The sequence below is a fragment of the Lissotriton vulgaris genome, chromosome 4_1 (assembly GCF_964263255.1).
Source record: "Lissotriton vulgaris chromosome 4_1, aLisVul1.2, whole genome shotgun sequence".
Classification (NCBI taxonomy): domain Eukaryota; kingdom Metazoa; phylum Chordata; class Amphibia; order Caudata; family Salamandridae; genus Lissotriton; species Lissotriton vulgaris.
In genome coordinates, this window is record NC_141691.1 from 287,074,469 (window position 1) to 287,146,557 (window position 72,089).

A 72,089-nucleotide genomic window follows, 5' to 3' on the forward strand; every position below is an offset into this window, starting at 1 on the left:
TTTTCCTACAATGCGTTTCATCTGAAGACACGACCAGGTCCCTGAATGTGTGCAGGGGGACGCTATTGATTGAATGAACGCGCCGAGATCTGGATGGCACCGAGGTGGTGTCCAGCAAATTGCCGCACTGGTGTGGCCATCCTACAATGCTGCGCCGAAAGTCGGCGTGGGGTGCCCCGTTGGTTTATGAGGTGATGTCAGTAGTGGACCGATGTGTGAATAGGTCGGAACCAGCACAAGGCGCCCTGCACTGTTGAGCCTTTTTCAATGCCTGTTTTTTGTTGTTTCCCCTCCATCAAAAACGAAACAAAAATACAAGGCGCCAAGATCCGAATGGCAAGTCCTGGATGTTGAGTGCCTCAGTTGAGAGTTCTGAGCAGTGCTTGTAAGACTGTCTGAAGCTTATTTACACCTGCTGCAGCTTCACTAGGTCCGGCGGAACTTTTTTCCTTTTCCTTTCTGCTTCTTTTCCTACAATGCGTTTCATCTGAAGACACGACCAGGTCCCTGAATGTGTGCAGGGGGACGCTATTGATTGAATGAAAATAGCGGCTTGACACAAAGCTGACTCAAGCGTTACTGTTGGTGCTATACAGACAAAAATTGGTTTTCAGTTTGTACATTCTTCTGGTTTTTTTTTCCATCCAAGTCTGATTGAGAGTTTGTAGAAAAATGGCTTCAGATTTTCCACATACTACTCTTCAACATTCTTCCTAAATGTAACAATGTGAAACTCACTAGGAGAACGGCTGTTTCTGTTTCCTTTCAAAATGCTGCCACCAATATTTTCTGAATGGAAGACACCATCTTGTAGCATAAAGGGCCGAAAGGGGTTCTGGTCTGGCCGATGGTTGGTGGAGACATTTTGACTATATCTTGGACCTGCCCGGCCTCGCCCAAAATGGCGCCGGTATAAATGGGACTCGTAACTCTTTGCCCGCAAATGTATATCTAGAAAATGTTATTGTAAGTGGCCCTGTCGTATTTTAATTACAAAATGTACGTCCACCGATTCCGCAACTGTTAGACACCTTTGTTCTTGTCACCTAATGGCCCGCTCGTTACGTTCTTCTACAGTGTAAATGTCTCCTCATCATATACGATTTCAGTTTGCTCCGTGGCCGGCCCACGTGGTTATAGGCCCGTATTTGTATACTGACATTTTCACAATAAAGGTTTTTAAAACAATACACGGTAGTAGTATTTTCATTTGTAAAGTTTTTACTTTTAGTGACTGTTTTCGAATCAGTAAAAGGCAAGTGAAATAAAGCAGTCCAATTACATGACGGATAAAAGGTATAATATGTAGGAACGCAGTAAAGATAAATGGTCAAGGGCAGTTGTGTTTTTCATGTCTGCAACATAAAGTGATCGATAAGAATCTGATAATCAGGCGTATCGGCGACTAAGACAGCAGGCCGAATCTCTTTTACTCAACGGCTCCGTCATGGAAGGAAGAAACGCCCTTTTTCTCGAAAAAGGAATATATTTTACTTGCAAGACAGTTGTACATTTTCCGGGAAAGTACATTAGCCTGGAATATTATAACATATGTTTGAAAAAAAAATATTGTTCGAAAATAATAAAAAGCGTAATTTTTAGGTCATATGACCAAGCTTTTCATCATTAAATTAACAAAAGTAAAATGAACCAATGAAAAGTTTTATTAACAAGTCACATGACCTGTTATGCTTACGTTACGCGCTGCGCGCCGCGCCTCGGATCACTTCCGGGTGCGCTAACGCGGCGTGTCATAAAACGCATTACGCGACAACGTAGGTCAAGAATATAGTCTAAATGTCTCCACCAACCAGCGTTCAGAACACAACCCCTTTCAGCAGTCCAAAAAGTTCTGTTAAATGACAACAGAGGGGACAGGCAACAAGAACCATCAGTCAAAGAGGGGAGGGCAAGTTCTTCTCTTCCGGGTCATGTTGGGGCGCTACCGGAACTGATCGAATTGGTAGTCTACAGTGTTTCTGGATGTTTCAGACTAAAGCTGGCGTCAGCATGAGACCACTACCATCTCGTAGCTCCGTCGTGGCCATTCCACGAGCAATCATGGCAGCCGCTCCCCACCAGAAGCCTGCGGGAGTCGGAGGCCCCCAAGACTTTTGTAGAATCTTCACGGCTGAGGGGACGCTTTTCGAGAATGGGACCCAAGCCCTAGCAGACAAGCGTCCGAGTTCCAAGGTGTCCCAGGGCCATTTTAGTGGACCAGGCCCAAAACCGAAGAGCCGGCCGCCATTTTGAGAGTCCTGTGGCAGCCGCCTATCGCTGCACCGCAAGAGCGGCGCATCTCAACTACATGGTGAGCGAGACGCTGTAGTCGCAAGAGCGGGCGGTAAACAGCTGAATGGCGGAAGAGGCACAGTGTAGCAAAAGCGGGCGGAATGGCAACTAAAACGATAAAGGGGCGCCCCACTACAGCTTGTCTTCAGGTCAAACGGATTGTGGGACAAGGTCCAGAATTGAAGAGTCATCAAAAGGCAAAAAGTTCCGCCGGACCCCGGGAGCCGGCCGCCTATGTCGGGGGCGATCTCAGGCTACACCAGTGCTATAAGACTTGGGGAGGGTGTCGGAGCAAAGCGTCTTCTCCGAGTCCATGGCCATCACACCGCCCCTCAGGGGCCTCCGTCAAGCTGTTTAGGAAGGTAACATATCACATTGTTTTCTAATGCAGTCAGGTCCACAAACGACACTCACTTACTTTGAGAATAGTGAAGCTGCAGTAGGTGGAAATAAGCTTCAGACAGTGTTACAAGCACTGCTCAGAACTCTTAACTATGGCACCCAACATCCAGAACTTATGCTATTTGAGAATGGTAGTGACATCGAAGCATCTCAGGGACCAAAACCATTAACGTAGTTTCACGTATGAAAATCTTACTTGGGGAGGGGGCAGGAGCGAAGCGCCCCCTCCCAGTCAGCGCCACCACACCGTATGTTGAAAATCTGAAGCCATCGTTCTACAAAGTCAACCAAACTTGGATTGAAAAATCTAGAAAAATGTACAAACTGAAAACCAGTTTTGGTCTGCATAGCATCAGTAACAACGCTTGAGTCAGCTTTGTGTCAAGCCGCCATTTTGATTCAACAAAGCACAGGCATTGAAAAAGGCTGAAATTCAGAACTCTAAACTATGGCACCCAACATCCAGGAGCTTGCTATCCGGATCTTGGAGCCTTGTGCTGTTTTCGATCTATTCACACATCGGTCCACTACTGACATCATCTTATAAACCAACGTTATGTAAATAGTTTTTTAATAAAATGTTTTACCCTGTTTCTTTGCTGGTGTGTTGTCTATATTTTTAATATTTGCATAGGGTTTGTCGTTATTTTGTGCGGGATGGGTGATGGAGCCGAGCTGTCTTGCAGCCCTCATGGTGTGGAGCTCAGTTCATCTCACTATTTTCGTATTTCTCAAGAAGGGTTGTTCCTAATATTTCTATTTTAGCGAGGTCAAAAAGAGATCCAATTAGTGGCCTACTGATTTTGCTCGATTACTTTTATTTTTTTACACGATTTTTCACTATCTGCAAAGACTAAACAGAGTATTGCGACTTTGTGCTTGTTTGTAAATAGAGAATGATCCAAAGAGAACCAATTCTAAAACAGTAAATGCTTGGACAACAATCAATCAAATGGAGAGACAAGGAGGCACGACGGATTACAACGGGGGTAAAGGCCTGCGTTAACTACCCTTCAGTATCTGCAAAGAGAGAGTACTACTAAGGCAAAAGAGGGGAGGGGGGGGGGGGTGCAGCGTTCAAAGCACATCAGCGTGCATAAATACGAAAATGTTTTTATCTATCACGTACTTGACATTTTAAAGCTTTTCATATTTGCTATTAAAAAACCAATGAAATTCACAGAAAAAACCATAGGTTATAGTGGATATATAGTTAGGAATTTGCATTTACAAAACCTTGAAAATTCAATGAAAAAACCATAGGTTATAGGCCATATATAGTTAGGAATTAGCATTTACAAAACCTTATTTTACTCGCATAAAACCATTGAAATTCCATATATAGTTAGAAGCGCTAACTATATATCGCGCACCCGCAATCCACTGCTGATGATGTCACATATTACATCATTCATGACATGGTCAGTGACATCACTGATGACATCACTGATGACATCTCAAATGACATCACTGATGACAACTCAAATGACATCAATGATGACATCTCAAATGACATCACTGATGACATCACTGATGACAACTCAAATGACATCACTGATGACATCTCATTTGTCATCACTGATCACATCACTCATGTGATAATACAATGAACCTCTTCAGACTCTAATATAACCTTACATACACTCAGTATAAACAGACACTCACAGACTGTCACTCATCCATGGAATTACTCACACACCTAGTCAGTCATGCAAAGAATCAATCACACCTCCATTTCCTCAACTATACAGTTATACACATCTTACTTATTCAAACATATAATAACACATATTTACTCTCTTATATAATCCCTGATACAAGCTCACAGTGATCGATACAGCCACTCACACATTCACTGGCTCTTATGTTCAGTTATTTATATATCTCAACTCTCACATGTATTGTGTTTTACATACGTACTTACTTGCACATGTAGCAATGAGAAATCCATTCACTCACCAACACACCCATGCACAGTCAACCGCCCATATAGCTGTTTCCACATGCACTCTTGAACTCATACTCCTAGTGAATCAACTGCTTACACATCTATGCACAGAGTCACGCACCTCCCAGCCACCCACACACACACTCAGCCTCCCATTCAAATACTTGGGCAACCAATCAATAACCCATATGGCCACTCTTATAGCTACTGATCAACACATGCAGCAGCTTACACAACAACAAACATACTGATGCACGAATTAAGACAGTTTAGTCACTAACCCATGTACTCAGTGAGACACATTTAATCACTCACTCATACAGTCAGTCATGCACCTACTAAATTCTTCATCCAGACACTTATACATCCACTCATTCTTCAATATGTGAAACATATTTAAACTTTACAGACACATACAATCACTGGATGTTGTGATCAGTGATGTCATCAGTGATGTCATTTGAGATGTCATCAGTGATGTCATCAGTGATGTCACTGACCATGTCATGAATGATGTAATATGTGACATCATCAGCAGTGGATTGCGGGTGCGCGATATATAGTTAGCGCTTCTAACTATATATGGAATTTCAATGGTTTTATGCGAGTAAAATAAGGTTTTGTAAATGCTAATTCCTAACTATATATGGCCTATAACCTATGGTTTTTTCATTGAATATATATATATATATATATATATATATATATATATTTGAAGTAATCAGGGTTCCCAAGGCCTACATGCTCCGAAGATAACCCACTTACACTCAAGAACTGTTGGCACGGAAACTGTAAAAGGCAAAGAACAACTTTATTAAGACCCCATGGGGTGGTGGTACACTCAAACAGCACCCTTCGGTAATGCAAGAGGTATCACCCCGAACACCGGTGTGACCCCGATTTATATACAGTTTTGGGGCAATAAAAGATAGGCGGCACAAGTGAGAACACACTTTAGAGACATATATGGTCATGTTTTGGAACACCGCCAGCTCATTGGAGGGGGCACAACTCCGCTGGTCAGTTTGGCGCACATTCCTAAAGGCTTACTGGTCAATTGGGACTGCGCATGTGCAAGCTTGACCAGTACTAAAAATAGCCTGTTGCTGGGCAGACTGAAGTGGTCAGTGAAACGGACAATGGACTAAAGGGCACGCCGGCCACGAGGCCGCTTATGCTTTGAGATGGCCGCTGCAGTATTCAAAATGGCGTTCTCGTTTTCAGCCAAGTTAAAGAGGACAACGTGTAGTTTCAGCTAATCGCTAACGCGGCCATGCCAATTACGACAGACGACCCTTTTAGCGTTTAGCTGAATCTACCTCATAGTGAACATAATCAGGATGTTCGTCCTCGATGTCAATTAACATTATTTGAGTTACTTCTTTATGAAGCATCACTTTGTCATGGGCAAGAGCTCGTCGTGATGGTATGCAAACTGATAGGCACATAGAACATAAGGCTGGGCCACATTGAATACATAGGCACATAAAAAACATTGCTCCCACAATTATACATAGAATTGTCAACAGTTTCCAGCCCCAAGTAGCAAGCATGGACCAGAACCATCCTGAAAGTGTCCAAGTTCCATTGTCTGGATGTATCTCAGCTGCGATCTTGTGGAGCTTAGATATCGCATCATAAACAGATGGAGAATTGTCTGGAATGTATACACAACAGCTGCTTCCGATAATTCTACATGGCCCCCCACGATCAGCCAAAACTACGTCCAACACCATCCTGTTTTGAAGCGTAACGATCCTAGAAATCTGTAGTTCCTCTGTGATGTTTCCCAGGGCAATGGCAGTGTCATTCGCTACAGCCTCAACAACACGTGTCAGTCGTCTTATTTTCCGGCTGTTCAGTGCAGCCCCCACAAAGGAGAATAGTCCCAAATTAAAGTCCACATACTGTTGCAAAGCAGTGTCGGTCTGGTCGATGTCATCCAGAACAACAGTTCGCTTAACCCTATTCAAGACGAAGTCATGGTATAACGTGTAATCATTGTGATACATTGGTGGGGCAATGAATACAGGAGGTAGTACAAACGATACATAGCACGTGCCCAACCACCCCAATGGAAGCTGATGGTAACCCTTCGTTCCACAAATAAAATACGTATTCCGTGATGCAACAAATGAGATGCCATTCGGGCTATCAAAAGTGAGAGTAGTATTACATTCGCTTTTCCCCACTGCAATCGAACCCTTATTTCTGATACATAAATCGGCTTTTGTGGCAATGACATTAATGACATGTGCACTGGATACATTAATATTCCTCTGGTTGCTGTACACACGTGGGGCAGACACGTTATCGGGCCTGTACTCTTCCCATTCAAATCGAGTACCCTCAGCTCGTGGAAACCCATCCTTGTCATGGGAACATACTTTATTCAAACGGAAAAGCACCCCCCCTTTGGTTGGCCATCTCAAAGTAAAGAGGAGGGTGTACCAGGCGTTGCATGATCCATTATGTGAAAACGGGAGTGGAATAAGTGGGGTGCCCCCTCTCTTTTGGTGCCCTGGCAACATCCCACACACCCAACAGTTTGAGGTATTGGTCATGTTATGTGTGTGGTGAAGAATCTGAATGAAGCTGTTATTTAGATACGTTTGCCTATGACGTTCTTCATGAAAGGGTAATGTAAAATGAAAATGTTCAGACGGAGCCGGGGTAGTCGGCAGCAAATGTTCACGTACAGGCACCACAAGTTCAACTACCCAGGCTATAACAGCTATCACCACAATAGTCAGAACAAAAAGAAAGGCACCCAATACTTTTTTATCTCGTGATGTTGTTGATGCCATAGTTTAGAAATGTTCGTGCAAAGTCTCAAATAGCACAAATTGTTCACAAAGTCTCAGATAAACGTGCGTGTATACCTAAAAAAGAAAAATACGGTGCTGAACTCCGAGGTAGCCGTTGTTTTCTTCTCCGGGCCAAGACGGGTGTCGCTACACTGGCAGAACTGATCCCCCCCCCTTGGAATTCCCGGTTTCCGTTTCACAAACCTGGAGCGGTAACCAACCAGTCATAAAAAAACAAAAATCTTCTTATCGAGGGCGCAAGTTGTAGCGCTCCCGTCTGGCAACAGCGTGGTCCGGGAAGGCTCCCTCTACTTCGGCCGACGTCGCAGCTGGGCTCTTTTCTTTATCCAAGATCTCTTTGTAGTCGGTCAGCACAGCAGGAGTCACCAGATCCGGAGAGACACGGCGGCAGTGTGTCGAATGCACCCACCGCTTCCTGTTGGTCACTCGTACAGCGGTTCGGGTTGCAAGGAGGACCTGTTCGGGGCCCTTCCACCTGGGCTCCAGACTGCTTGCTCTCTCAAACGACCGAATCATCACGTGGTCACCAGGGCGAAGATCATGGCCCTCTCCAGTAGAGTTGTCAGGGAGCGCTTCTCGAACCTGTTGATGAATAGAGAGTAAATCACTTGTTAATCGTGCCAAATAGTCGTTCATCATAACACAAGGCACATCATGTATTAGTCGCGGCTTAGGCACCCCCCAGATATTCATGGGGCGCCCAAACACCACCTCATAGGGCGTAAGGCCAGTTCGTGAATGGGGTACTGATCTAAGAGAGAGTAGTGCTAGCGGCAAAGCGTCTGGCCACTTCAACGATGTAGACGCCACAATTTTGGCCAGTTTAAGCTTCAACGTAGCATTTTACCGCTCGACCAGACCTGCTGACTGAGGGTGGAATACAGCGTGGAACTTCTGCTGAATCCCTAACCCCTTCGGTACATATTCCACAATCTTTCCAACAAAATGAGGCCCATTATCGCTCCACAGAAATTTACAAACTCCAAAGCGAGGAAAGAATTCCTTAAGCAACACCTTAGCTGTTGTCAAAGCCGTATTGTCTTTCGTGGGGAAGGCCTCAACCCATTTGCTAAAAGCACATACCACCACTAAGACATACTTCAGGTTGTTGCAGCGCTCGAGTTGGATGTAATCCATTTGGAGTACCTCAAATGGTGCAGAAGGTGGAACGAACCCTCCTTTCGGAGTATGGGTCCCCTTTCCAGGATTGTGCTGTAAACAAACCAGGCAGGTCTGCACTACTCTCTTCGCAGTGTTAGCAATCTCAGGATGTTCCCAAACTCGTGTTAAAAGCCGAGTGATTGCAAGAGCTCCGACATGCGCCAGTCCATGTGTCATCTGGACCATCGCCTGCAAGTAAGCCGCAGGCAATTTCCACTTCTCCATGTCTTTGCTTCGCCAACAACACTCATCATCTAGTACCCCATCTGCTGCCCATGCCGCAAGTTCAGATTCAGTAGCTGACTTTTGAATATCCAATATTTCTGCTCTAGCATCACTCCATCGCTCAGCCTGCGATTGTATCACGTACATGGGGGAGCTAGTTCGGGACATAGCCGTTTGTCTTGCTATGCTGTCTGCAAAGGCATTTCCTTGGCCCACTTTATCCGTGATCTTTTTGTGGGCACTGCACTTCACTATCGCTACTTTCTTTGGGCCAAGCAGCGCATTTAGGAGATCACGCACTAGCTCTCCGTGCATAATGTGCTCTCCATGTGATGTCAAAAACCCACGTTCTCTCCAGAGTAGCCCGAAGTCATGTGCCACTCCGAAGGCATACCGGCTGTCCGTGTATATGTTCACACATAGACCAGTACTCAATTCGCAGGCTCTTGTTTAGGCTATCAGCTCTGCTGCCTGAGCCGATTTTTGTGGTATCCTAGCTGTTTCTACCACTGTCTTAAGTGTCGTGATCCCATAGGCTGCGGAAGTCGTACCATCTGGCAGCCTTACACACGATCCATCAACCCACAGTTCCCCATCCACATCTGGAAGTGGGACATCCTGTAAATCGACACGACCCTTTGTCTGTTCCTCGGTCAGGAAAATACAATCATGATGTTTTTCTTCCTGACCCTCCTTGGCCGGATAGGGCAATAAAGTGGCAGGGTTCAAAGTAGCGCATCTTTTCAGTGTAATATGTGGCGCCAAAAGTGTCAGCTCATATCCTGTTAGCCGTGCACTCGTAAGGTATTGGGTCTTTGTTTGGTTTAGCAGGGCATCTACTGCATGAGGAACTAACACCAACAGTTTGTGGGATAACACTATTCCCTCACTCTGTCGTATGGCCACTGCTGTTGCTGCTACCGCTCGAAAACACCCAGGCAACCCTCGTGCTACAGGATCCAGAATGGCAGAGAAGTATGCACATGGTCTCTGCTTATCCCCGTGTAATTGCACCAACACTGACAACGCGCACCCATCATTCTCGTGCACGTACAATGTGAAAAGTTTCGTGTAGTCTGGTGTGCCTAACACGGGTGCGGAACAAAGGGCCTGCCTCAACTGTTCAAAAGCCTTCTGACATTCATCTGTCCACTCAAGGGACATTGGTGTAGCTTTGGACAGTAGCGCTAGCAAAGGTTTTATGATATGTGAAAACCCCATGATCCATTGTCTACAAAAAGACGTCAACCCTATGAAGGCACGTACATCTCTCTGCGTGCGGGGGACTGGTGTATCTAAAATTGCTTGAATTCGATCAGATGTTAATGCACGCCCCTCCTTAGACAACAGATGACCGAGGTAGGTCACCTGGGGTCTACAATATTGAAGCTTTTTCTTCGAGACCTTATGATTGTTCTGTGCCAAAAAGGAAAGCAACGCAAGTGTACTTTGTTCACATTGTGCATAAGAGTCAGCGGCAAGCAGAAGGTCATCCACGTACTGGATGAGAGCAACGCCAGACTGCAATTTAAAAGAATCCAGCTGCCTTTTCAAAGCCTGGCTGTAGATGCTAGGGCTTTCAGTATAACCTTGGGGAACACGACAAAATCTATACGATTTATTATTTAGCGTAAAGCCAAACAGGTATCTGCTATCAGGATGAACAGGGATGGAAAAGAACGCATTCTTTAAGTCAATGACGCTAAACGTGGTGGCCGTTGGTGGAACCAGGGTAAGCAAGGTCGTAATATCGGACACCACCGGGTATTGGGGAATGACAATTTTGTTGATCTCTCGCAGATCAATAATAAAGCGATAGATTTTGCCGTCAGTGTCTCTCTTAAGGATCGGAAGAATAGGACTGTTGCAAACATTATAAGGGACCTCCTCCACAACCCCTGCAGAAATCAAATCCTGAACAATACGTGTCAATGCAATTTCACCTTCTCTCGAGATCTTATATTGTGGCACTCGTGGTAGAGGGGCCCCCTCCTTAACAGTAATGTGTATTGGTGGAATACGCATCTCTCCCACATCCGTATCTGAGGTCGCCCATAACGTATGCGGTAGAGAGGCCAAAGCTGGAACATCTAAGATGGCGTAAAACCTATCGGGGTTAGGATAATTGTCATTCAGGATAACCCGCACTCCCTCAGGGGCGCAACGTATCGTTGCCCGAAAATATTTAAGCAAGTCAATACCCAGGATATTGTCTGGCGTATGGGGCGATAACAAGAATTGACCAAAACTAAAGTATTTGTCAAGACATAGTGCAAGGGGCTTGGACAATGGGCTGGGGGAGGGTGTGCCATCAAACCCTACACATGTAATCATTTCGCCAGACAGGGGAGCCCTCGGAACCAAGTATTTCGACAAAGCGCTACGTGTAGCCCCTGTGTCGACAAGGAATTGATCAGTAGAACCCAGAATACCTGCTGTGACATATGGACCCTGCTGATCTACCGGCACTTCAACTGATTCCTTACCCCATCCTACGCAGTCCTATGCATGCACATAATCCTGGTGTTCCACATTCTCTCCCTCCGAAATCTGATATTGATTCCGCCTATCAAACGTATTTCGTTCATCCTGGCCACGGCCCCTCTCCTCAACCCTTCCACGATCACTTCCGCTACCTATCGCTCCCGTATAACCTCCTCTCGACCTTCCACCTTCTCGACCACTCTGACTACGCTGCTCACGAAGTACCGGACAATCTTCGGCCCAATGCCCAAACTCCTTACAATAAGCGCACTGATCCTCCGCAATGTCCGTACGACCATACGACATATTTCCTCCACCCCGTCTACCTCTATCATTCCCTCTACCCTGTGGTCCCCGAACCTGCGCCAACATCACCTTCGTTTTCAATTCCTTCGCCTTTTTCTCAACACTTTCTTTAGCCTCCAATTCCTGCCGCTCATAATACTGAGCCATAGTTAACAAGGACGCAGGGGTCGCCGTGGCCCAGGAACTTTCACTCGACTTCAATCGTTTCGCAATCTCCGGTAGGAGATTAGCCACATACTTATTTACAAACAGATGCCGACCCGTATCGTCTGTTAAAGATTGACCACTGTAATCATGGAACGCCTCCTCAAAACGTGTAAAGAAATCTGAGACCGTTTCATCGGATTTTTGCTTGCACGACGTTAGCATGGTCCAATCAATCTTTTTAGAGGGAACAAGCGTCTTTAATTTAATCAAGATAGCTGCCGGAAGATCTAGAATTAACTGACAAGGCTTACATGCCGGTTCCCTATCTAAATCGGCAGCATTTATTTCTTTCCATGTGCCCCCCAATATTGTTTCATCATTATTTTTACGAATTTGCCTCCACATATCAGGTGGTAAAATTAGCCCAAAGAACAAATCTATATCCACAAGAGTCATCACACAAGACGAAATAGCCCCTTCCACCCCTTCATAAAATGCCGCCGGATTTTTCCGAAGATCAGGTAAAGAATTTTTCAATGCCATAACATCTGCTCTATTCCAAGGCGTGTATACCCAGTTATATACAAAATACCCTTTCGCATCTTTTGATAATTTATCATCATCTGTACCTTCCCCTTTAGGTGCAACATACAAGGGCGCAGCTTCACGCATAGGCATAACATGCAACGCAGAACTCTTATCTGAACCACGGAGAGAACACTCCTTAGCCTGCCCGTTATTCTCCAATTCGGACTCCTTTTGCCACCTTTTCCGCTCCTCCCGCAATCTCGTCGTTTCGTCTCGCAGCTGGATCAGTTGCGTGAATAGGTCGTCAACATCTGCAAGATCAAATACACCTTTAACCAAATTCTCACGATACACTGACAACGATTTAGGTTCTAACGTGACAGAAAGTTCACGATACGCAGCAACAACTTCATCTGCCAAACTAGATAAAAAATACATTAATTCAAGATCCGACCACGCCCTTTTCTCCGCAAGCAACTGATCCTGAGAGACGCACTTCTTATTCACTTTACGAGCCCAACTACGTAAATGTGCGGACCTCTCCGCAGTAAACCTGAGAGCAGATACCCCCTTCTGTTCCGACTTATCCTGTCCATCGTCCTCCGAATCTGCAGCTGGTGCCGTCGGCGAAACGTACGGAGGCGGTGATCGATCTAGCAATGAAAAATCATCAATTTCATTATTAAGGACAGGATAAAGCGGTCGGCGAATAGGAAATTGACCAGTCGTCTGCAATTTACGTTCCCGTTCCTCCCTCTCTTTCTTCTCCTGAGCCTCCTTTTCCTCAAGCTGTAAAGCCTTATCCCGAGCAGCCTTGCGCTGCTCTTTGTCCGCCAAGGCAACTTCACGCTTCATTCGCTCGCGCACCGCTTTCTCCCACATTCGCACACAGTCAAACATGTTTTGTCTAGACCTGCGTTGGAACAAACATTGTTCCACAAACTGTACTTTTCGTAAATCGAACGACCCATGTAGAGGCCATTGTAATTCGGGATCGGCCTTTGTATACTTATGCCATAATTTGCTGTACATAATAGGGGGAAGGCCTAGTTTGATATACATCTCACGATTTGGTGTTCCCTCTGGGGGAGCCGGCTGTGCTTCCGCTAACCTAATTGTGGTACCCTCTCCAAGACAGCACATCCCTCGGAGTGTGCTGAAAACAGGCATGTTCAAAAAGTATCACGAAAGCGTGACACCGTACAAGATGGCACTTACAGTACTTCACACAACTGTGCCGCTCAGTGGAAAAAAAAAACAAAGTTAGAGAAACATCTCTACATGCCTGCCTATGTGAAGTGCACTACACATATAAGTTCAAAGATCACAAAATCACAATGTTAGCTAACTCAAATCAAAACGTAGATCGTAGGACTTCGGCAAGCGTCCGAGGACTACCTTACCGATCACAAATCATAGAACTTCAGTAAGCGTCCAAAGACTACCTTACCGAACACAAATCATAGAACTTCAGTAAGCGTCCAAAGACTACCTTACCGAACACAAATCTTACCCAAATTCTCAAATGTCCAGATTTCAACTGCCAAGGTCTTGTAAGCCAAATCAGCCAAACGGCACTTTCTCAGCAACGCAAACACTCGAAAACTCAGTTGGAGACCGGCGCCACCTGGAAGGTCAGATCGGAAGGAAAGGAAGAAACACCGTGGCAGCCAAGACTCGGGTCACTCGTGGCAGCGCGCGTCCATGGCGAGTTTCCAAGCCTTCGTCACGACCTCTCCTTCGAGCATCCGAGTCGCCGATGAGTCCCTTCGTTGTCGCCAATTTGAAGTAATCAGGGTTCCCAAGGCCTACATGCTCCGAAGATAACCCACTTACACTCAAGAACTGTTGGCACGGAAACGGTAAAAGGCAAAGAACAAGTTTATTAAGACCCCATGGGGTGGTGGTACACTCAAACAGCACCCTTCGGTAATGCAAGAGGTATCACCCCGAACACCGGTGTGACCCCGATTTATATACAGTTTTGGGGCAATAAAAGATAGGCGGCACAAGTGAGAACACACTTTAGAGACATATATGGTCATGTTTTGGAACACCGCCAGCTCATTGGAGGGGGCACAACTCCGCTGGTCAGTTTGGCGCACATTCCTAAAGGCTTACTGGTCAATTGGGACTGCGCATGTGCAAGCTTGACCAGTACTAAAAATAGCCTGTTGCTGGGCAGACTGAAGTGGTCAGTGAAATGGACAATAGACTAAAGGGCACGCCGGCCACGAGGCCGCTTATGATTTGAGATGGCCGCTGCAGTATTCAAAATGGCGTTCTCGTTTTCAGCCAAGTTAAAGAGGACAACGTGTAGTTTCAGCTAATCGCTAACGCGGCCATGCCAATTACGACATATATATATATTCACTGAAAAAACCATAGGTTATAGACCATATATAGTTAGGAATTCGCATTTACACAAAACCTTATTTTACTCACACAAAACCATTGAAATTCCATATATAGTTAGTTGCACTAACTATATATCGCGCACCCGCAATCCACTGCTGATGATGTCACATATTACATCATTCATGACATGGTCAGTGACATCACTGATGACATCACTGATGAGTTCTCAAATGACATCACTGATGACATCTCAAATGACATCACTGATGACATCACTGATGACATCTCATTTGACATTACTGATCAGATCACTGATGATATCATTCATGTGATAATACGATGAACCTCTTCAGACTCTAATATAACCTTAGATACAATCAGTGTAAACAGACACTCACAGACTGTCACTCATCCATGGAGTTACTCACACACCTAGTCAGTCATGCAAAGAATCAATCACACCTCAATTTCCTCAACTATACAGTTATACAAACTTTACTTATTCAAACATATACTAACACATATTTACTCTCTTATACAATCCCTGATACAAGTTCACAATGATCCATACAGCCACTCACACATTCACTGGCTCTTATGCACAGTTATTTATATATGTCAACTCTCACATGTACTGTGTTTTACATATGTACTTACTTTGACATGTAGCACTGAGATATCCATTCACTCACCAATACACTCATGCACACAGTCAACCGCCCATACAGCTGTTTCCACATGCACTTTTGAAACCATACATCTAGTGAATCAACTGCTCACACATCTATGCACCGAGTCATACACCTCCCAGCCACCCACACACACTCAGTCTCCCATACAAATACTTGGGCAACCAATCAATACCCATATAGTTACTCATATAGCTACTTATCAACACATGCAACAGTTTACAGAACAACAGACATAATGATGCACAAATTAAGACAGTTTAGTCACTAACCCATGCACTCAGTGAGACACATTTAATCACTCACTCATACAGTCAGTCATGCACCTACTAAATCCTTCATCCAGACACTTATACATCCACTCATTCTTCAATATGTAAGACATATTTTAACTTTACAGAAACATACAGTCACTGGATGTTGTTATCAGTGATGTCATTTGAGATGTCATCAGTGATGTCACTGACCATGTCATGAATGATGTAGTATGTGACATCATCAGCAGTGGATTGCGGGTGCGCGATATATAGTTAGTGCAACTAACTATATATGGAATTTCAATGGTTTTGTGTGAGTAAAATAAGGTTTTGTGTAAATGCGAATTCCTAACTATATATGGTCTATAACCTATGGTTTTTTCAGTGAATTTTCAAGGTTTTGTAAATGCTAATTCCTAACTATATATGGTCTCTATAACCTATGGTTTTTTCAGTGAATTTTCAAGGTTTTGTAAATGCTAATTCCTAACTATATATGGTCTATAGCCTATGGTTTTTTCAGTGAATATATATATATACATACATATATAAACATATATCATCTGTATATCTATATAAATACAAACATAAATGCATGCATACATATACTTATATGCATACAGATGCATGTTATTTACATGAAAGTTGAAAAAACACAAATAAAAGCAAAGCTAAAAAGCCACCTCATTACAAACAGAATGGCTTTAACTTAAACGAGGGCGAGATCTATTGCATTTTCAATGCTTGTTTACTTTGGTTCCATCAAGAAGGCATTCAGATGTGTCACACATTTGCCATAAATTCTGAATGTTAGCACTCTAGTTGCACATTAGATCACTGTAGTAAAGCTACTGCTCACCAGGGACGTCTGCTGCTGGTATTCAAAGTGCATGTTTCAGTCTGCATGTCAGAATTTTTTTAATGAAATAGAAGAGGATTTGAGAAGTCACTCAAAATGATCCCTAATTTTTCTTTCTGAAGCACTAATCATACTTTCTATGGCAAAATTAACCCCCTCATGTTGTTCCTTTTTAAATTGAGTGTTTTCAGACTTACCACTTCATTCCAATCATGATGGCTTCTGGTGTGCCATACTTTTGTCATAAGTAAGACTGTTAGCCCTCTAGTTGTTCTTTAGAACACTCTGGGACATTCTGTCATTGGGCTATACTTGGGCTACATCTGGGTGATATTTGGGCTACATTTGGGCTCTTTTGTCTCTGGTGGCCATTTTGGGAGACTGCATGTCAGAATGTTTTAATGAAATAGAAAAGGATTTGAGAAGTCACTCAAAATGTGCCCTAATTTTTCATTCTGCAGCACTAATCATACTTTCTATGGCAAAATATACCGCCTCATGTTGTTTCTTTTTAAATTAAATGTTTTAAGAGTTACCACTTTATTCCAATCAAGATGGCTTCAGGAGTGCCATACCTTTGTAATAAGTAGGACTGTTAGCGCTCGAGTTGTTCTTTAGAACACTCTGGGACATTCTGTCATTGGGCTATACTTGGGCTACATCTGGGTGATATTTGGGCTACATTTGGGCTCTTTTGTCTCTGGTGGCCATTTTGGGAGACTGCATGTCAGAATGTTCTAATGAAATAGAAAAGGATTTGAGAAGTCACTCAAAATGTGCCCTAATTTTTCATTCTGCAGCACTAATCATACTTTCTATGGCAAAATATACCCCCTCATGTTGTTTCTTTTTAAATTAAATGTTTTAAGAGTTACCACTTTATTCCAATCAAGATGGCTTCAGGTGTGCCATACCTTTGTAATAAGTAGGACTGTTAGCGCTCTAGTTGTTCTTTAGAACACTCTAGGAGGCTGCAGTAGAACACAAAGGAATCAACTGACAGTCTCTGTCCTTGTTGGATGTACATGTTTTACTGAGAATGTCAGACTTCATTTTCACATGACTGAGAAAGATAATGTGAATTTACAGAAAATATGCTTTCAGTTTAGCTTATAGATCCCCTTCCAAACCACTGTTGGAAAATCATGAGATATTAGTTTTCTTTCAAACAATATTCATGATATCACAGCAGAAGGTTTTTTCACATGGTAAAATCACCTTAGAACCCACCACAATTCCTAAAACGAGTATGGTACCATCAACAAATGATTTATAATGTAACTAAAGTCCTAAAACCCTCTATTAACTACAATGCTTTTTAATGAGGTGCTATCATGTATATTGGTCCCAAGATGGCTGCCAACACTTCTTGGATGAAGTGCTGACAGCCAATCAGATCAGATGTGTGGTTAGGCTCCGCCCAGATATATATCTTTTTTTGAACCTAAATTACTCAAAATCCAATGGAGGACATATATTGAGACCTAGCAAAGGCACATCGGGCTAACAGTCCCTACAATTTTGCCAAGTTTCGTGCAAATCCATTCAGCCGTTCGAGCTAAAAGTGAGGCCAACCGCCCTATGGAAATTAACATGGGAAAAACGCGTTTTGGGACCCCCCTTTTTTCTCGGCCCCCCTTGATGAAACCCCCCCAAATTGTATGGGGCTGCTCAGAAACAAAATGTTCCATTTTCCTGAAAATTGCAGCAAATTCCGTCCACAAACACCAAAGTTATTAGACATAGAATTTTCAAAAATCCCATAGAGAAAAAATCCTAACTATATATATGTATATATATATATATATATATATATATATATATATATATATATATATATATATATATATATATATATATATATATATATATATATATATATATATATATATATATATATATATATAGATATATATATATATATATATATATACATATATAGATAAAGCAAAGCGCCCCTGCGCTAACAGAAAGGCTCACCACAGTGCCCCTGGCCATCCAGCCCTTTCCCGGCTCCCGGTATCCCGGTATGCTCGACACTTTGCCCCTTAAAATGCATAAAGTCCGACGCGTTTCTGGGCCAGCAAACTCCCCTTCTTCATGGACAGCAAACACAGGCATGGCATACTCAGCTGTTGTGGTTCCAAACACGGTTTTGTTTAGAACAGTCTAAGTGGGTGTGGCTCATGGAAAAGTAGACCAGGAATGCTGGTAATTATAGTTCCAACAGCTGAGTAATTTGTATCCTTGAGTAGGTGCTGTGCCTGGGTTCAACTATGGAGGAGGCCGTGGGTCAGAACTGCATCGCGACCCGTATACGGCACAGTTAATTGGGACAATATGAATCAACGCGCTGCTCTGGGGCCCACCCAGGGTATAAGAATGTGGATTAATGTGGCAGCTTCAGAGGACCTACTAAAGGAAATGTATATTTGTTTTCCACAGGGACTACTAATCCCAGAAAGCAAGACGTGCACCAGCGCGGCCCACTGAGGGCGTGGCTTTGCAAATAAAATGAGAAGCATGGAAACTGCCTGTGAGTCTCTTTACAGGGGGACCTTTGATAAAAGGCAGACAGCCTTGAAACGCGTCAGGTCAGTGGATTGTAACCGGGAGCAGCAACAAGTGATTTCCCTTGTGAGAAAGCCGGATGGTTAATTAACTGCAAGTGCACCCCTAAAAGCTCTTGGGCCTTTGGTGAACAATCTAAAATCACAGCAGCCCTGCCGTGGGGGTCAGCAACACCCTTTCAACTATGGAGGAGGCCGTGGGTCAGAACTGCATCGCGACCCGTATACGGCACAGTTAATTGGGACAATGTGAATCAACGCGCTGCCCTGGGGCCCACCTAGGGTATAAGAATGTGGAATAATGTGGCAGCTTCACAGGACCTACTAAAGGAAATGTATATTTGTTTTCCACAGGGACTACTAATCCCAGAAAGCAAGACGTGCGCCAGCGCGGCCCGCTGAGGGCGAGGCTTTGCAAATAAAATGAGAAGCGTGGAAACTGCCTGTGAGTGTCTTTACATGGGGACCTTTGATAAAGAGGCAGACACCCTTGAAACGCGTCAGGTCAGTGGATTTTAACCGGGAGCAGCAACAAGTGATTTCCCTTGTGAGAAAGCCGGATGGTTAATTAACTGCGAGTGGGCCCCTAAAAGCTCTTGGGCCTTTGGTGAACAAAATATATATATATATATATATATATATATATATATATATATATATATATATATATATATATTCAATGAAAAAACCATAGGTTATAGACCATATATAGTTAGGAATTCGCATTTACAAAACCTTATTTTACTCGCATAAAACCATTGAAATTCCATATATAGTTAGTTGCGCTAACTATATATCGCGCACCCGCAATCCACTGCTGATGATGTCACATATTACATCATTCATGACATGGTCAGTGACATCACTGATGACATCACTGATGACATCTCAAATGACATCACTGATGACATCACTGATGACATCTCAAATGACATCACTGATGACATCTCAAATGACATCACTGATGACATCTCAAATGACATCACTGATGACATCACTGATGACATCTCATTTGACATTACTGATCACATCACTGATTTTATCATTCATGTGATAATACGATGAACCTCTTCAGACTCTAATATAACCTTAGATACAATCAGTGTAAACAGACACTCACAGACTGTCACTCATCCATGGAGTTACTCACACACCTAGTCAGTCATGCAAAGAATCAATCACACCTCCATTTCCTCAACTATACAGTTATGCAAACTTTACTTATTCAAACATATACTAACACATATTTACTCTCTTATACAATCCCTGATACAAGTTCACAATGATCCATACAGCCACTCACACATTCACTGGCTCTTATGCACAGTTATTTATATATGTCAACTCTCACATGTACTGTGTTTTACATATGTACTTACTTTGACATGTAGCACTGAGATATCCATTCACTCACCAATACACTCATGCACACAGTCAACTGCCCATACAGCTGTTTCCACATGCACTTTTGAAACCATACATCTAGTGAATCAACTGCTCACACATCTATGCACAGAGTCATACACCTCCCAGCCACCCACACACACACTCAGTCTCCCATACAAATACTAAGGTAACCAATCAATAACCCATATAGTTACTCATATAGCTACTTATCAACACATGCAACAGTTTACAGAACAACAGACATAATGATGCACAAATTAAGACAGTTTAGTCACTAACCCATGCACTCAGTGAGACACATTTAATCACTCACTCATACAGTCAGTCATGCACCTACTAAATCCTTCATCCAGACACTTATACATCCACTCATTCTTCAATATGTAAGACATATTTTAACTTCACAGAAACATACAGTCACTGGATGTTGTCATCAGTGATGTCATTTGAGATGTCATCAGTGATGTCATCAGTGATGTCACTGACCATGTCATGAATGATGTAATATGTGACATCATCAGCAGTGGATTGCGGGTGCGCGATATATAGTTAGCGCAACTAACTATATATGGAATTTCAATGGTTTTATGCGAGTAAAATAAGGTTTTGTAAATGCGAATTCCTAACTATATATGGTCTATAACCTATGGTTTTTTCATTGAATTTCAATGGTTTTTTAAATGCAAATTTCTAACTATATATGGTCTATAACCTATGGTTTTTTCAGTGAATTTCATTGGTTTTTTAAAAGCTAACATCTGTAGCTGTAAAATGTATTATTCTTTAAATCCCAAAATATATTTAGATGTTTATTGATAATTTTTTTTTTAATATTTTTTTTCTTCGCTTCTAGTTCGCGAACCGGGAAGCTTTCCGTTAGCTCATCTTGATGCCGCGATCTAGTCCGCGAACCGGTCAACGTTACGTTAGCGGAACAGTGACGCGCCGCGGAAGCGCGACGTATCACGTTATCGCGTAATGCGTCTAATGACGCGCCGCGTTAGCGCTCCCGGAAGTGCTCCGGACCGCGAACCGGAAGCGATCTGGGACGCGGCGCGCGCCGCGTAACGTAAGCGGAACAGGTCATGTGACTTGTTTATCAAACTTCTCATTGGTTCATTTCACTTTTGGTTTCCAAATGATGTATGACTAGGTCATGTGACCTAAAAATAACACTTTTCATTGGCTCAGAACTTTTGTTTTCCCCAAATCAAGTAAACCCCTCCTTATTTCCTCACTCTGACTTTCATCTTGGTGAGAGAAAGACCATTTATCTGAAGATCCACAATGGCTTCCATTGTTGCTGCAGCTGGTGCACCCCCACCACCACCTCCACCTCCCCATAAGAAGAGAGGACCACCCAGTCAAATTATGACTAACAGAGAGGAGGAAGATGAGGAAGAAGAAGAAGAGGAGAGAGAGGGACAACAATTTGTTGATGAGTTGCCCCGGGTTTCTAAACGAAAAACCAGTTTCATCTGGCAGTTTTTCACCATCCCTCCTGGAACCAAGAAAGTGAATGCAAAATATGCCACCTGCCTCATCTGTGACCACAGATTGTCGAGAGGCACAGAAAAGAAGTACAGTATGGGGAACTATACAATGCACCGTCACATGAGCAGGTGGCATCCCTTGAACTACAGCCGGGCTGAGTTAAGGGATCTTGTAGACAATCCGACGGCAACTCCTGTGGCAAGATCTACATCCACATTGTCTTTGACGGGAAGAGAGGCACAAGAGACTGTGCCAAACATCCAACGTAACTTCCAGCACATGAAGGTGTCTTGTATTTACTGTGGTGCTATGCTGTCATATGGCAACATGAGTGTCAACCTCATGAACATTGCATATGAAAATCATAAGTGCCCTAATGCACCCAAAAAGTAATTTTCTTTTTTTTTGCTCCAGTTGAGCCGTTTTGAAAGCCTGTTTTTTGTTGTCTCCCCTCCTTAAAAAACACAAAAAAAACATAAAACAGTTCTAAAAATACAAAAAAATCAAAAAATGTTCAAAAAATTACAAAAAAAACATAAAACAACAAAAACAAAAAAAAACAGTTCTTTTCAGAACTACCTCCCCTTTCAAACAAAATTGCTAGAATGTTTATCACTCTGGCAAGCTCTATTTCTTTTGGTTCGCTTCAAGTTCGCTGACCGGTTCGCGAACTTTAAGCGAACTAAAAAAAAAATTTTTTTAAAAAAAAAGAAGAGTTAGTATAAGGGAAGTAAACAGAGAATAATGTAAATAGAAAGACAGCTAGAGAGAGTAAATGAGAGATACTGTCAATGACATCATCAGCAGTGCATTGCGGGTAAAAAGAGTGGAAAACATTTACCTTATAATTCTTGTTACCTTTTTTAAATATTTTTTCATACTTTCAATCTGTAAAACAAAGAACAAACATTTCAAAAAATATTAAAACATGTATTTAAAAATTAGAAAAGACAAGGGAAAAGGTTCAAAAACAAACAGTTTTTCAACAACTTTGACATTTACAGAAGTCTCTGCTTCTCTACGTTCCCTACACAATCCTAAAGATATATATTCGAAAGAAACTGTATCTTGATATTGCTGAACTGAGGCCTATTTTGAAACATGATGTTTTTCTTGCACTGCTAATGTCTCACAATAGTGATGCAATAGCAGCGCAAAAAAGATGTAAAGTCATAATAAAATTGTGTCTAACATTGTAAATGATTGTTTTAGGATGCAAATAAGATGTGTGCTTTCAAGAGCTTTCTTTGAGGTGAGGCCTCTTTTTTTTATAAAAAAAAAACACTACCCAGAAGTACAGCACTCTAAGCATTAAAATTGATATTTACAGAACTCACCTTACCCATATGTACCACACATTTCTAAATGTATATCATAAGGACAAAAAGCATAACATTAATTATACATGTTAAATGGTTTATTTTTGCTGTTCTCAGAATGTATCAAATTTCACTTAAATCAGTGACTTGAAGGTATTCATCATGTAACAGCGGGGAAAAAAAAACACAATCAAAATGACTGTGTTTAAAAAACCCATACAACCTAAGAAATCTGATTTCAAAACTTCTTAAAATTAACTTACTTTCAATGACGTCGAAGGATCTCCTATAAACAGCATCCACTCTGTTGTGCTTTAAATATTTTCAGCCCGCCACTTTCTGAAAGAAAACCTCCATCGATACGTGAAATATGTTACATAGAAAAAAAACTTCTCTCATTATATCACATGTTTCCACTAGGCCAAATCATGTTGCCGCGATTCGCAAATCTTGTAATTCTTCCAATCAAATCCCGACATTTTCTATTTTCGCAACTTTCAAAAATAAAATATTTGAGATTATTTTCACAATCCTGGACTACTAATATCTTACTCTTCTTTGTCAGTCATGTTCTCCTTTTCCTATGACACTGATACTGCTTACTATGAAGCAGACTTACTTGCATTAGGTTTATATAGTTGAATTTTTAATCGAGACAGCATTGCAGACTTACATTCCCTCTACTTAAAATTTTGGTTTTAAAAACACCAGGTAAGAATTTTTAAGGTCAAACGGCAATTTTTTTTTGAACGTTACAACAGAATCATTACAGAATGACCAGCCGTTTCCAGACTTTAAGTAAGCTGTATAATGTCCTGATGTTGTTGATGGACCATCGTGATAGATAATTGCTACAGTAACAAAAGTCCTCCCTGATATTGACAGCTGAGAAGCCACAAAATTTTTTATTAAAGTTGACAATTTTGTTCCATCAGGCCTACATCGTTGCATCATTAAAATGACATACTGGCCATATCTACGTATAAATAATGTTGACATCATATCACATTTACATTGGCTACACTCCATGTTGTGATCCGCTGCATTTACTAGCTTATTAAAGGAGACTGATTTACTGTCTGGCAAAGTTAAATATATAAATCTTTCTGAGTCTACACTAGTAGTACTTGATACCATACAGTTCTCGCAGTCATGCTGCCATTGATAAGAAAGCCCAAACAGGTGATCTACATCTACACCCTCAACTTGCAATATATCAAGCATATACATTAAAAACTCCTGACAATCTTGCTGATTATTTTCAGAGAAGTCTGTTTGACCTGAACATTCATCTAACAGATAACGAACTTCAGACACACTTTCTACTTTTGTTCGATCACTGCTACATTTCTCGAAAACAGAATTCAACAAACAGCATAAAATTTGTTCAGAATTCAACAGAATCTGTTCTTTTAAACTCTCTAGTGAAAAGAGAACATTAACCACTACATTTGCATAGCAGTTGACACCAGAACTGTTTTCAAATTGAAAACCGACAACATCTTCAACAGAATCCACTTTCTTTCTGCTAACAATTTTCGGTTCATTGACTTTTAGTCTTTTTGCAACAACCTCCCTACTATTACTGCTATTTCTACGTTTGCGGCCTACCACACGTTTCTCAAACAAAGGATATTGAGGCAAATGTGGCGCATACTCTCTTCTTAACCTATTGTATTCCTTAACACAATCTAGATCCGCACAAATGTTTGTGACATCACAGTCAATCAAGTACAATCCCGATAAAGTTCTAACTCGTGACAATGCCACATATGCCATACCCTCCTTGAACACAGAACTGCCAATATTCACCAATGCACAGTCTACACTTAAACCTTGCGATTTATGGATTGTCACCGCATATGCCAAGCAAACAGGAAACTGTTTACGGCGAACATATAAATCTTTAACAAGCAAAAACCTAGCAGAACAACGACCAATTTGCTGTACTTCCTCAATGCCATCAAATTTAATTTTTAAAAATTCTATTCCATCTCTATTTCTGTATTTCTCAAAATCAACAACATTACCCATTGATCCATTTACCAGACCTCTTTCTACATGTAAATTCCTTCTCAAAATAATTCGGCAATTTAAACACACATTCAAAGTCTTTTCAAAACCCGCTGTTTTAGATATAGTCTTCTCTAATGAATCCAATTTTGATTTCAAATTGTCTGACAAAATAATTGTTGATCCCATATGCTCTAATTTGTCGATAGCTTCAAGTTTCACAATCTCTTGCTTTTCTAAATTCAACATTTTGTTGTTGAAGATGGCACATTCTGCAAGAGTTGGCATGAGACATATCCCGGATTTCTTCTCAGTAATTTTCTGAAAAATATTCTCAGGCACAATATCTTGTTTGGGATACAAATTTGACAGTAACCGTGCATTTAAAGCTTCTTTCCCATGCTCGGTCACTTTTCCAATTCTAATATCTTGTAGAATATTCTTGTAATCTTCATCCTTTGCCTGACGCATATTTTGATGCAGTTCTGCATAATTGAAGTTTAACCATATATTGACGTTGCCAATGCTCCCTAGGCACTTCCTGGTATCTTCATGCGTGAGTATTTTGAACACAGGTTGACCTTTTACTGGTGTCAGCTGTAGAAGATCTCCGAAAACAATAATGTGTTTCCCACCAAATAAGACATCATATTCAGTTTTAAGTACTTCTTGCATTCTCAAATGCACAAAGGCAAGCATGACATTGGAAACCATGCTTACTTCGTCAATGATAAGTAGTTTCATTTTCCTCAAAACTCTTGAAACTTCACAGCAAGCATCTCCAGATAACTTGTTGTATTGTAATTTGTTGTCATGCTCCACCGGCAGCATCAATAGACGATGCAAAGTAATACCTTTAATATTATGTGCTGCCAGTCCAGTAGGAGCGGTGACAACACAAGACAGCGATGACTCAGTCCTTTCCTGCAAATAACAAGAGATTGCTTTAATGAGGAAACTTTTTCCAGTTCCCGCTTCTCCACTCACGTACAGTCGGACAGGCTTCAACGACGTACACGAGCACTCTTTCTTCTCATGACTTAATCCGTGCTCAATTTCCTTGGTAACTTCATCATATATTTTCCTCTGCTCAACGTTGAGTTGTTTTTCCAAGTCTTGTAAGTTAACTGAATCCTCCTGAGCATGTGCCATGGCTCTTTCTACTTCATTCATAGCAGTGGCAGCTTCATTTTCGATAATAGGTCCTCCAAGTGGATCTTGACTCAATGAAACAGAACTCTGACTGTCCTGAGAACTGTCTCTGGCAATCTCGGCTGCAATCGTTGCTTCCTGCTCAATTTCCAAAGTTAGCATTTCTTGATATTTAGAAAAAGCAGGACATTCTATGGACTCCTTGGCTGCATTGAAAGAGTCTTCGTAACAGAGGAAATCTCCAAGCAGTTCCTCTTCTGCACGCCAAGGCTTGAAAAGTTGCAAAAGTGCTAAATAGAAAAACTCCTTTTTTTCTGGAGATTCGCCACTTAATTTTCGATGGTTTACTAATTGGCATTTTCTTTGCTTGACCAGGCATCCCTCACTTCCAATTACAGCATACACTCCTTTCTCAATATCTTCTTTGATGTTCCTCTTGAATATATAATTTTGGAGAACCTCATATAGACAAATATTCTCAAGGTGACTGCTTCGATTTGGATAATATGTATCCAACATGTTGGTCTTCAAAATGTCGGTACTGTTTGGTTCCTTTTCTGCCAAATACTCAATTTCCCGAACAGGTTTAAGAACTCGATTTCGCGTTGCAGCAAGACCAAGACTCGCCCAAACGAGACTCCTGGATTTGGCATAGAGACTTGCTGAAGACAATCGATCAGAACATTCGTAAGCTCCGATTTCTCGATGCGACAACATCTTCAGACTGAAACTGTACAACTTCTTGCTGAGGCTCTTTTCATGGGAAATGTCCTCCCACATATCCTTCAGTTCAGTCTTTTCTTTTTTGGTGATGTAAGATGTCACATACCGAGCCACAGCCATACAGTTGTCAGCCACAAACTGTATATCCATGTTGGCATTCCACATGGACAAAATCACTGGGTTGTAGTCATTGATGTACTTGGACTCTTCGTTCCTTTTCAAATTGTATGTATTCTTGGGTGATTTCCTCGTCACATTATGTCGCAGCGAAGACATCAAACTGTTCACTCTTCCTTTAGAAATCACCGGTCGTGGAAAGTTGAAACGACATTTGGTGTAGAACTTGTCCTTGTTTCTGAATTTACGACGACAGTACTTTCCACAACGATGGCTTTGGAAACGTAGAACTTGTTCTCTTAGACTTTTCTTCTCCGTTGCGTTTGGAACAGCACACGTAGAATACTGTTCGATGAAATTCATCACTAAGTCATCCGGATCTGTTCCAAATTTAGGTGCATCCTTGATCCACAGCAACATATGTATATGAGGGGCACCTCTTGCTTGGTACTCCTTTCTCCAGAAGAAATCCAACACCTCTCCAAGAGGTGGATTCTTTTTATTTGTGATGAAAGACATCATAGCTTCAAATCTATGATTGAAGTACCTGCATACATTCACAGGATCCAAAGAACACAGTTCTCCAGGTGTCTTGAATTCAATGTTTTCAATATTTCCATTTGCCTCTCGTAGAAATTCAAGTAAGTCATCCCAGCCATACTCGGCACAGCTCAGAGTGAGGAACCATGTCGGAGTTCCTAAGTTCCTCAGCATACATTTTAAGTCACCATGACGACGGTACCAGTACTCATTAGTACCACGCTGACACGCCATGAGATTAATTAAGTGAGAATCCAAAATACTGTCTTGGACATTGACTTTATGCATAAAGTCACTTGCCGAGATGTTTCGCATCTGTATACCACTTTTTAAGATGTGGTTCACTGCATATGACAGTCCAGACAGATCGCTTTCAAACAGGAGATGAAACAAATAGGGAATGCATTGCCGAAACCTAGGATCTTCTGCATACAATCGTAAAGTCCGGTATTCAGACGCAGGAATTTCACGAGGTCGCTCATCATATCTTCCTCCTTGACCTGTGGGAAATAGCTGTGGGAAACACCGAGCTTCCAAACTTTCCTCCCAAACACTAATGGGACTCCCTTTGGCTTGTTTCATTTGAAACAACTCAATAGCATTCCCCATCACTTCCTTGGAATGCAAAGGATGAACACTATAATGTTCATATATTTCTTCACTTTTAGAGGCCTCTACTTTCTCAATTTGGCCAGCACACAAATCGCTATCCTCTTCATCACTTACTTCCTCTTCTGCAACATATACATTCTTATAGTACTTATTATTTTTCTTCAAATACACTGTTGCCTTTTTGACTTTCCTAACATCCACTAAATCTTGCCATATTTTCTTATTCTTTGTCGGAACCCCATTAACCAAGATAACCAGAGGTTCCTCTTCCACTTTTTCTATTCCAATTGTGTTAATGTTTTTGTTCAAATCTAGAGGCAAATAAACAACTCTTCCCTTTAATCCTCTCTGTAAATCTGCTGGAGGCAATTTCCCTGTCTTTGGCTCCATTCTTACAATAGCCTGAAAGGGATGGATACTTTGAATCAAAATAGATTCATAAGTATTTAAATCCTTCAATTCAGAAGGAATCTCAACCAATTCCAGATTATTATGAACTGCCCTAGCAGGCATCTGGTTTTGGTTTAATTTATTACAACAATAAGTACACACACGTTGATCCGATCCCAAATCAAAATAATTTTCTACCATCAAGTATGTGGCTAAATCCTTCCATTCACTATTATTTTCCCTTTCACTTTTTGCATATAAATCCACTACCTTAGTCTGATTCTTATAATAAGTGCGTCGACAACATACACAAGTGAAATTAGGCCTCTCACTTGATTTCATCTGAAACGTGGCAATTTCCTTCTGAAAATTATCTGTACTGGAAACCTGTACATTATCTTCCACATTACCCTCTACTTCAGGGTCAATTTGAACATTCTCATCTTTACTACCAAAGTAACAAAACTCAATTTCTTCACAAAGATTCTTCACATCTATTTCAGAACCATGCAAAAGAGCAGCACATAACTGTTTAAGCATAATTGCTGGACTCTTAGCATAATACAACATTCTCACTAATTTTCTCACTTTATTATGATGCACTGCTAGCATCCTGAAATGATGAAAAACACTCTGGCATACTCTCCTGGAAAGACAAGCCAGTGAATGACCACGCAAACCTGTCATTTGTCTCACTCTGCAAGGATCTAAATCTTGCAACAACTTCATTTTCTGCTTCAAACTTTTCTTATTAAATGTCCGTATAAAATCACATAGCAAATTGATGGAAACCTGTCGCACACTGCAAATAGAACTACACTTCCAAATGTACACAGGACCCTTAGGACGTCTTCCTAAAACCTCATCACTTAGCGCCTCTTCTGTCTCTGTTGTCACAAGTAGTTCTTTTTCAACTGGACAACCATCCTTCACTTCATAAGCTCGACCACTGATGTCAACTGCATGCACCAAATCATTATCCTGAAAATAAGTCTCCTCATTAAAAAATGCCTCAGAACTTGAACTATGCATCCATTCTCCAGAAAAAACTTCACAAAAGTTAGTACGATTTACTACTCTCTTCCATCTACTTTTTGTTTTGAAATCAGAAATTACCTTGCTTAGTTTCCTAATTCTATTGATTACCAAAATAAACAACTTTCGCTTGATTTCAAAAGCATGATCAATAATTTTCTCTACATTTTTCTTCTTCCTATAAAATGCCGCTTTCTGTTGGCCTTTCTTTTTAATATTTTTCAATAAATTAACTAATATCCTATTACGGAACATTCGTTGTCGAATGTCCCTAAACTGTTGTTTCCTTCTACTATCATGCACAGAGTTATCTCTTCCTCTACCAGTAACATTTGTGATGGGTCTCTCCTTTCCATTTAAATTACTTCTCTTTTTGTTAAGAGACACATTTTTTTGAGCAAAATTTTTTTTACTACAAATATTTCTTAAGAATGATTTCGTGCTCTTACCCGGACCTTTCTTGGTGTTTTGACAAGTATTTGGGGAAGAGGACTGCTGCAATAAAACATCATCCTGCTGTCTTTGACGTTTTCTAGCCTTTCGTATTCGACTTCTGGAAGGCATTTTCCAAACTATGAAAGAATCTGCAGTTGAATCTGTGAAAAAATATAATATAAAATGTTATTAACCACTATTACCAAACAGTAAATAAATAACAGTCATCTAAAACTTAATGCTGTACTAATTATTTAACATAGCAAATATTTTCCACCAGCACTGCATCACAAAAATGACACTCAATGGTACAAAACAGGCATACAACACTCATAAATCACTCCCTAATATTTTAAATCATTAATTCAGGATGACGATAAGATGTAGCCTATCTAAAGGTTTGTTTAGGCCCAGATCTTTGGACTGGGGTGAATGTGTGTCATTGATCCACATTCAGTCCATCACCTGTTTTGTTTATTTGAGGTGAGGCCAACACATGGTTGCAGATAAGATTTTCACTGAAAAAAAACCAAGGTAAAAAAACATGTGAAGGCCTACCAATGAAGTAAATCATTAAATGAAAACCAATACATTTCTGGAAATATGCACTACTAGTGCTTCATAAGATGTTTTGGATCATATTTATAAGTTATTTGAGTATCTAGTATGCTATTTTACATTCTTCATGGTGCAAATTTATTGTAAATACGCTCCCACCTGCGGTTGGCAAATTTAGATTTTGATTATGGGAGTTAGATAGGCATGTTAATAATTTCCCAAAAATGGTATATAACCCCAAACAACCTTTGAAGCAAATGCTCTTAGCCATGTTATCCACCTCCCATTGGATAACATGGCTAACAAATGCTTGCAAATGTGATAAAAAAAGGCCTGCAATGCATGAATAACGCAGAAAAATCAGCGATATTCATGCATTTTCCAACAAATGCTCTTAGCCATGTTATCCACTTCCTATTAAATAACATGGCTAAGAACTGCTCAGGGCCCCATGAGGAACGCTTTCCATTTAAAAAGGGAAAAATAACATCAAAGACACTAAAATGCCTTCTAAATATGAACCCAAACAACCTATGAAGCAATGTGAAAAAAACGGCCACAATGCATGAATATAGCAGAAAAATCAGCGATATTCATGCATTTTCCAGCAAATGCTCTTAGCCATGTTATCCACTTCCTATTAAATAACATGGCTAAGAACTGCTCAGGGCCCCATGAGGAACGCTTTCCATTTAAAAAGGGAAAAATAACATCAAAGACACTAAAATACCTTCTAAATATGAACCCAAACAACCTATGAAGCAATGTGAAAAAAACGGCCACAATGCATGAATATAGCAGAAAAATCAGCGATATTCATGCATTTTCCAGCAAATGCTCTTAGCCATGTTATCCACTTCCAATTAAATAACATGGCTAAGAACTGCTCAGGGCCCCATGAGGAACGCTTTCCATTTAAAAAGGGAAAAATAACATCAAAGACACTAAAATACCTTCTAAATATGAACCCAAACAACCTATGAAGCAATGTGAAAAAAACGGCCACAATGCATGAATATAGCAGAAAAATCAGCGATATTCATGCATTTTCCAGCAAATGCTCTTAGCCATGTTATCCACTTCCAATTAAATAACATGGCTAAGAACTGCTCAGGGCCCCATGAGGAACGCTTTCCATTTAAAAAGGGAAAAATAACATCAAAGACACTAAAATACCTTCTAAATATGAACCCAAACAACCTATGAAGCAATGTGAAAAAAACGGCCACAATGCATGAATATAGCAGAAAAATCAGCGATATTCATGCATTTTCCAGCAAATGCTCTTAGCCATGTTATCCACTTCCAATTAAATAACATGGCTAAGAACTGCTCAGGGCCCCATGAGGAACGCTTTCCATTTAAAAAGGGAAAAATAACATCAAAGACACTAAAATACCTTCTAAATATGAACCCAAACAACCTATGAAGCAATGTGAAAAAAACGGCCACAATGCATGAATATAGCAGAAAAATCAGCGATATTCATGCATTTTCCAGCAAATGCTCTTAGCCATGTTATCCACTTCCAATTAAATAACATGGCTAAGAACTGCTCAGGGCACCATGAGGAACGCTTTCCATTTAAAAAGGGAAAAATAACATCAAAGACACTAAAATGCCTTCTAAATATGAACCCAAACAACCTATGAAGCAATGTGAAAAAAAACTGCCGCAATGCATGAATATAGCAGAAAAATCAGCGATATTCATGCATTTTCCAACAAATGCTCTTAGCCATGTTATCCACTTCCTATTAAATAACATGGCTAAGAACTGCTCAGGGCACCATGAGGAACGCTTTCCATTTAAAAAGGGAAAAATAACATCAAAGACACTAAAATGCCTTCTAAATATGAACCCAAACAACCTATGAAGCAATGTGAAAAAAACGGCCACAATGCATGAATATAGCAGAAAAATCAGCGATATTCATGCATTTTCCAGCAAATGCTCTTAGCCATGTTATCCACTTCCAATTAAATAACATGGCTAAGAACTGCTCAGGGCCCCATGAGGAACGCTTTCCATTTAAAAAGGGAAAAATAACTTCAAAGACACTAAAATGCCTTCTAAATATGACCCCAAACAACCTATGAAGCTCTAACAGTACATATCCTGAAATTTAATTCATTTCAAAATTCGTTTTTAAACACAGCATATAAATCAATTGTATACCTGCATTCATGAAGAAATGACTAAAAATGTCCTTGAGACACATGAAAGTGTTTTCTGGAATGCCCTAGCACCATTTTTGGGACACTATTAACATGGCTAGGTAACTCCCATAATCAAAATCTAAATTTGCCAAGCACAAGTGGGAGCGTATTTACAAGACACTTGTCCCATGAGGAACACTTTACATTTTAAAAGGCGAACACAACATCTTAGACACTCAAATACCTTATAAATATGGCCCAAAACAACCTATGAAGCTCTAGCAGTACATATCTAGAAATGTAATTGATTTCTTAAATCGTTTTTAAAAGCAACATATCTGTTTCAGCTTACATAACAGACCATGAAATGGCCTCCATGTATTACAATATCTTGTGTAACTGCATGCCAGAATGTTACACCAAATATGCAATTATAATTTCTCTTTGAAACTAATTCTATTAGTATATCACTAGAGACAAAACCACATTTTAAAAACACAGCTTTCTTCATCATTTTCTCCTTAAATCATACTATTCTCTATCTAAATTAAATAAATCTTTTCTCACCTTAGCAAATATTTTTTGAGTTTTGAAAACAGTCTCAGAAATACACCAAATTGTCTTCAGCAGAAGAAAAAGGATGCACTCCAAAGGCTGCAGCTATTGAAAGCACAGAAATACAGATATTCTTTTCACATATCTCTCATATTAGCCAATCATACCTCTTCCCTCACTTTTTTCAAATCAAAACCCTTCCCCCCTCTGCCCTGTCTGCCTTGTTTCCATAGCAACCACCTCCTGGAAGACCTCTCATGTTTGCAAATTCACACAACAATGTTTCAATTGAACTCTGAACTCTCAGTGCACCTGCGTATCCAGTGCAATCTTTCATTAAATGTTTCTTCCTTGACCATTCAAATTACATCTTTCAAAGAACACATCCATGCACCCTAACTTTCTGTTTTCAGAAATGGAAATGCACCAATCACTGCTAATGAATCATTAGCATTGTAAATCCACAGTTTTTTTTCTTTAGAAACTCCTACTGTTTCAACTGCCCTTTCATTACCACACTTCATCTGACTGCAGAACAACCTTCTTCCACCATGTTTAACGTCTGGATTGTTGGACATAGTTACATCCACTGGGCTCAAAGGTATGCTGAGAGCAGAAATTTACACAACCTCAATTTACAAGATGTGGAAATTAAGTGGTTGGGCCAAAGAGGATTAAAATGTCACCAATTGATACCATTGGTGAAAACCTTTATGCATTTGCCAAAACCTGACCTGTTAATAGTGCACTGTGGAGGTAATGATTTGGGCACTTTGACAGGGGTAGGTCTGGAAATGCTTTTAAAGGACACCTTGGAGCAATTAATGGCACTTTTTCCTCAAACTGCCTTGGTATATTCCAATATATGCCAAAGACAGAAATGGAGGTGGTCCAACCAATTTTGTCCACAAATTGAGAAAGCGAGGAAGCATGTAAACAAATCTGTTTCAGCTTACATGAGAGACCATGGAATGGGCTCTCTGTACAACAATAACTTGCGTTACTACATGCAAGATATCTACAGAGGAGATGGAGTTCACTTCTCAGATGAGGGCAACAGAATTTTCATTCTGAATTTAAGACTCTGCATTGGTACCTACTTATAAGTACCTAAATGTACCATAAACCCAAAAGCTCTTCTCAGAGCTACCCTACATCTGATCACTCACAATTATTATTTTTCTCTAACTTTTTTCACTAATTTTCCACAAAATTCGCTCCCCGGAGCGCTACCCGGTTCGCTAACCGAAAGCTAACCTCGCGGAATTTTTTTAAAAAAAATTTTTTTTCCGCACATATAAGCCTCCTCAGCCACGCTCAGAAAACCTAGGGGGTCAAGATAAGTCTACCATGACCCCTTCTACCCATTCTAAACATTATTTGCCCTCCATCTTGTATCTTAATGCGAACGAAACACAAAATGGTGGACTCCCGTGACGCTTAAGGTTCGCTAACCGGGCAGCTTCCCGGAAAGCGGTCCTAAAAAAAGGCGGGAAAGTAATTTACAGAATAACGACTAGAAACACTCTCACCAAATATAGATTAGCTCATACTACATAACAATCCCTTCCATTCTCACAAATTTCATTGAAATTCCATTTAGCCATTTAGCCTGTAGACCTCTCCAAGTACCGTGAGGTAAATTACTTCACAAAACACATCTGAATTGTTGGAATTGACAACCAATGAAAATGTTACTTTCATTTTCTACTTTTATTACCTGACATTTGATTGGTTATATACCTGTATATATATAAAGGGAGAGAAGGAAACACAGCCATTTTGACTACTACTTCTTGTTGTACCTCCTATTTCAAAAGCTTCAAAAAACTTCAACTTCTTTGTGAAGGTAAGTTATAATTTAATATAATGTGCACTATGACTTAATATAGTAGACTTTTTCTGCTACATATACACTATCCCTCTGTAGTAGTAGTGTCTTGGTTAAATCACATACACTTTTTTTTAGTCCTATTTCCACTCTCATACTATACACTGCCAAAAGATAAATTCACTGATAAAAACTGCCTATCTAAAATTAATCCCAACAGTGCCCTATCTCTACTAATATATATTTTTTTAATCCAAATTTCAGGCAAAATGGAAGGCGAGCAGCAAGTTTCATTTTCGATTGAACTGAAGGAGAGCAGCCAAGACAAACTTGATGACTTTATGGATGACAGTAGAGACCACGAACTTCTACAATGTGTTGAAGCAGTAGACAACTTGCTTCAAAATGAAAAACAATTACACCCTATAATAAATTATGACATTTCTGACAATGAAATGTTAGAAAATTTAATAAAGTATGAAACACAATCATAATAAAAAAAATAAATAAATAAAGAAAACAAAAAAAAACAAGAAAAACAACAAACAATTAACATACAGTATTAGAAAAGTCTTTCATTCTTTTATCCATAAAGTTCGCTGCCCAGAAAGCTATCCGGTTCGCGAACTTGGCGCTTACCACGCAAAAAAAAATTTTTTTTTTTGGACCCTCCTAGGCCCTTTTAAAACCTCCACATAAAACCTAGGGGGTCAACGAGGATCTACTATGCCCCCTTATGGTAATTTCCCCCTTTGTTTTGGCCTCCTCTTGTCTCTCGATCCTACCGAGAGACAAGATGGCGGCCGCTCCGGACTGTTTAGAATGTTGACAGACACCGGAGGGCCAATCAGCTTCTCATCGCAAAGTTCCGTTACGCGAAAGGTTCGCGAACCGGATCGCTGCCCGGAGCGCTGTTACAGATATATATCTTGATTTAAACGTTAATTTCTCAAAATCCACTGAAGCACATATATTGAGACCTAGCAAAGGCACATCGGGCTAACAGTCCCTACAATTTTGCCAAGTTTCGTGAAAATCCATTCAGCCGTTCGGGCTAAAAGTGAGTCCAACCGCCCTATGGAAATTAACATGGGAAAAAGGCGTTTTGGGACCCCCCTTTTTTCTCGGCCCCCCCTCCACAAAACCCCCCCAAATTTTCAAGGTCTGCTCAGAAACAAAATGTGCCATTTTCCTGAAAATTTCAGCCAATTCCGTCCACGAACGCAAAAGTTATTAGGCATAGAATTTTCAGAAATCCCATAGGGAAAAAATCCTAACTATATATACCTACTGGCGACCGCCAGTAGGTAATATATATATATATATATATATATATATATATATATATATATATATATATATATATATATATATATATATATACATATAGATGTTGCATTTTCCCAAATAATATTTGCAGGCATTCGTACCTATGGAGTCTTCTATGTTGGTATATAATGATACCACGTCCATGGGTATTAGTTCGTAAGTTGGCATCCGAACTACATCCTCCAGTTTTTTCAGGAGGTCTGTTGTGTCTCTGATATAGGAAGAGAAATTTCATGAAAGGAATTGGGAAACTCTGCGATATTGTGCACTAGAACAACTACCAGTGTCTGAGAGAGGAGGAGATCGAATCAAAATCCTCTGACAAAAAGAATCAAAGCATATTCTTACAGTCAGGACCCTAGTTCCAAGAGGACTGAACCAAAATGAAGAACTTCGTGTCCATCTAAAATTAGAAAATATATTTAAATCCAAGATTCGTATAAGTTGGCTCACCAGAGAGGACAACAAAAAGACAAAGGGGAAGAAGAGATCCTCCTTTTTGGAGCGACTGGTCATCGAAATGAAGGATTGGGATGGACAATAAAATATTATCAAAAACTTCATAGAGACAAATATTGCTCACCAGAGAGAAATAATTGTTTGATTGATTTTGGCGCAAACAAATCACCTTTACGTTAAAATTTGCTCATTTATCTTTCACATAATACCACACGGAGCACTACACACAAAAATAAAGAAAAATGATTAAATATTTTTATTTAAGTCACAAACCACAATAACCACAATACAATTGTTTCAAAAATAGGAAGTGACTGTATGGTAAAAATAAAAGAAGTCTGTTTGTCGGGGCTCATTATCCCATGAACACGCCTTGGGAGAAGATGAAACTCGTTGGGCAAGACAAGCGTCTGAAATAAAGTTGCTGTAATTCCTGAATGTGTGCATTCTTATTTCTTCAAATCTGCAGATTGGATATCTTGTAAATAATTATCGGCTGGGCTCTGCCGAAAAGAAATACACTGCGCTTGATGTAGAGCGCCAGCGTCAACAGGAGTCAAACTTTGTTTGGATATATATATTTATATATATTCACTGAAAAACCATGGGTTTCACACATGTTATAGTTAGCAGGACATTTCACTCATACAAAACCATTGAAATTCCCCTGTTATAGTTAACTATAACTCACGCGCCCTCAATGCCCTGCTGATGTCGTCACATATTACATCACTCATGACATGGTCAGTGACATCACTCATGACATCACTCATGACATCTCAAATGACATCACTGAAGACATCACTGATAACATCATCCATTGAATGTGTGTCTTTCTGAAAATTAAATATGTTTTATATATGTGTATCTAAAGGTCGATGGAAGAATACATGTTTAAATAAGTGTCTAAATGAATGTTTTATTTGTAAAAATGATTGTATAACTGACTTATTAAGTGTATCTTAGTGAATATATGTATTAGCGAGTAATGTTTAAATATGTAAATATCTGTATCAGTGTCTCACATTGTGTATAAGTGGCTGCATGGGTTGGTGACTAGCTACATGAGTTTCGATATGGGTTATTAGTTGATTTTTAGAGTATCAGTATGAGTGTCTGTATGGTTTGGTTGGGGTATTACTGCACAGATGCATGAATGTGTGACTCACTGTTTGTATGTGTTTTGAAGACAACAAGTGTGCAGGACTGTTTTGGTGGATGAGTGTGTGTATGGGTGTGTTAGTGAGTGAATCACTGTCTCAATAGTATCTTTATGAGTAACCACATATGTTTTAAACTAGTATATGTGAGTATTGATGTATATAAGTGATGTATATAAGTGAGTATATGTGAGAGTGAGATATTGGACGTGTTCCTGTATAAGTATGTGTTTCTATAAGTGATTGGTTAAGAGAGTAAGTATGTGTACGTTTCTGTAAAAGAAAGTGTAGTGGTGTGTGTATAGCTGTATATGCAAGTAAATGGAGTTTATTTGCATGTGTGACTATTTGTGTGATTAACTCTATGGATGAGTGTTGGTGTGTAAAAGGATATATTGGTGTATGAGTACATATGATGAGAGAGTACTTGTATGAGTGACTATATAGAACTGTTGCTGAATGAGTGGATGTGTATGTAGATGGTGAAATTACTGAATAGGTTGTTTCAATTGGTATTGGTATGTCCATTTTTTTGAAAATGTTAGTTTCTATTTTTTAATGTGTGTATCAAGGGTTATATTACGCTGAGAGGAGGTCTGCCACTCTTTCACAAGGATGATGTCATCAGTGATGTCATCAGTGATGTCATTTGAGATGTTATCAGTGATGTCATGAGTGATGTCACTGACCATGTCATGAGTGATGTAATATGTGACGTCATCCGCAGTGCATTGTGGGCGTGCGAGTTATAGTTAAATATAACGGGGGAATTTCAATAGTTCTGTATGAGTGAAATGTCCAGCTAACTATAACATGTGTGAAACCTATGGTTTTTCAGTGAATTTCGAAGGTTTTTTAAATGCTAATTTTTAACTATAACGTGTGTGAAACCTATGGTTTTTTCAGTGAATATATATATATATATATATATATATATATATATATATATATATATATATATATATATATATATTACCTACTGGCGATAGCCAGTAGGTATATATAGTTAGGATTATTTCTCTATGGAACTTTTGAAAATTCTATGTCTAATAACTTTGGCGTTTGTGGACGGAATCGGCTAAAATTTTCAGGAAAATGGCACATTTTGTTTCTGAGCAGCCCCTAAAAATTTGGGGGGGGTTCGTCAAGGGGGCGCCGAGAAAAAAGGGGGGTCCCAAAACACGTTTTTCCCATGTTAATTTCCATAGGGCGTTTGGCCTCACTTTTAGCTCAAACGGCTGAATGGATTTGCACGAAACTTGGCAAAATTGTAGGGACTGTTAGCCCGATGTGCCTTTGCTGGGTCTCAATATATGTGCTCCAGTGGATTTTGAGAAATTAACATTTTAAAAAACTTATATATCTGTGACAGCGTCCCAGATAGCGCTCCAGATCGCATACTTTTCGCGTCACGGAGCTTTGCGAAGCGATGCTGATTGGCTCTCCGGTGTCTGTCAACATTCTAAACAGTCCGGAGCGGCCGCCATCTTGTCTCTCGGTAGGATCGAGAGACAAGAAGAGGTGAAAAACGAAGGGGGAATTTAATGAAAGGGGGCAAGGTAGACCCCTCTTGACCCCCTAGGAATGATGTTGGGGTTATTAAAGGGTCCCGTTGGGAAAATAAAAAAAATGTGATTTTTCACGGTAGAAGCGCTTCTCGGTTCGCGAACCGGGTCGCAAATTAACGGCTGAATGGATTTGCACGAAACTTGGCAAAATTATAGGGACTGTTAGCCCGATGTTCCTTTGCTGGGTCTCAATATATGTGCTCCAGTGGATTTTGAGAAATTAACGTTTAAAAAACAGGTATATCTGTGACAGCGTCCCAGATAGAGCTCCAGATCGCGTACTTTTCGAGTAACGGAGCTTTGCGTAGCGAAGCTGATTGGCTCTCCGGTGTCTGTCAACATTCTAAACAGTCCGGTGCGGCCGCCATCTTGTCTGTCGGTAGGATCGAGAGACAAGAGGAGGAGAAAAACGAAGGGGGAATTTAATGAAAGGGGGCTAGGTAGACCCCTCTTGTCCCCCTAGGAATGATGTTGGGGTTATTAAAGGGTCCCGTGGGGCAAATAATAAAAATTAGATTTTTCGCGGTAGAAGCGCTTCTCGGTTCGCGAACCGGGTCGCAAACTGGTAGCGAAACGTGAATTCGCCATTTTGTGTTTCGATTTCAATAAATTACTAGGTATAAGGGGGTACGGGAGACGTATCCTGACCCCTTTTGTTTTCTGAGGGTGGCTGAGGAGGCTCATATATGTTGATACATGTCTTCCAGCGGCTGTGCATGAGCGTTTTTTTTTTTTGTTGCGTGACGTCTGTTAACGTTCGATTCGATGGAAATCAGGAACTGTTGACCGCCATTTTGTCACTGCGAGTAAATATTTTGTTTTAAATAATTGTTATAAATTAATCCTTATTGATAAACATTGTCTGCGCCATCTTGTTTTTTTTGCAATGCCACACTTTTGTTGAGCACGGCAGCCATTTTAGATGCCTTGACCAGACCCACTCTCTGCACGCCGCCGATCCTCAGCATGGCTCCCCACCCTCGCAAGCATCTCCCCCACGCACTGGTCACCCCCGCTCTCTCTCTCATGCATGGGCCAGAAACCTCCTCCCATGTGCGCTGCTCTTCCCTGAGAATCACACCCTGTGCCCACCCGACACCACCCTTTCACCCTATTCACTACCGCACCCTCTTACACTCCTCTTCCTCTGTGTCCGATTGTTCAGGCCGGTCCCAGGCTATCACCTAGCCCTGCAGATGTAGTTTATGGCCCCAGCTGTAGAGAATCACCCCTCTTCAAAGGAGTTACAGTAGATCAAGGCCCCCACCCGATGAGATCCGTCACACCACACGCGTTCCTACTATCTGATAACCATCCTGTATTGTGCTTGGGGAGGGGATTCTCACTGTGAGGGTGTGTGGGACCGAGCCTGAAGCGGAAGATTCCAGGGATGCCTCTTTGTACATCAAAGTTTTTACAAATATGTGTCACATTATAAATATATAGCACTCCAACAAAGTAGGATTATAACACTTTAATAACTTTTAAATATATAGAACGCAACAAAAACAGTAAATACTTTTAAACATTTTTTTGAAAAAAGAAGCAACAATGGTCAGTAGCTGTGTTTTGTGCGAATAGTCCCAAGGCAGCACAACGTGCTGAGTTCTGGACGGCGCCCAGGTGATGTTACCTGGGTGCCGCACTGGTTTTTGGTATCCTACAATGCAGCTCCGAAAAACGGCATGGGGCGTCCCGAGGGGTGCGCGGGGAGGCCTCGTCAGTAGCGGTCTGTTGTGCGAATAGTCCCAAGGCAGCAGAACACGCTGAGATGTGGATGGCACCCAGGTGATCTCCAGTAAGTTGTCGCACTGGTTTTGGCATCCTACAATGCTGCTCCGAAAAATGGCGTGGGGTGCCCCGGGGGGGGAGGCGGCGTGAACGGGTCTCCCCAGGTGGAGGCTCGTCAGCTGTACTGGGGAGCCCCTTTACCAATTCAGTTGCCATTCCGCCCGCTTTTGCTACACTGTGCCTCTTACGCCATTCAGCTGTTTATCGCCCGCTGTTGCGGCTACAGCGTCTCACTCACCATATAGTTGAGTTGCGCCCACTCTTGCGGTGCAGCGATAGGCGGCTGCCACAGGACTCTTAAAATGGCGGACGGCTCTTCGGATTTGGGCCTGGTCCACTAAAATGGCCCTGGGACACCTTGGAACTCGGACGTCCCCTGAGCCTTGAAGATTTTACAAAAGTCTTGGGGGCTCCCGACTCCTGCAGGCTTCCGGTGGGGAGCGGCTGCCATGATTGCTCGCGGAATGACCACGACGGAGCCACGAGATGGTGGTGCTCTCAGGCTGATGCCAGCTTCAGTCTGAAACATCTAGAAACAAGGTGGGGCTTTCATCGTTTGGGAAAAAAAAATGTTTTAATCCAATGAAAAGTGTTATTTTTAGGTCATATGATCAAGCCTTCCATCATTAGGAAACCAAAAGTAAAATGAACTAATGAAAAGTTTTATAAAGAAGTCACATGACCTGTTATGCTTACGTTACGCGCTGCTATAAAAAGCGTAGAAAATCCGTTGGCACGTGAGGCGGCGTCAGTAGCGGACCGATGTGCGAATAGGCCGAAGGCAGCACAACGCGCCGAGATCCGGATGGCACCGAGGTGGTGTCCAGCAAGTTGCACTGGTGTGGCCAACCTGCAATGCTGCGCCGAAAGTCGGCGTGGGGTGCCTGGGGGGGGGGGAGGTGGCGCAAACTGGCCTCTCTCGCCTCCCCAGGTGGAGGCACCTGATGTGCAGTGCGGCGCCCCTTATCTTTTCACTCGCCGTCCAGCAGAGTTGCGCCCGCACTTGCTGCTACAGTAGGCCGAAGGCAGCAAAACGCGCCAAGATCCGGATGGCACCGAGGTGGTGTCCAGCAAGTTGCCGCACTGGTGTGGCCATCCTAAAATGCTGCGCCGAAAGTAGGCGTGGGGCACCCCGTTGGCCTGTGAGGTCGCGTCAGTCAGTGGGGGCTGCTTGAGAAAGCAATGTGATGCTGTGCCTCGCCCCCAAGATGGAGGCTCCTCGGCTGCAGTGGGGCGCCCCTTGGTGTTTCACTCGCTATCCAGCTGAGTTGCGTCCGCACTTGCGGCTACAGTAGGCCGAAGGAAGCACAACGCGCCGAGATCTGGATGGCACCGAGGTGGTGTCTAGCAAGTTGCCGCACTGGTGTGGCCATCCTACAATGCTGCGCCGAAAGTCCCATGGTCCGGCGGAACTTTTTTCCTTTTCCTTTCTGCATCTTGTCCCACAATTCGTTTGACCTTTAGACACAACCAGGTCCCTGAATGTGTGCAGGGGGACGCTATTGATTGAATCAAAATGGCGGCTTCACACAAAGCTGACTAAAGCGTTGCTGGTGATGCTATACAGACAAAAAATGGTTTTCAGTTTGTACATTCTTCAGGATTTTTCCATCCAAGTCTGCTTGAGAGTTTGTAGAACAATGGCTTCAAATCTTGCCCTCCCCTCTTTTGACTGTTGGTCTTGTTGCCTATCTCTTCTGTTGTCATTTAACTGAACCTTTTTTGACTGCCGAAAGGGGTTCTGGTCCGACCGCTGGTTGGTGGAGACATTTTGACTATATCCTGGACCTGCCCGGCCTCGCCCAAAATGGCGCCGGTATAAATGGGACTCGTAACTTCTTGTTGTGTACTGGTTGCACAACCTTGATATCACGAGATACGTATGCAGTTTTGAAGCACATGGCGGGCGGGAATGAGAATTGATTGAATATTTCGACATCCCTATTGATATTAAGTTCTGATGTGTTATTGATTACTGTACTATTGAAAGTTCGTATTAACGTCACCCATGGTACTTGCCCGCAAATGTATATCTAGATAATTTTATTGTAAGTGGCCCTGTCGTATTTTAATTACAAAATGTACGTCAACCGATTCCGCAACTGTTAGACACCTTAGTTCTTGCAACCTACTGGCCCGCTCGTTGCGTTCCTTTACAGTGTAAATGTCTCCTCATCATATACGATTCCAGTTTGCTCCGTGGCCAGCCCACGTGGTTATAGGCCCGTATTTGTATACTGACATTTTCACAATAAAGGTTTTTAAAACAAAACATGGTAGTAGTATTTACATTGGTAAAGTTTTTAATTTTAGTCACTGTTTTCGAATCAGTAAAAGGCAAGTGAAATAAAGCAGTCCAATTACATGACGGATAAAAGGTATAATACGCAGGAACGCAGTAAGGATAAATGGTCAAGGGCTGTTGTGTTTTTTACTCCTGCAACATAAAGTGATCGATAAGAATCTGATATTCAGGCGTATCGGCGACTAAGACAGCAGGCCGAGCATCTTTTGCTCAACGGCTCCGTCATGGGACGAAGAAACGCCCTTTTTCTAGAAAAAGGAATATATTTTACTTGCAGGACAGTTGTAAATTTTCCGGGAAAATACATTAGCCTGGAACATTATAATATATATGTTTAAGAAAAAATAATGTTCGAAAGCAATAAAAAGCGTAATTTTTAGGTCATATGACCAAGCCTTTCCTCATTAGAATAACAAAAGTAAAATGAACCAATGAAAAGTTTTATTAACAAGTCACATGACCTGTTATGCTTACGTTACGCGCTGCGCGCCGCGCCCCGGATCCCTTCCGGGAAGTGGAAAGGGGCGACCATTCGGTCCCCCCGAACGTATGGTGGAGTACCACGATCCCCCCGGGAAGCCATCTTGGGCGGGAGGCGAGTCTCGGCTGGTATGCCCGAAGCGGCGTAGCCGGGGCGCGCCTTTTCCCGCCTTAGAGTGGGTTGTCCTAGACACTGACGCGACCGGCCACGCCCTCGGAGGCGGGCGAGGGCGGGTTTACGCCCGCCCTGAAGACGGATAAAAGGAGCAGCAAGCCAAGAAAGCATCCTCTTGTTCCTGTGCTCTGAAGCTGCACCTCCCCGCTGCACGTGAGCTCGAGACGGAACGAAGAGCCAATTTTGAGCGTTGTAATCTTTCTTTTTGTCTTACAGAGATTCCGTCTGAGAATGCCCAAGAAAGTCGGAAAGCGGGTCAGCACCAATCAGATGCTCCGCATGCTCATGAAGGAGGTAGCCGATTTGAAGAAGCAGATGGCGGCTAAGGACGGGGAGGGAGGACCGAAACGGCCTTTGCCGGGAGCAGTCCCGGGTGGGAGAGGCAAGAGGTCCAGAAGAGGGGCACTCGGGGGGGAAACCCCGGTCCCCGATAGCCCACTTGAGGAGCCAACCCCGGTGCCGAAAGAGGGGATTCCGATCCCCGTGGTGGTCACCCCCGTGAGCGGGGAAGATATGCCGCCCGAGTTAGCGGCACAATTGGCAGCGTGGTTGGGAAAAGATAACGAGGGCACCACGGCTGACGACGCCAGGGCAGTGATGAGGCAACTGCGGGAATCTAGGGAGGCTGCGAAGGCATCGTCTCCTGTTACCCCGCCGGTTCTGTCGGCGGAAAATGCGTCTGGTTCAGGTAAGCGGCCACTGCCGATCGCGGGGGAGGGGTCTGTACCTTCGCGGAGGGAAAAGGTGGCTCAGCATGTTCCAATGGAAATTAAGGAAAAGATTTGGGCGAATAAGTATGTGAACATTTTTTCCTTGCTTACCGATCATTACGAGATGGAGCATGTTAAGAGCCAAAAGGAGCTCATGCATCCGAGTGTTTGGCGCGCAAAAATGGCCGCCTTTAAGGTTGACGAAAACATTGGTACTTGGGGCAGAGCGTGGGGCATTTTTACCTCCATTATGGGCGAGCGCAGGCCCGAGTTGCTGACCGAGTTGCCTATTTATCAATCACGTATCATGGAGTATTCCGTAGCGTATGGGGGCAATCAGTGGTTTTGCTATGACAACCTTTTCAGAAAAGCTAAAGAACACGACCCAATTTTGGCTTGGGATTGTTACGACTCCGTGTCATGGCAAAAGATGGAGAGTACAGGAATGTTGAAAGTACCATTGTTAGGGAGTAACGGGGGTGAATCTTCCCGCCAATACTCGGGGACGCCCTTTCGGACGGGTGCAGGTAACGAGTACCACTCGAAGCCGAGTGGCAACACAGGTAAAAGGGGGATTTGTTGGAATTTCAACAGAGGGAAATGTACGAGGCCCCAGGGGTCATGCAAATTCAGACATGAGTGTGGGGGGTGTGGGCAGCCATCCCATCCTGAGTCCATGTGCAGAGCCAAAACGGGTGATAACGGTGGTAAGGGAGGCGCCAAACAGGTCTGATATAGTCCGAGGGGCGCCTTTACCTACCCCGATTGATACCATGGCAATGATTCCTTGGCTCAACGAATACCCGGATCATGCTTCCGCTGGGGTGTTGCGGAACGGGTTTTCATATGGTTTCCGCATCCCAGTGGGGGATTTTCAGGGTGTAGCAAACTGTAAGAATCAACTGTCGGTCTTGCAGCATACGGCGGTGGTACAGGTGAAGATTGGGAAAGAGGTGACTCGAGGTCGTGTCGCCGGCCCATTTGATTTGCCACCGGTTGCTAACTTTGTTTGTTCCCCTTTAGGGGTGGTCCCCAAGAAGGACCCGGGTGAGTTTCCGCTGATACATAACTTGTCAGCCCCACGTGGTCTTTCCGTGAATGATGCGATAGACCCGGAAGTGTGTTCGGTGCGGTACGCATCTTTCGATGAGGCCGTCGCCATGTTGAATCGCCTGGGGCCCGGGGCGCTGATGGCAAAATCAGACATCGAGTCAGCGTTCCGGTTGCTCCCGGTACACCCAGACGATCAGCGTCTCCTTGGTTTCATGTTTCAGGGTCGCTATTACATGGATAGATGTATGCCAATGGGATGCTCTATATCTTGTGCCTATTTTGAAAAGTTCAGTTGTTTTCTGCAATGGGTCTTCACAAAGAAGACGGGTTTTCAACATGTTATGCATTATCTCGATGACTTTCTGTTCCTGGGGGCAGCCGGGGATCCAGAATGTGGACAGGCCTTAAATGAATTTTGTGTCTTAATGAACCATTTTGGTGTGCCATTGGCGCCAGGTAAGACTGTGGGTCCCTCGACTTGCCTCGAGTTTCTGGGGATCGAGCTCGACTCGGAGGAAGGTTGTTTTCGATTACCGAGAGGAAAAGTGTTAAAATTCAGGGCATCCCTCGAAACGTGTATTAATGAGACTAAGGTAAAACTGCATCAATTGCAACAAATGGTGGGCCAGTTGAATTTTGCCCTGAGAGTAATGCCGATGGCCCGCCCCTTTTCCCGCTCGATTGCTCAAGCCATGGTCGGCCTGAAGGAGGGTCATCACCGCACGAGGCTCTCGGCAGAGGTTCGCCAGGACATGCACATTTGGTTGGCATTTCTGGCGGATTTCAATGGTCGAATTGTCTGGAACAAACCGGCGGTGTCCTCCGAAGAGCTGGGGCTGTGGACAGATTCGGCAGGGAGTATTGGTTTTGGTGCCATATTTGGCACACAATGGTCGGCTCAAAAATGGCCGTCATGGTGGCACGAGGACGGGCTGACAAGTAACATTGCTTTTCTCGAACTTTTCCCTATTCTGGTGGCCCTGAAAACTTGGCCTGAGGGGTTCCGGGATCACTCTGTGGTGTTCTGGTCTGATAACATGACCGTGGTTGAGTGTATCAATAGTCAGGCAGCACGATGCAAATGGATTCTGAGACTGCTCAAAGAAATTGTGTTATTGTGTATGCAATTGAATGTGCTATTTAAGGCAAGATATGTGCCGGGGGTAATGAACCAAGCGGCTGATGCGCTTTCTCGTTTCCGTATGCAGGCCTTCTGGGGTTTTCTGCCCACAGCGGACCCGGTGGCGGCACCCTTTCCCGAAGCTCTCTGGTCTCTCGGTGCCCCGAACTACAAAACCTCGTGGGAGAGAGTTTAGCACCCAGGACGAGGAAGGCATATGAAGGGGCATTCCGTTCCTATTGGGCCTTTTTGGGGGCTGCTAGGGGGGAGCTTTGGGGCCAGGAAGAGTTTGTAGTAAAATTTCTGCTGTCTTTACATCAGGCAGGCAAATAAGTAGCTACGGCCCAGAGGCATCAGGCCACCATTTCCTTTATGGCAAGGGCTCATGGGATCCAGGACCCGACAGCGTCTTTCGTGGTGCAAAAAGCGCTACGTGGGTGGCAACGCCTTGAGGGTCGCAGAACAGATGTGAGGCACCCGATAGGTCTGGATAGGTTGGCCCTGTTATTATCCGTACTCCCTGCAACGTGTTCATCCCAGTATGAAACAGTGTTATTCCGAGCCGCTTTTGCGCTAGCATTCCATGGGGCTATGCGGGTAAGCGAACTAGTGGCGAAGAACAAGCAGGATACGATGGGGGGACTGTGCCGAGAGCACATTCAGGTCAAAGGGGAGACGATATCTGTCTCGTTTGTCAGGTCCAAAACCGATCAGGGTGCGATTGGGGACTGCATAATCATACAGAGGATTCCCGGGTGGAGGAATATTTAGCGCTGAGGGTGGCATCATGGGGGGGGACCTTGTTGAGACACGCTGATACCACCCCACTGACGAGGTTTCAGTTCCAGCGGGTGCTTGCGATGTCGATTTCGGCCGCGGGCTTGAACCCCGGCGAGTTTGGGACCCATTCCTTTCGGATAGGGGCTGCCACAGAGGCTACAGCCAGGGGTCTGAGTGTAGAAGAGGTAAAACGTGTGGGGCGTTGGTCCTCGAACTGTTATAAAAGGTATGTGCGGTTGCACATGTTGTGAAGCTGTAATGATGTACTCACGCTTCTTGTTTTTGTTTGGTTTTCAGTTGCGCAAGCCTACGAGGCGGGGCGGACTGTGCAGTCGACCCGACACCTGGGGACCAGTGGTCAGACATCACCGGCTGTGAAAAAGGAGGTGTGTGTCGTGGGCCACTCATACGTGAGGCGTGCCGCGGACGTATTCAAAGCAGGTGACATGATTCACGTGGCTGGGGAATACGGGTACAGTGTGTCCTTCTACGGAAAGGGCGGGCTCTGTATTGACCAGTTTCAATCCTTTTTCGAGGGTTTGTTAGGGCGGACAAGGTCACCGCCGTCTATAATCATAGTCCATCTTGGGGGCAACGAGACGGAACGAAGAGCCAATTTTGACCCACCCACCAGCCCCTGAGGACAGCTAGTTGTTTTGAATAAAGTTTTGATGTGGTAACTCTATTTCTTGCAGGTTGTGATGATTGTCGTGATATTTTGAATATGCAATAAAGATGGTCACTTTCGGTATGTTTTGGAAATAAAGTGTTGCACTAGTGTGATCAGTAATCATGCTTGTAATAAGTTATAACTGTTTTGTAATTTAGTAATTTAGGTAGATTTGTCGTATTTATTTTGTGTCGGGCGGTAAGGTCATGATCGGTGAGCAGTAATTGGAAGATCCCTATGAGGGGGCGCCACCCATTACAGATGGGAGCGCTCGGGGGAGGTGGCCATTGGCCCCTCAACGGGGAGGCGGTCCCGTCTAAGGATAGGCCGCCGGAAGGAAAGGAAAGGTGGTCAAGGCCCCTTCCTGGATAGGAGGGGCTACGGGCCCTCCTGGGGAATTTCCCGGGGCCAGGACATCTGCGACGGCAGATGGGTAAGTTGTGTGGGGTTCGGGAGGGGGTTTACGCTACCTTTTAGACACCTCACACGAGTTCTCGGACGACCGTTAAATGGCGTCGAGTTCATTGGGGCCCCCGTCAAGTCCAAGGGAAATTGGTAGATGCACTTGAGGTACGCCTCTGTGCGGTTGGTTCCCTCACAAGTGAGGGTGGTATTTCTGGTTTAGGGATCTGACACCGGTTACGACCTTGCCGTTGGCCCTTAACGTTAGGATGTACAATTTCAAGTCAAATGTTTTGTAGGATGTTAGTTCGGCTAGGAGAACCTTTGTATTAGAGATCTGTTAAGGTTAGCCAAACATCGTAATGTGGAAATGAAATTGTACATAATATGAAACTGTTATTTTAATGTTTTGATTTTGTTTCATATTTTTAATAAATACGGCCGGGAGGGTCACTCCCTCCCGCCTTCCAAAAGTTCAGAACCGTTTCCGGTTTCCCATCCTTGGGGATTGTGTTGAGAGGGGGTGGCGGGTATCTCAGCCATATTGCGTTTCGCGCACTGGAGTACTTCCGGGTGCGCTAACGCGGCGTGTCATATAACGCATTACGCGACAACGTAGGTCCAGAATATAGTCAAAATGTCTCCACCAACCAGCGGTCGGAACCCAACCCCTTTCAGCAGTTTAAAAAGTTCTGTTAAATGACAACAGAAGGGACAGGCAACAAGAACCATCAGTCAAAGAGGGGAGGGCAAGTTCTTCCCTACCGGGTCACGTTGGGGCGCTACCGGAACTGATCGAATTGGTAGTCTACAGTGTTTCTGGATGTTTCAGACTGAAGCTGGCGTTAGCATGAGAGCACCACCATCTCGTATCTCAGTCGTGGCCATTCCACGAGCAATCATGGCAGCCGCTCCCCACCAGAAGCCTGCGGGAGTCGGGGGCCCCCAAGACTTTTGAGGAATCTTCAAGGCTCAGTGGACGCATTCGAGAATGGGGCCCAAGCCCTAGCAGACAAGCGTCCGAGTTCCAATGTGTCCCATGGCCATTTTAGTGGACCACGCCCAAATCTGAAGAGGCGGCCGCCATTTTGAGAGTCCTGTGGCAGCCGCCTATAGTTGCATCGCAAGAGCGGGAGCAACTCAACTACATGGTGAGCGAGACGCTGTAGTCGCAAGAGCGGGCGGTAAACAGCTGAATGCGGAAGAGGCACAGTGTAGCAAAAGCGGGCAGAATGGCAACTGAAACGGTAAAGGGGCGCCCCACTACAGCGTGTCTTCAGGTCAAACGGATTGTGGGATAAGGTCCAGAATGGAAGAGTCATCAAAAGGCAAAAAGTTCTGCCGGACCCCGGGAGCCGGCCGCCTATGTCGGGGGTGATCTTAGGCCACGCTAGGGCAACACGACTTGGGGAGGGGGCAGAAGTCAAGCGCACCCTCCCAGTCCGCGCCACCACACCGTATGTTGAAAATCTGAAGCCATCGTTCTACAAACTCTCAACCAGCCTTGGATGAAAAATCTTGAAGAATGTACAAACTGAAAACCAGTTTTTGTTTGCATAGCATCAGCAGCAACGCTTGCTATCAGAGTGCATGAGTTTCATGCTCGATCGATTGAGCTAGCTGGATCAGGCAACAAAAAGTATAAAATAGTTATGTGAATAGTTATTTAATAAAATGTTTTACCCTGTTACTTTGCTGGTGTGTTGTATATATGTATAATATTTGCATAGAGTTTATCGTTATTTTGGGCGGGGTGGGTGGCGGAGCCGAGCTGTCTTGCAGCCATCATGGTGTGGAGCTCAGTTCATCTCACTAGTTTCGTATTTCTCATGAAGGGTTGTTCCTAATGTTTCTATTTTAGCGAGGTCAAAAAGAGATCCCATTAGTGGCCTACTGATTTTGCTCGATTATTTATTTATTTTTTTTACACGATTTTTCACTATCTGCAAAGACTAAACAGAGTATTGCGGCTTTGTGCTTGTTAGTAAATAGAGAATGAACCAAAGAGAATAAATTCTAAAATAGTAAATGCTTGGATAACAATCAATCAAATGGAGAGACAAGCAGGCACGACGGATTACAACGGGGGCAAAGGCCTGCGTTAACTACCCTTCACTATCTGCAAAGAGAGAGTACTTCTAAGAGAAAAGAGGGGGGGAGGGGGGGGCAGCGTTTAAAGCACATCAGCGTGCATAAACACGAAAATGTTTTTACCTATCACGTACTTGACATTTGACAGCTTTTGATATTTGTTATTAAAAAACCATTGAAATTCTATGAAAAAACCATAGGTTTTAGCCCATATATAGTTAGGAATTAGCATTTACAAAACCTTATTTTACTCGCATAAAACCATTGAAATTCGCATATATAGTTAGTTGCGCTAACTATATATCGCGCACCCGCAATCCACTGCTGATGATGTCACATATTACATCATTCATGACATGGTCAGTGACATCACTGATGACATCACTGATGACATCTCAAATGACATCACTGATGACATCACTGATGACATCTAAAATGACATCACTGATGACATCAATGATGACATATTAAATGACATCACTGATGACATCACTGATGACATCTCATTTGACATTACTGATCACATCACTGATGACATCATTCATGTGATTATACGATGAACCTCTTCAGACTCTGATATAATCTTAGATACACTCAGTGTAAACAGACACTCACAGACTGTCACTCATCCATGGAGTTACTCACACACCTAGTCAGTCATGCAAAGAATCAATCACACCTCCATTTCCTCAACTATACAGTTATACACATCTTACTTATTCAAACATATACTAACACATATTTACTCCCTTATACAATCCCTGATACAAGTTCACAATGATCCATACAGCCACTCACACATTCACTGGCTCTTATGCACAGTTATTTATATATGTCAACTCTCACATGTACTGTGTTTTACATATGTACTTACTTTGACATGTAGCACTGAGATATCCATTCACTCACCAATACACTCATGCACACAGTCAACCGCCCATACAGCTGTTTCCACATGCACTTTTGAACCCATACATCTAGTGAATCAACTGCTCACACATCTATGCACAGAGTCATACACCTCCCAGCCACCCCCACACACACTCAGTCTCCCATACAAATACTTGGGCAACCAATCAATAACCCATATAGTTACTCATATAGCTACTGATCAACACATGCAGCAGTTTACAGAACAACAGACATAATGATGCACAAATTAAGACAGTTTAGTCACTAACCCATGCACTCAGTGAGACACATTTAATCACTCACTTATACAGTCAGTCATGCACCTACTAAATCCTTCATCCAGACACTTATACATCCACTCATTCTTCAATATGTAATACATATTTTAACTTTACAGAAACATACAGTCACTGGATAATGTCATCAGTGATGTCATCAGTGATGTCACTGACCATGTCATGAATGATGTAATATGTGACATCATCAGCAGTGGATTACGGGTGCGCGATATATAGTTAGCGCAACTAACTATATATGCGAATTTCAATAGTTTTATGCGAGTAAAATAAGGTTTTGTAAATGCTAATTCCTAACTATATATGGGCTAAAACCTATGGTTTTTTCATTGAATATATATATATATATTTTTTTTTTTTTCACTGAAAAAAATAGGTTTCAAGCTTGTTATAGTTAGCTGGACATTTCACTCGTACAAAACCATAGAAATTCCTCCGTTATAGTTAGTTCTGCTACCCATAACTTGTGCCCTCAATGCACTGCTGATGGTGTCACATATTATAATATTCATGACATGGTCAGTGACATCACTGATGATATCGCTGATGACATCTCAAATGATATTGGTGGAGTGCTAGGATATGTTTATAGTGCTGGATGGGTGAATGGAGAAGTGCATGGGACAGACAGAAGCATTCCTAGACTGCATAGCTAATAACCGGGTGTTTAGAAGAGCGTATCAATAGTATGTATCTGTATATGTATCTGGTTAGAGGTCTGCATGCATAGTGTACAAAATATTGTACCTGCACTTGTGTTAGTGGCTTAGCCATTCCCTAAGTATACAACTAATAACTAGAATAATTTCAGTGCTGCAAAGAGAGTACATGTTGAATTTATAAGTGCTTAGGTATTGGTGGAGTAATAGGATAAGTAGCTAGTGGTGGATGGGTGATTGTAGAAGTGCCTGGGAAAGACATGAGGATTCCTAGGTTGCATGGGTAGTACTTTATTAAGTAGCTGGTCAGAGGTTTATATATATATATAGTGTGCAGCTGAATGTAGTAGTGCATTGTTAGTGTTTGGATTACTACATCTTACCTTGACAGTAGTGCATATCAAAAAATGCTAAACATTTTATTCAGTTATTGTAAGTGCTTAGGAATTGGTGGAGTAATAGGATAAGTAGATAGTGCTGGATGGGTGACTGGAGAAGTGCAAGGAACAGACAGGAGGATTCTTAGGTTGCATGGGTAGTACTTTATTAGGTAGCTGGTCAGAGGCTTATATATATATAGTGGGCATGCTGAATGTGGTTGTGCATTGATAGTGTTTGGATTACTTAATCTTACCTTGACAGTAGTACATATCAACAAATGCTAAACATGTTATTCAGTCATTATAAGTGCTTAGGTATTGGTGGAGTAATAGGATAAGTAGCTAGTGGTGGATGGGTGATTGGAGAAATTCATGGGACAGACAGGAGAATTCTTACACTGCATAGGTACTAACTGGATATTTAGAAGAGCTTATCAATAGTATGTAACTGCTTAAAGGTCTGCATGCATAGTGTACAAAATATTGTACCTTCACTTGTATTAGTGGCTAGGCCATTCTTAAAGTATATGACTAATAACTCAAGTAACTTCAGTGCTGCAAAGAGAGTGTATGCTCAATTTATAAGTGGTTAGGTATTGGTGAAGTGATAGGATACGTAGATAGTGCTGGATATATGAATACGGAACTGCATGGGACAGACAGAATGATTCCAACACTGCATAGGTATTAACTAGGTATTTAGAAGATTGTATTAATAGTATGTAGCTTGTTAGAGATCTGCATGCATAGTGTACAAAACATTGTACCTGTGCTTGGGTTAGTGTCTAGGCCATTCCTTAAGTATATGACTAATAAATGGAGTAATTTCAGTGCTGCAAAGAGAATGCATGCTAAATGTATAAGTGCTTAGGAATTGAAAGAGTGATAGGATATGTACATAGTGCTGGATGGGTGAATGGACAAGTGCATGGGACAAACAGAAGGATTCCTAGACTGCATAGGTATTGAGGGGCAGATTTATGAAGGACTTGCGCCGCCGGTGCGTCACTTTTTGCCATGTTAAAAATTACGCACCAGCGGCGCAAGGCCTTCATAAGTATTTAAAACACTGTATCAATGCTAAAGAGCTGATTAGAGGTCTGCATGAATAGTGCACAGATTATTGTAGCTGTGCTAGTATTAGAGTGTTTATGGTTTCGAGAATGGTAGTCTGTATTGTAGGGTGTGAGTAGGTACATCAGATGATCACAAGGATGATGATATCAGTGATGTCATTTGAGATGTCATCAGTGATGCCACTGACCATGTCATGACTGATGTAATATGTGACGTCATCAACACTGCATTGCGGGGGCGTGAGTTATAGTTAGCACAACTAACTATAACGGCCACATTTCTCTTGTTTGGTACAAGTGAAATGTCCAACTAACTATGACATCCATAAAACCAGTGTTTTTTTCTGTAAATTTCTGAGGTTTTTTAAATGCTAATTTCTAACTATAATGTCCCTGAAACTTGTGTTTTATATATATGTATTTAATCTCTTTTCACTCTTACAAGGAAGGAATCAGAATTTTTTAATGAAACAGAAGAGGACTTGAGGAGTCAAAATGAGCCCAAATTTTTCTTTCTACAGCACTAATCTGTGGCTCACTGGTAAGAGGCGGCAGACCCGGAAGCAGAGAACGGCCCGGGACCAGGGTTCAATTCCCAACGCAGCAGGGTCGTGGACCAGGGTCAGCGGACTCGATAATTCTCGCCTCGGTGCCTACTCTAACCAAGGATCACACACGGCAACTCTGGGCATTAGCTTGCCTCATCTCCACAACGGCCCCCCACATTCGCCGGGGATGCCTGGTTTCACCTTGGAGATACCCAGCAGGGACCATCTCACAGGGATAGCCAGGACGGGTTCCCCAGCGGTCTACAGCGCCACGACGCCTCCGGGCAGCAGTGCGCTTTACAAGACCACATACATTACATTACATTACATTACAATCATAATTTCTATGGCAAAATGAACCCCCTCATTTTGTTCCTTTGCAAATAAATGTTTTAAGTGTTACCACTTTATTCCAATCAAGATGGCTACAAGTGTGCTATACCTTTGTCATAAGTAAGACTGTTAGTGCTCAAATTGTTCTTCAGAGTAATCTGGGACAACAACAACGCCAACTCCACAGCCCTGATCGCAACCTCGGACTCAAACAGCTTGTGACGACACCCACCCACGCCGCTGGACAAATGCTGGACCCCATCTTCTCCACAAGCCCACACGTCTCCTTCAACCACACCACTGAACCCCACTGGACCGACCACAGATGTGTCCTCTTCACCTTCAGGAAGCTTGCCACACACCACCGCACCCAACAGCTACCACGCCGCTGCTGGGGCAAAGTCATCAAGGACCAACTGACTACCACCCTCGCCCTGAGACCACCCGCCGACCCCACCCACCCGGACACTGCCGCACCCAACCTCAAACAGTGGATCAACGACTGCACCGATACCCTCGCTCCTGTCAAGACCTCCACAACCAAACACACTAACAAGAAAGCCGCCTGGTTCACCGAAGACCTCCGGATCTCCAAGCGCACCTGTCGGAAGCTGGAGAATAAATGGCTCCTCGTCCGAACACCAGAAAGCCACACAGCTCACAAAAGTGCCTCCCGCAGACACCACCAACTCATCAGGACCGCCAAGAGGACCGCCTTCAAAGACCGCCTGGACAACAACGCACACAACACCAAAGAGCTCTTCTACATTGTGAAAGAACTCTCCAACCCCAGCTCCAACACCAACGACATCCCACCATCACAAGACCTGTGCGACACCCTGGCCACCTCCTTTCACCGCAAGATCGCCAACATTCACAACAGCTTCAACTCCGACACCCCCTCAACCACCACAGAGTCCGCCACCCCTGCGATCACCACCCGCACCAGCCTCCCTGCTGAAGAAGCCCAAGGCGGACTCTAAGGACCTCAAGAACGTCCGGCCCATCTCCCTGCTCCCTTTCCAGGCAAAAGTGACAGAGAAGATTGTCAACAAACAGCTAACCCACTGCCTCGAAGACAACATCATCCTGGACCCTTCCCAATCAGGATTCCATAGCAACCACAGCACTGAGACCGTCCTCATCGCTGCCACTGCTGACATCAGGATCTTGATGGACAAAGGACAAACAGCCGCCCTCATCCTCCTGGACCTATCAGCAGCCTTTGACACAGTCTGCCACTGAACTCTATCAGCACGCCTCCATGACGCCGGAATTCAAGAGTAGGACTGGCCTAGATCACATCGTTCCTCTCCGGCAGAACCCAGAGCATCCGCCTCCCACCCTTCCGCTCAAAATCCACTGAGATCATCTGCGGCATCCCACAGGGATCCTCCCTCAGCCCGACACTGTTCAATATCTACATGGCACCGCTCGCCCACGTCGCACGACAACATAACCTCAACATCATCTCCTACGCCGACGACACCCAGCTGATCATATCCCTCACCGAAGACCCCCACACAGCCCAAGCCAACCTCCACAGAGGAATGAAGGCTGTAGCCGACTGGATGAAGGACAGCAGACTGAAGCTGAATTCAGACAATACGGAGGTCCTGATCCTCGGACCCACCCCATCAGCCTGGGACGACTCCTGGTGGCCCACATCGCTAGGCACAGCCCCGGAACCCACAGACCACGCACGCTACGTGGGGGTGATCCTCAACTCCACCCTCTCCATGACTAGGCATGTCAACGCCGTCTCTGCATCCTGCTTCAACACCCTCCGAATGCTCCACAGGATCTTAAAATTGATCCCCCGACACGAGAAAACCTGTCACCCAGGCCCTCTTCACCAGCAGACTCGACTACGGACCCTCTACTCAGGAAGAACAAACAAGCTCCTGAGACAACTACAACGAATCCAGAACGCCTCAGCACGACTGATCCTCGATGGCCCCCGACGCAGCCACATCACACCCCACCTGAGAGGCCTGCACTGGCTCCCCGTCAACAAGAGGATCACCTTCAAACTCCTCATCCATGCACACAAAGCACTACACAACACCGGACCCACATACCTCAACAATTGACTCAGCTTCTACACCCCCACCTGAAACATCTGCTCAGCCAAACTCGCCATTGCCACAGTTCCTCATATCCGGAAATCCACCGCCGGCGGCAGATTCTTCTCCTACCTCGCTGCCAAGACCTAGAACGCTCTCCCTACCAGCCTACGACAGACTCAGGACCTGCTGGCCTTCAGGAAACTTCTCAAGACCTGGCTCTTTGATAAGTAGCAGCCCCCACCCCCCCCAGCGCCTTGAGACCCTAACGGGTATGTAGCGCGCTTTAGAAATGCAGTGATTGATTGATTGATTGATTCTTCCCAGTCTTTTTAAGCTAGCTTAATTGTATGTTTGTAAGATAGCCTATTAGCCTTTATTACCAGCTTGTCATTAGATTTTATAGCTCAGAGAATAGTTTTCTTAGCCTTTCGGCAAATGTCATTATACCAGGGGTGTCTGGGTGCACTGCCTTCCTTTGATCGTGATATATATGAAAAGCTATCAGCCAGAGGCCGCAACTAGGCCTTGCTGGTTTTCTACAATTTCACGGAGTGGACGAGTAGAGTCTCTAAGCTCACTCAATTGATTTGCGGCCTCCAGATATGGTATGAATATTTGATAAAGCGATGCCAGTCTATCTTGAGATTCGCATAGGGTTTCGCATGGGGTACCTCATCTTACTCTCCTCCTACAGTCAGTTAGGGTAAGCCCTAATTTTTTCGGAGATTGGCCGTTTAGGACATCCCCGGTGTATGGAGAGTCCATCTGGTGGCAATCTTAAAATCAATCATCTGGTGCCATCTGTTCACCAGATATAGTCTAGGTTCGAGGGGCAGGCTGTTATGTTATAAGTTAAATTAGCTGGACATTCAGATTTGGAGCACCAATTGCATGCCCTGAGCAAATGATTCAAGGCAAGGGTGTTCATCTGTATAACAAATGGTGTTCAGGCCCGACTTCGGGGGCATTAGCCATTGGAATAGCCCAGTGCAGGTCCTCCTCATTTGGGTCACCTGCGTCCATGTCCTTCCGTGGTTCATACTGGCAATTTAGATTGCCTGACAGTAGTGTGGCTCACTGGTTAGAGGCGGCAGACCCGAGAGCAGAGGACGGCCCGGGACCAGGGTTCGATTCCCGGCGCGGCAGGTTTCTGGACCAGGGTCAGCGGACTCGATAATTCTCTCGCCTCGGTGCCCACTCTGATCAGCGATCACACTCGGCAACTCTGGGCATTAGCTTGCCTCATCTTCACTAACGGCCCCACCAGACCGCTGGGGATGCCTGGTCTCACCCTGGAGATACCCATTAAGGGACCATCTCTCAGGGAAGCCAGGAAGGGTTTCGCAGCGGTCAAAGCGCCTTGGGACCCTCCGGGCAAGTAGTGCGCTATATAAATGCCTATACATTTACATTTACATACATTCAATGACTGTGGGCAGGAATGATGATAATTTTTAAAGGGTGGAAGACTCTTGGCAATACCCTACTGGCTGTGAGTAGGCATTTGATAAACACTATCCTAGTTCTGGATGGGAAACTCAAAATAACACAGAAGATGTCACTAGAAGATGTCTCTACCTGCTTCACTGAGCAACCTGGATGGGTTGCAATCCAAACACTGAGACTATCAGATGGTCTACCCATCCCCCAGATGTGGCTCGTAAATAAATGTTGCATAGCCAAGTCTATGTATGTCCTCTCTGGCCCAGGTTTCCTGGAACATGCATATGTCCTTATCTTAGGTAAAGGCACCCCACTCGGGGTTGTCTACTTTGGAGTGGATAGTATTTGGAGCTTCGTGAGTAATGTGATGGTTTGCTAAGGTTTCTGGGGTCCTTATCTAAAGACCAAAGGCCATTCCTAGCTGAAGGCTGGTTGACTTCTATGGTTGTCTGTGATTGATTCACCGATTAATGGATATTATAAGTCTGCAGTGGTGGCTCTACATTATTCTGGAGGAAAGGTACTCCCAATATCTCATTCCTTTCAGCTCTTCTAACTCCCCCGGCCTCTGCTGGTCCTTGCATTTGAGGCATGGGGTTGCCAGCAGGGGGAAGTACTAGGTCCATAATCAACAGCTTAGTTGTACCTCGTCAATTGTCCCTGGGGTTAGACTCAGTAAAATTCACAGGGGCCACCCTCAGATTAGGCAAAAGCAGGGATTTTGGAAGTCCAGACTCTGGAACCCCAGACTCTTGTTCAGCCTCACGAGGGATAGTTAATTTGAGTTGTCGGGGGCCTCTTGTAGCGATCCTTCTATAAATTAACTCAACAGTCGGTGTCACTAGTCAGTCATTGTACTCCAAGGAACCTAGCGCTGGATAGTAATTATTCACTGGTATATTATATCTGGGTTGATTCCACCCCCCACCTCTATCCAACTCTTGTGAAGGCTGCATATAGCCAGGTGGCTTATAAAAGTACCCCAATTTGCTCTAGGTTCCAGTTTCCCACCCTATCAAGTAATGTTTGGATGAGATTAGGTGACCCAAAAAATAGCACCACATAATCACCCCTTAGGGACTTTTTGGATCTACCTATCCAACCAACCCGTCTAACCATTTTAAATTCTGTAAAGAGTGGGGAGGATAATCCAGACCTTGAACTTAGCGAGGGAAGTGCTTTATTTTTAAGGGATGTCCAATGTTCCCTGGTTCCATCGGGCAGCATGGGAACCTTAGCCAACACAATTGTGTAGGGGGTTGCTTCTGGTGGAAGGTGCAGGGTGTTTATATCAGATAGATCTCTTGCTGACTGTGACTTGTGGTGAATTTTGGACGTACCTGCCTTGTTCTGGCACATAGACAGGAGATCAAATTGTGCTATTTGAGGAACGCCATGCTTTCAATGCCCTTTATGGAAGTTGGGGAAGTTGGGGAACTTGCAGGGGGCAATTTATTAACAGGAATAGGTGCGGGCGAATGCCCTTCAACCTCCTCCTCCAGCTCTTCACCATATTAGTACTTTGGTGTCCTCTCTTTGATGCAGGTGCGTTGGTTTTGGGGCCCTGACCCTTTCTTTTTCTAGATAAGGTTGGAAAACTACTACCCAGATTGGTTATGCTTTTCTGACCCCTAGTGATTACTTTAGGTTTTACAATTTCGGCCCTTGACTTAGTACTATTGTTTACTTTAATGGTATAACTAATCGGTGTCCTATTTGGAGAAACAGTCTGTTGACATTCAGTGTTATTTGGGGCTCTAGCAAGTCAGGCTGCCCTTGGGAAAGTTTTGGTTCTAAGGACAGTCTTCGCTTTGTTAAAGCGATTTTATGGATGAGAGCTTACTCAGCCCGTAACAAAAAACATCCAAGGTCCCCACCACTCCCTGTACTGTGAGTGATTTTCTTTTGTTCATTTTGTCAAAACACTTGAGGGAGCAATCTATAACAGATGGTAAACAGTCATTATCAACTGATAACGATAAAACCCCCTAAGCTCGCATACAATGACCCCTCTAGCAAAGTCAATAGTCATATAAATGTAAGGCAAAGAATATTAATAAGGTGGCCCTGCCTGGCCTCTTACGGTCTCTGACGGGCACAAATGGGCAAGGTCTTGGCCCGGGCTTTGCCCGGGCCGGTCTGGGTGTGTCCACGCATGTTCTGTGCTGCGGAGTAGCTTTATGCGCCTCCTGGCGCTTACTTGTAGAAGATAACAGGAGTATAAACCCATCAACCTTGTTGGGATTAGGGTAGAGAATTATATATAAGGAAAAATATCTCAACCGGTATTTATTTGCAGAACATTATTAAGGATATCTGTACAGTATTATCCAAACAGAAAAAGTAGACTCAATTTGATTATCTATGTGCTCAAGGCATCATTTATAAACATTTCAAAAGTATAGAGGACAAACATAATTAACAGTTAATTTCAAGAATGCAGTTATTATATAGTATGTGAAAGCCCAAGGTTGTACAAGGTGCACGAGTGCAAAGTGAGTGACACTACGGCGACACAAGTGACAGTGAGAGCAGTGTGGACAGCGCAAGGTGTGTAGTGAACAATTATGTACAGTGAATAAAAACAACAGAGTGGTTTCAAATTAGTTCCAGAAGATTGTTATTCATTTTCAATTTTTTTGCGGAAACCAGTGTGCGAAAGGCGCCTAGAATCTCGCTGGAGAGTCGACGGCGTTTCGATCCGTAAGATTTAGGATCATCATCAGGACAAGAGCGGGGCTGGAGGAAGTGCTGTAAAAGGGAAAGGGAATTGGAGTGAGTGACGGGAAGCAACAGAGGTCCGGGGGTGGAAGGGTAAGAAGGGAGATAAAAAGCTCACCGTTTGGCCACAGATAGGAGGTAGAGTGTGGCGGGAAAAATCCGTAAATTGAGGTTTGGCCGGGTGCCAAGATGGACGTCCCGTGGAGCGGTAAATTGCGGGCTCAGTTGAAAGGTACTTCTGATTCAGTACAACTAGGGGGAAAAAATTAGGAGCAATTCAGAGTAGCAGGTTTTAATGGAGTGCCTTCAAAATTAAGGAGGGCAAGTGGAGAACTTACCACGAGTAGGATTGGATGGTCAACCTGAATTGCGAAGTCCATGTACAGGTGAGCACTGATTACAGTGTGATAAGTGGGGGTGGTATAGGGAAGGTAAATCTGTGAAGAAGAAGGCAACTAATCCAGTAACGAACATTCCGGATGAATTGAAAGTACAATCGCTGTCCACCCATTTGGATAAACTTCCCACGAAGGAACTTTCCAAAAGGTGGGAGGCTGAGTCCTTACAAAGATATATTGATGTGGCCCGGGTACCCAGGGGTCTATGCATGTTTACAATCCCTACATACGAGGATCCTGACCGGGACATGTTGGAGGACTGGGTCCTTAACTCTGCTGCTTGCTCTATGATCCATATATTGGTGAAGTATGCTCTTAAAGATCGGGGTAAGTTGCTGGCAGAAATTGCAATTACATTGATAGAATTGAAGAAGTTAGTGTCCAAAGAGGCACTTGAAGAATTTATGAAAAATGTACTAATCAAGATGGAGATATTAGAAGAGGAAATTACTGCCAAAAAACAACGCAAATTCCTAAGGGATTTTAAAGATTATCAATCAGCCAGAACTCTAACTTTCCATAAGAAATATGACCACTTATTTGAGAGAGCTGCAAGTGGAGGTCCTTCCATTCCTGCACCCACTAGTGTGGCAATTAGTAAAAGTGATATCTCATACAGTAGTATGCCGGATACTTCTGTTACAGCAGCCAATGCTATGGCCAAGCAAGTACAACAAAAGAAACTGAATACATTTTACACCAATTTCAAATGATGAACAAAGGCAGGACAGAGCAATTTCCAGATCAGAGTGGTCTGAGAGGCAGAGGGCAAGGGGGCAGATGAAAAATAAGAGGAACAAACAAGCAAAACAGAGGAGCAAGAAACAATGCTGGAGCACCAGTGGGAATGGTGACAAAGGGGCAAGAAGGCTCAACAATGACGGTCATCAACCTCTCACAGCGAGTTCTTTCCAAAGAAAAAATCAAACTCCTTGGACTAGGTTTGTCTTTCTGTCTAACCACTAATTTTACTTTTGCACAGACTAGGATTGACTTATTTTATTTCTCTCGAAAGCTTAGATTGAAAAAATGGTTTGACACAAAGCATCAGCAAGTTGGAATATTAGCACAAAATGTGTCTTTGGGTCATTTGAATGTTGATGACATCGAAATTTTGCATGCAATTTCATCATCTAGTGAGCATGAACATTTTAATGAGAATGCTATTTTATATTTACAACATCATGATATAGACCTGGATGTTAATCCAGGGAGTGGAATCAAACCCAAATCTGTTTTCCTTCCAAACATTAAATGTGATGCTATTGAAGTGTTTGAGAGGGTAGTCTTGAGGGATCTCAAGAGAATGAGGTATTAAAAAATACCGGGTTACACGAAGAATTTAAGGGCTGAGCAAATTGCTGTATTGGGGAACCTTAAAGCTGACACATCTATTGTAATTTGGCAGTCCGGACAAGGCAGGAACGTTGTCGTATTAGACAAACTGGCCTACCTTAATGAAGGTTTACGGCAGCTAACTGATCAGACAAGCTATTCAGTCTCTGATAGTAGTACAGTAGCCACGTCTAACTCCAAATATGGAGAGTTATTGGTGGAGTGGAGGGAGAGGGGATTACTTGAGTGGGAGGAATATAACTATCTCAAATGCACACATCCCAGAATCCCCTTATTATATCTACTTCTTAAACTCCACAAGGACCCAGAGCACCCACTGGGGAGACCTATTGCCTCATCAATAGGTTCCCTATTGGAAAACACATCTCGTTTTATTGACCATTATTTACGACCTTTTGTGGTAGTACTGCCAGCTTATTTATGAGATACCACACATTTTTTGATGGCGGTTGATGGTTGATGGTTACGCTGGGTGTGAGCAGCCTTTATACTAGTATACAACATCAACTAGGGCTCCAGGCTATCAGACATTATATTAAAACCCGGTCTATCTCATTCTTTTTTCATTCTGAAATGATTGTGGACATGGTAGAATTTTGTCTAACTAACAACTTCTTTCTGTACGATGATGTCATCTACCGGCAGTCACGGGGCACCGCAATGGGCACCTGCTTCGCTCCCAGTTATGCCAACTTATTTATGGGCTGGTGGGAGGAACAGGTGCCCCCATCTTGAGGAATTAACCAACTGTGTCCTGTGGCTCCGGTATATCGATGACATCTTTTTAATTTAAAACGGGGACCCTGACTCTGCGAACGATTTTGTTAAGAAACTAAGGGACAGATGTAGGTCGCCCAATACCGGTTGGTAAGGGCCAAAATTACCGAATTTCGTCCGTTACCGACCAGTATTGGGTTTTTGAGATGTAGGTGGCATTTTTTAAGGATTCGGTATTTTACTGAATCAGTAATTTGAGGATTTGGTAAAATACCGAATTCTTAACATATCGATTCGGTAAATTACCGAATCCAGGATGTAGGAAGCACTCAAGTTAGTGCATTCCTCAATTAAGGAGAAGTTGGTGGTAAATATTAAAATCCTTTGAAAAAGCATTTTTTTTGCTTTTCCAACAGTGCCATGTTGCAGACATACATGCCCTAAGGGCGTGTATGTCTGCAACATGTGCACCAATACACGATTGAGGGGTGCAAAAGGGTGTCAAAGTGACACCCTGCCACCCTTCAATGTTTCCCCCAATTACAGAATCGGTATTTCCCGATTCGGTAATTGACATTCATTCCTATGGGACTCCAGGTCCAAAACTTACTGATTCGGTAATTTTTTAGGAAAAATTACCTACATCCCATTTGCCTGTTCTTAAATACTGAATCGGTATGATTCAGTACTTACGAATTGGTAATCTGGGATTACCTACATCTGGCCCTAAATGACAACGAGTATAATTTGAACTTTATGGAACACATCAGTAAAACGGAAATTGAATTTCTTGATGTGGTGGTGGAGATCAAAGAACAAATGATTCAAACACATTTCTTTCACAAAAAGACGGCCGGAAACATCATTATAAGTGCATCTAGTGCCCATCCCTGTAAATCGGTCTATAGCATACCCTATGGTGAGCTACTACATGCAAAGCGCAATTGCAGCTTTGAGACCAGTTATTTGAAAGAGAGGGCAACCATGTCCCAGCGTTTCAACAAACGGGGGTATAGTTGTAAAACTATACTGGATGCATGTAAGAGAGTAGATTTAGTTACTCAGAATCAGCTAATGCACCCAGTGAAGGAATCTACTGAATCTGAAGTTTTGAGGTTCATTATGACCTACTCAGGGCAATCACAAGTTATTCGGCAGATATTACAAAAACATTGGCATGTCTTGTTGACAGATAGCAATTTGAGGAAACATCGGAGTAGTTGTCCTCAGATTACTTTTAAAAGAATCATGTATTTGAGAGATGAATTGAGCCCCAACTCGATAACCAGTAAGAGTAAAAACAACTTGTCTTCCCGCCCAGGGTTTCGATGCTGCAGGAACAGCAAGGCCTGCAGTAATAGCGGTGATTTTACAATGCTATCTATCGTGAGTATTGCTAGAGAATGGGAAATCAAAAAAACCCTTACATGCAACCCTACACATTGTGTATACAAATTAATTTGCCCATGCAATGACGCGTAAACAGGTAGCTTCATTCATCATGCTAAAAACGGGTGTTGGAACATGTTAGGGCAATTAGACACCACAATAGGCAATACCTGGTTGCTAGACATTTCTTTAACAATCACTTTCAGAATGAGAAACTTGTACTTGATACAGTACCTGAGAACGTACGGGGAAACAATAGAGTCCTGACTTTAAGAAAATTGTAGTCAAGAAACATTGTAGAGTTAGAAACCAGGACTCCATTGGGGTTAAATTCGAGTGAAGAATTAGCTGTCCACTTTCATGAGTAAATGAAATACTGTAATGTGAAGACTTGAAATGATTTTTGGTTGTAATGTTTTCCATCAGATTTTAATCAATTTTATATTTTTTATTTTTTATAGGTATCGGTTAATCACTTTATCGAGCTGTTCATCGATGAGATGTTGAAAATGTTATGTTCTATAGATGCCCACTAGGGCTTGACTTTGGTGGAGTGGGGTAGTACCATTCATGTCTCAGTATAATGGAATGCCCACTGTGGCAAGATTTCTCTGTTTTGACAGTAACACTAATTTGCACATTCAATTCACGCAGCTGTCTGGTTACCAGGGCAATGGCTGTTACAATGAAATGGGGTATTCATCTGCAACAGAATATTACATACAATATTTGCCATGAAGGTATCCTAATTTTGATGCATTGAATTATTATTTTGTTGCATTAATGTTCACAAACTCTAGCTATTGCCCACTCAGGCATAATCAACATGTTTGGTTGCAAAACTAGTGTCTCTCTTATTTATTGGGAAACAGAGCTTTTCTAATGATTGCCACAATATTGTATTTAATGAAATGTCTTGGAGATATCTTGACGTTGTACTATTTGTAAACTCACAGAGAGTTACTGACCAACAATATGAATCTGTAACATGCAGGAACTGCCATGTACTGCTAAGTTGAATGTACTTTCATGTAAAAGAATTTTTGCATTCTAAACATGTGCATTTTTGTGAACTGGTTGTGTTAATTTATAATACAATATTAGAGCTAGAACAGAAGATGTCATTAGCCACTAAGACCTTTTTGTATTGTACAATACTTTATTAAGACACCATGCAAAGATGACGCCCATGATATTGCACTAGGGTGGTATCAGTCCTCTGTCTATTAGACTGAACTTTGAGTATATATGATTTTATGTTACTCAGCGTTTCCAGCGTTATCAAGGCGAAAGCTGAAACACGTGTTTTTTTCTTCAGCAATAAATTGGATTCTCTTCGGCTACATTCCAAGGTGTATGTTTATCTCTCTGTTAGTCCAGAAGAGTGTGAATTGGAAAATATGATATAATAATATATACTTACTTAATGATGTTTACAATTATTACTCTAATAACTTATCAATTGTTAAAAAAAACCTTTTATAATTTACAAATACATACATACTCATACAACAATATTATAAATACAAATGTCACAACTATATATAACAACGTTAAAAAAGATTGTTAAATAAATTAGACACTACATTAATTAAAACAATCAATATTGTATAGCGTAGGGGTAAATATGACTATTCCAACTCCAGAGGGTGCAACAGTAGGGAAGGAATTTGAAAGCGTAGTGGTAAAAATTACTTTTCCAACTCCAGAGGGCGTAACAGTAGGGAAAGTGTTGGATAGCGTAGGGTTTAAAATTACTATTCCAACTCCAGAGGGTGCAACAGTAGGGAAAGTGTTGGATAGTGTAGGAGTAAAAATTACTCCTAAGGGTGCATCAGAAGGGAAAGTGTTGGATAGCGTAGGGGTAAAAATTACTATTCCAACTCCAGAGGGTGCAACAGTAGGGAAAGTGTTGCCTAGTGTAGGGGTTAACATTACCATACCATCTCCAGAGGATGCAACAGTAAGGAAAGTGTTGGCTAGCGTTGGGGTTTAAAATTACTATTCCAAATCCCGAGGGTGCATCAGTAGAGAAAGTGTTCAATAGCGTAGGTGTTAAAATTACAATTCCAACTCCAAAGGGTGCAACAGTAGGGAAAGTGTTGGATAGATTAGGGGTTAGAATTACTATTCCAACTCCACAGGGTGCAACAGTACGGAAAGGGTTGAATAGCATAGGGGTTAAAATTACTATTCCAACTCCACACGGTACAACAGTAGTGAAAGTGTTGGATAGCATAGGGGTTAAAATTACTATTCCAACTCCAGAAGGTGCTACAGTATGGAAAGTGTTGGATAGGGTAGGGGTAACAATTACTATTCCAACTCCAGAGGGTGCAACAGTAGGGAAAGTGTTGGATAGCATAGGGTTTAAAACTACTATTCTAACGTCCAGAGGGTGCAACAGTAGGGAAAGTGTTTGATAGGTTAGGGGTTAAAATAACTGGTCCAACTCCACAGGGTGCAACAGTAGGGAAAGTGTTGGATAGCGTAGGGGTTAAAATTACTATTCCAACTCCAGAGGGTGCATCAGTAGAGAAAGTGTTGGATAGCACAGGGCTTAAATTACTATTCCAACTCCAGAGGGTGCAACAGTAGGAAAAGTGTTGGATAGCATAGGGGTCGCTCCACCCGCCGCGTGGCTCCTCCTGAGTTCACCCGGTCTCACTGCTCCCACCGCTCGCCGCCGCTCCTGAGGTCGTGACCCCTGTGCCTTTCTTTTGTTTTGCTTCTCGGTGCAAGTTGTGCTGTTCTCCCCCTGTGTGGTGCCCCTGACTGTTATTTTTTTCTTCCCCCCCGTGTGGTGACCCTGTTTGAGTGAGTCCCTTTGCTGCCGTTTTCCCGCCTTTATGCCATCGCACCTCGCTCCCCGCTCTCTGCCGCTGCTCCCCTGTGGCCCCGCCCCCTTCTCTCTTAGGACCTCACCCCTTCCGTTCCCATTCGCCACCACGCTCCCGCCTCCCAGCTGCTCCTCCCTCCCTCCTCCCTCCCACTTCGCCATTGCGATTGTACGCCGAAGGCGCGCCAAAGGCAAGCCCGTCCGCCCCGTCCGCGCCTGGACCGCGCCCAGCGCCAGAACCCCTGGCCCCCGTCGTTGCCAGCCCACACGACGGACCTACAACGCCACCACCCTCAATGCGCTCTAACCCGACTGGAACCCCGCTTGCTACCAAGCCCCCCGAAACGCACCCACGGACCCTTCACCTGCCAAGACTGCAAATTCGCCTGCCTCTAGACCTGCACCGCACCCCCCAAGCCAAGCACCAGCAGCAACCACCCCAAGTGCATCCTGCTCAACACCCGCTCCGTCCACAGACACGCCGTCGAACTCTGGAACCTGCTCGACACAACATCACCAGACATCGCCTTCCTCACGGAAACATGGATGAACGCCTCCTCAGCGCCCAACATCGCCATCGCCATCCCGGACGGATACATGATCACCCGGATGGACCGCGTCAACCAGACTGGAGGAGGCATCGCCATCGTACACAAGAACACCATCCGCATCACGACCAACTCCGACGACACCTTCACTGCTGCCGAACACCTCCACTTCCAGATACACACTGACCCCAAGACCACACTCAGAGGCACCCTCATCTACAGACCCCCGGGACCACGCACACAATTCAGCGAAGACAACGCAGACTTCATCAGCTCGCACGCCCTCCCCTCCACTGACTACATCCTCCTAGGGGACCTCAACTTCCACCTGGAGAACAACAAGGACAGCAACACCACCACCCTGCTGGACAACCTCGCCAACCTCGAAGTCAAGCAACTGGTGAACACCCCCACCCACTACGCCGGCCACACACTTGACCCAGTATTCTCCTCCAGCAAGTACATCTCCTTCAGCCACTCCACCGGACTTCATAGGACAGACCACAGTTGCGTCCACTTCAGCTTCAGAAGAACCATGACCCACGACCACCCGCAACAGGTTCCTCGCAGGAGCTGGAACAAGATCACCGCCGACCATCTCACCACCTCCCTCAGCCAGAACCGTCCCGCCAGCAAGACGGACCCCAACGAAGCAGCCAGCAACCTCACGCAGTGGATCACAAACTGCGCAGACGACCTCGCACCACTGAAGACCCCTCCCAGCAGACCTGGCATCAAGAAAGCATCTTGGTTCACCGATGAACTTAAGAACTCCAAGAAGAACTGCCGCACCCTCGAGAAAGCCTGGCGCAACGACCAGACCACAGACAACATGACTGCCCTCAAGCACGCCACCCGAAAACACCACCAGCTGATCTGCACCAACAAGAAGACAGCCTTCAAAGAACGACTGGAACACAACGCCCACAACTGCAAGGAACTCTTCAGCATCGTCAAAGAGTTCTCCAACCCCAGCGCTGGAAACGACATCACTCCCTCGCAAGACCTCTGCGACTCACTCGCCTCGTTCTTCCACCGCAAGATCGCTGAAATAAACAACAGCTTTGGCGCACCAACCACGCACCCAACTACTGAACTAACGCCCCCCACCACCACCCTCTGCGCCTGGACCCCGGTCAGCACTGAAGACACCACCCGCACGATGAACACCATCCACTCCAGATCCCAAACTGACCTCTGCCCCCACCACGTCTTCAACAAGGCCGACTCCATCATCGCACCCCAACTCCGGGACATCATCAACACCTCCTTCAACACCGCCACCTTCTGGAGAGCTGGAAGCACGCCGAGCTCAGCGCCCTCCTGAAGAAACCAACAGCTGACCCCACCAACCTCAAGAACTTTCGCCCCATCTCGCTCCTCCCTTTTCCTTCCAAAGTCATCGAGAAGACCGTCAAAAGACAGCTTGCCACCTTCCTCGAGACAAACAGATCCCTCGACCACTCGCAGTCCGGTTTCCGAGCCAACCACATCTCCTACGCTGACGACACCCAGCTGATCCTCTCCATCACCAACGACCCCGCCACCGCCAGAACCAGCCTACACGAAGGGATGAAAGACATCACCGAGTGGATGAAAAAAAGCTGCTTGAAACTGAACTGAGACAAGACGAAAGTCCTCATCCTGGGATCGTCACCCTCTGCCTGGGACGACTCCTGATGGCCCTTGCCCTGGGCACCACTCCCAAGCCAACGGACCAAACACGTAACCTGGGCTTCATCCTGGACTCCTCCCTCTCGATGACCAGACAAGTCAACGCCGTATCATCATTGTGCTTCAACACCCTTAGCATGCTCCGAAAGATCTTTCGATTGATCCCCACCGAAACCAGGAAGACAGTCACCCAAGCACTAGCCACCAGCCGACTGGACTACGGAAACACCTTCTATGCCGGAACCACAGCCAAACTTCAGAAAAGACTCCAACGCACCCAGAACGCCTCCGCACGACACGTCCTGGACATCCCCCGACACAGCCACATCTCCGGCCACCTGAGAGACCTGCACTGGCTCCCCGTCAGCAAGAGGATCATGTTCAGACTCCTCACCCACGCACACAAGGCTCTCCACGACCTGGGCCCCAAGTACCTCAACAACCGCCTGACCTTCAACTCGCCCACCCGCCTTCTACGATCGGCCAGCCTCACCATCACCGCTGGTCTACGCATCCGCAGAGCCACCGTCGGAGGAAGATCCTTCTCCTACCTGGCAGCCAAGACATGAAACTTCCTCCCCATCCACCTTCGACTTACCCAGGACCATCTCTCCTTCAGGAAGCAACTGAAGACCTGGTTTTTCGTTCAGTAATGGACCCCTCTCTCCCAGCGCCGAGACCCTTCCGGGTGGTTATCGCGCTATACGAATGTTATGATTGATTGATTGATTGATTGATTGATTGATTGAATTACTATTCCAACTCCAGAGGGTGAAACAGTAGGGAAAGTGTTGGATAGCGTAGGGATAAAAATTACCATTCCAACTCCAAAGAATGCAACAGTAGTAAAAGTGTTGGATAGTGTAGGGTTTAAAATTACTATTACAACACCAGAGGGTGCAACAGAAGGGAAAGTGTTGGATAGCTTAGGGGTTAAAATTACTATTCCAACTCCACAGGGTATAACTGTAGGGAAAGGGTTGGATAGCGTAGGCGTTAAAATTTCTATTCCAACTTCAAACGGTGCAACAGTAGGCAAAGTGTTGGATAGCTTAGGGGTTAAAATTACTATTCCAACTCAACAGGGTGCAACAGTGGGGAAAGTTTTGGATAGCTTAGGGGTTAAAATTAATATTCCAACTCCAAAGGGTGCAACAGTAGGGAAAGTGTTGGATAGCATAGGGGTCAAACAACTTATTAATAATTAAAATAATATTTTTGTTTGTAAAAAGTTAACACTTGAA